Source organism: Bactrocera dorsalis, chromosome 4 (assembly GCF_023373825.1).
Source record: "Bactrocera dorsalis isolate Fly_Bdor chromosome 4, ASM2337382v1, whole genome shotgun sequence".
In the NCBI taxonomy this organism is placed as follows: domain Eukaryota; kingdom Metazoa; phylum Arthropoda; class Insecta; order Diptera; family Tephritidae; genus Bactrocera; species Bactrocera dorsalis.
The window spans coordinates 73576792-73648880 of record NC_064306.1 but is presented as its reverse complement, the minus strand read 5'-3'; the positions used below and the strand labels follow the sequence as shown (position 1 = coordinate 73648880).

Genomic DNA, 72089 nt, shown 5'->3' with positions numbered 1-72089 from the left:
TGAAATAAATAGAAAAGATTAAGAAACTGCAAATTTGTAGTATATTATTAATAACTATGTACATATGTTTAAAGAAATTATTATTTTTGAAGCTTAATACAAATAAAAACTTATTAAAAAGTCCTTATTCAGTAGGATCTAAGTAAGGTTCTCTATATCCGAGTTTAATCTTCATTTTTTTTCGAATGGAAGTCTTATATATAAAAATAAGCTGGGTTTTTTGTCTGTTCGCAATAGCTGACTGAACTTTGCATTAAATGAAAAATAGCCTAAACCACTTTGAAAGTAATCCAATGAGGACGGTTTGTAAAAAAATTCAGAAAAAGTTCATTTTTACCCGACTTATAGCGTGAATATTAACCAAACAACCTTTCTTTTTAGATACGCCATGGTACTGACACGACGTTTTTTGCAAATTTAATACTTGCTAAAATAAGACAATCAGGGAAGATAGGGATAGCAGTTGTTTCGTCAGGAATTGCTGCAGCTCTTCTAAAGGACAAAAAAATTGCTCATTCATCTTTTAAACTTCCGTTATCCATAAATCATGAACAACAATCAATATGTTCTATCCGCAAAAATGGGCCTTTTGGATACTATTGCAAGACGTCTCATTAATTAGGTGGGATGAATGCACCATGATTGAAAATATAAAATTACGGACGAATATGAGAGCTCATCTTCATGGAATCACTGATGGCGATTTTCCACAGCAACTATTAAATTCCCACTCCAAATTTAAGGAGCAATTGCAATACTCTTCTGTTGAGTCTCTAGGTAAAATAGGCCACAGTTTAGATATTTGAATAGATGCAGTATACTCTGACATCGAGAATTGGCACGAAAAGGAATTTTATTCGTTGTATTTTAGGGCCAGAAATGATAGTGCTAACGAAATAAACGATTTAATTATTCAAAAAGTTCTCGGACAAATAAAAAAACACAAATCGATAGATACCGTGACTAATATCGAGGATGGTTCTGAACTGCCACCACATGTACCGGCTTTAAAAATTGGAAAAATAAGTCCTCCACGCTTGTGCAACGAGACGAGGCTGATTATTAAGAAATTTAAGGACAATTTAACTGTAGCAACCATTATCACCGGCCCAACAGCTGCGCAACTAACTAGCTCATATACCGAGAATTCCGATGATTCCAAGTAATCTGTCAATCCCATTTAAACGGCAGCAATTTTCATTGGAAACATATTTCGCTTTAACTACAAACAATTCCCAAGGTCAAACTTTCGAAACTTGCAAAATTCACCCAAACAGTCATTACAGTTAAAGCTCTTTCTGAAACAACTAAAAAATGGCTTGTTGCTCGGTATTCGTGGCATCGGCTCGAAAATCAGAAATACGTACTTCATTTAATTAACGTAAATCCAATGATGGATTTTTTTCCCAAATAACAAATTATTTTGGTCACACCTCGTTAGAGGGTTAAGCCTCAAACAAATGGATATGAAAGCCGCGCTTCTTTAATTCTTGTAAACGTAAACAAATTTGTTAAACCAAGCGTGATTTTATCCACTATTAACGCACATACCAAATTTATCTGTATTTCAGTGTGGATGACGCCGAAGAGAAGTTGGGGAAGGTGATTATCGCAGGGCATTTAACTGGAAAGACTTTGCAAAGTTATGGCGGCCATGGTCAAGACGCACTGGCACGCCAACCCTCTGCCGTTCTGTAATCCAACTAAAACTTTGCAGAGCTCCACATTTTACTTTTTGATTTATGCAATGCTCTCTGCCTATCGCTGTCCGAGAATGCTTGATTTCTGGCTAATGGCTTTATAATAAAGCTAAGCAAAGTTTTATTGAAATATCTCGAATCTAAGGCGAGTGAAACTATTTGAAAACAAACAAAAACTTTTACTTTTGGGGGTGAAATTGAGAAGAATCGTTTGCCGGAGTTCGAATATCCAAAACATGTTGTTATGTTTGGTTATGTGTGTATACGTAATTAATGGTGTTCGTATGAAAGCCGCTGGCGATTTGCTGGAGGGATGTGGACCCACATGTTTGTAAGTTTTTGTTAATTTTGCATAAAAATAGCAATAAGCGAATCATAAGCGAAGTGCTCTGAAGGAGGGGACTGTTTTTTTTAACTTTTTTGAAAAATTCCCATGTTAAAAGTTTTAATTAAATGCATAGATGCAGCGGGCCACCGGAAGTGGTATTGGATGCTTCAGAAGCGTTAACGGCTGACTATCATTCAGTAAAGCTGGAACGAAGAATTTTTTGTTTATTCATTTGGCCGTTTGAGATGCTGCTGCAATTTATACGCACCAATAAAAGCGCAATGTGTTTGGAAGGGAGTGTGTAGGAAATTCCGAATTTTGCCCTATATATACTTGGAATGCGGAAAGGGTTTGCTGTGCGCAGATTCCAACTAAGAACGTTTAACACACTACTAGGAGGGAATGATGCAATAAAACAAGTACACTTCCGGATCAAAAGATGTTGGTGGTTTTAAGTCAGTTTGCCAAAAATACGAGAATATATTCAAAACTTGAAGTTTACTTTGTTATCGCTAACAAATAAGGGCTGCACGGCAGCCGCCCGCATATGTTCCAAGTTCGCTAAAAGGTGGGTCAAAGCATGTCTGGAGCAAATGCGTGTATAGCGTTTTGTGGCGATTAACCCCTCCATTGGATTGAGTAAGTAAGGCGTCGAGTGAAAGGCATCAACTAAAGCCTGCCGATGAAAGCCCACTTAGCATAGGTCGCCACGCGCACACAGTAGCGAATAGAAATTCGGAAGCATAAACGTTCGAAAATCATGCGAAAGGAAAGTGAGGGCATGGACATCGGAGTTGCCGTGCTAAGGAATGGCGAAAACTTCTTGTATTTGACTTTTATCCTGCGGAAGCCAACTCAAACATTTGCGCTCGCTTTAGTCAATGTCGATACTCGTTCCAATCTTGAGCGCGTAAAGCAGCAAGGAAAGGCATGTAGTCTGGCAACTAACAAACAAGCGGTTCAGGCTGCATACAGACATGCCTTGATACATATACCGAGAAGTAGGCTGCCAAATCAGCGCAAAGTTAAATGTGGGGGAGTAAAGGACTTTGGGAAAAGGGCAGAGTCAGTGAAATTGTTGAAAGACATAAATGTCAGATGAAATCTAGGGAGAAAAGGAGGCAGAGAGGAAACAACAAGACAATGAAGTTGTACGCCACGGGCGTGGTCATGCTACATGTAAGCATATTCTCCTGCATATGCACTCTACTCGCCCTTATCAAAGCATCGAGCAGTCAGTAAGTCAGTCCAAAGCGAAAAAGCGGTCGACTGTCAAACCACAAAAGAGTATGAAAATGTTTGCTCTGCACTCAATGAACCGCACTCAAAGCGTTGGCATGCCTCCTCCTTTATGGAGTGTGTTATCTTTGATTTTTATGGTTTTGTTTTCCTTTTTATTTCCTTCAGTGTTTTTGCAACTACTTTCCTCTTTGTGCCACTAAAACTGCGCTTTATGTTTTCTCTGTGGTTGTATGTGTGTGCGCACCGCGAGTGCTGACAGCTGTACATATTCCCAAGTTGTTGCCATTTGGTCTTACTCTGTGACATGGACGCACTTGCTGTAATCGTGGCACTGCGAGTATTGCTGAAGTAATCGCAGAAAGCTGATTCCTCGTAAGCGAAATCTCAGTGCTACGTGCTATTGAAGGTATTGAATTGAATTCATCCTGCTTCATACACTTAGAAGGATATAAAGGTTGTTCCCGGGGCTTTCTTAAAATGTCAATTAATCAACTGCTCTTTAGTCACCGCTTTCTATTCAAACACTCTTCTTCATAATTGTACATTTATAATGGACTCAGCCTTCATCATTCAGAGTATTGTGCAGGAAAATAACAAGAAGAGAGGCTTACACACATTCATCTCAGCCAAAGCCATGTAAGCGTTTCAAAAAATGCCGTCTCATTTACGCCACCACATTTGTCAGCGAACACAGGAAGGGTTTTCAATTGCAAATCCCATTTGAATTCGCACGTCAAACGTCATTTGGCGTGAGTAATCCAATAACTAGATTCATACGCGAAGTGAATAAATATTTACACACTACTTTTACGCCATGCGCTGGATGTCTATATTCTCAGTGTATGTTGACATATTCAAGGTCGCCAAGGTGCTACGGCGAACCCATCTCTCTCCTACTTCCATTGCATAAGGTGCACCCGCTTGCAGTTTTGAGAGCATGACAATTGAGTTACTGGCTGTTGCGCTGCCTCCACCACTTGGCGGCAGCAAATGGAAAAAAAATGTCACCAATAGTCCTCAATTCCAAGCCATAACTTTCTTATGACCTTTTCATGTGCTTCTCTGATCTATTTCTGTCAGCTCGTTTGCATTCAACGTCGGGACATTTCACTTAGCGCAACCGTTTCTGCACCGTCCGCGGAATTCCAGCCATTTGTGATAGTGACAGTGACAATGACATGACTGGCACCGACGCTGACGCTGACGCCGACGATTGAATAGAAGCGAAAACGTGGGCTGCGGTACGGCAGAGGTGCCATAATGGAATATGTGAAGGATTGAGCACATTTAACATTACCAAATCAACCGTCATCGCGAGTGATTCAACTCCTCCGCACGTGCACATACCCCGCCTACCCGTACCCACACAAGCGCATTGACACAAGTATGCAAGCATGGAAGTGTATGCATTATCATAATACACTGCAGCTTCTCATTCGTCATTGTAAACGTCAGCTCCAGCAGCAATGGGAGCACGGTCTGCTGACACCGCTGTCATCAACCTCAACCATGAATGTTGGCAAATATTTAATTAGTTGTAGTGGTGAAGCACGGTGGAAGCGTGGAAGGCGATTCGCGCCAGAATGTCAAAGCCGAGCAGAGGAGGCGGTGTGGGTGGCATTGAAATGTAGTTTCGCATTCATCACATTCATATTTTTCCACCACGTTTGTGGTTTTTTCTCACGCGTGCTTTCTGCTTTTGATGACGTTCGTTGATTCATTTGTCGTCTATTCATAGCGTTGCCATCAATTTCAATCTCCTCGCCGTCTTACGAGGGAATACACATCTGATGGGCTACCTTTACATGTATATGTATTTGTACATAAGCATACGAACGTATAGAAGCTTCCGTGGACCTATGAGCTGTCGTCATGTAAGTACATATATGTCAGCGTATACATATATATACGCTCACTCATTTGAAATTTATGAATTTGCCTGCGTTTTTGTCTTGAGACTAATGAATGGGTGTGGATTGATGCAGTCTCATTCGAGCTACGAGTATTGTAACTAAAAAATAAGTCTTATTTATGGAATCAACAAGACCCGTAAACTTATTTCACTTTCAAAAGTTAGTGTTCCTATGTTTCTGCGCTTATGCAACGGTCGGACCACATTATGTCAGGATCCTGCGTCTCGTTTTAGAAGTGTGAGAAGGCAGACGAGGAGATCCAAGCCACTCCTTATGTGACTTGGTAATTTAATTTGAGGTATTTATGTTTTGAACCCAGCTCGGTGGGCAAATAATGGCTTAGCTACCTTTAAATCGCGATCAACAGTTTTCTTTCTCGAAAATAATTCTAATCCAATTTTCTTAAGAAGCTAGTGTGCCGAAAAACTCTTAAGCGTCTTTGCAGGAAACTGGTAGTAAGTCTGATTCCAGTGATTTTAAGGGATTGAAACTCATAAAAAATTTTCAATCGATATTTTCGGGCATGCTGAATTCCATTGAAAAGAATGCTCTGGAGGGTGTTTTAACGCAAAAAGTTAAAATTAAAAATTCCCTCGCAAAATATACACAACGAACACACCGTTCGAGAGTACATGTGGTTCACGTCAGAAATAAAAATTATGTACTTGAAAGCAAATAAAAAGCAAAAAGCTGTGCAAATAATAAAAAATGCATATTTAATTACGTAAGTACGCAACGAGTTCAAATGTGATTTTTAAAATTTTGTTATGCAATTATTTGCGAACATGCCACATAACTGTTATTTAAAAACCCGAAAAAGGAAAAAAGAAATAATTAATCCCAACATACTTATATTTGCGAAGCATGAGTGCTTAAATACTTTATTTACTTGCATGTGTTTGCAAGTGCTCTTGAAAGCGCAAAAAATGTTAGGAACTTTTTGCGGATTATGCAAATGAATGTGGAAGTGGTTGATGCAGATAAAAATTTCATTTTTTTATTTAATTTACTTGTAAAATCATAGAGAGCTTTTTACATTATTTAATGTGAAAAATGTGATTGCAGCGAGTGCTTAAAGATTTCAACGAGGTCATGTTAAATTCTCGCTTTCAAAGAAATAATTACTCATACGCCCTGCCACCGGTGATGGCGTATGCACGATGTGTCTGCAAATATTTTATTGTTTCATTTGAATATTTATCAAAGATTTCACTACCCATTACACTAAATACCTGTCGATTTTCACCAAATATGTCTTTTGGTTTTTGTTTTTTGGATTCAAACAGTTTAGTTTCCGTTCTAACTTTTCACATGTGGCAGCTTGAGTGTCGCTAACCACAGGTCAAGCTTTAGTTGAGCAACTGCATCGGTCGCTCACCACATCGACATGAGCCAAGCTGCTGCTTTTGCTTCTATTTCACTATGGTTGATGCAGCTGCCTCTGCTGGCGCTCCCTGCTCTTCCTCTATGCTACACGCCTAATTGATTTATAAGAAAGTGTTTCGAACTCTCCACATCATCATTCATACTGCCACACCAGCGCCACGCGACGTTGACGGGCGTGTACCCGAACATATACACAGCGCACTTGAGCGTGCACTGAGGTCGGAGGTCGCCTACACAAAGCTGTTCTTAAATGGATGTGTGTTTGCATGCGAGCACGTCCAGAGTGAAGGACCTTTTTTGTGGCCAATCCTATCCACAGCCAGTCGTGTGCTCTGCACTTAATTTCGTGCGAAAAATATGTAACGAAAGAGAGTTGAGTGCTTGGCATCGTAACTGCTGCACAAACCTAACTGTGTAGGTTAGCCACTGTTTCGGTGGCCGCAATTCATTTGGCATGCAACCAGCATTTGATTCTTCGCTGCCGGAGCTGGATCCATAAGTAGACGGGGGTGTGGATATTGGTTGCCTCCTCAGCGTATGCTGCCCGTCCCACCTCCCGACATTTGATTAAAGCTACTGTCGCAATAATAGCAAAAACAATTGCTGAGGGCGCGTTGACGATGACGATTCATTTATTGCTCGCTGTCAGCGCTTCTCGTGCTGTCACATGCAGCATTTGAAATGAGTTCCCGACAGTTTCTACGTCAATTCATAACTAAAGCATGGTATATGTAAAAATTACATTAGGGTGGTGTAGAGAGAATTTCGAAATTTATTTTATAAGGAATTAGAGGAGACTGTTTTTCTAACATATCTTAAATGAGTTGTTCAATGCAAACTTAACAATATCTCTCCTCATAATAGACGGAAGGTGCGACCTAAAATTAATCAATATTGTGGCTTGGTATAAAGTTAGGTGCTTTAGTTGTATTTGGATGAATATACGTTTTTAAAAATAACGCCGGAACGATGCAATGATTCTTTTTTTAGTATGGTTGCGCCAGATTATTTTGTGTGATTTTTACTCAAATTACCGCTTGAACAAATAAACTGTTGGAATGTACGATCCTATATCTGTATTGATTCCTTGCAGGTATTGGGAACAACCAACAGGAGAATTACAAAGTTCTGGACTAGCAATGCTCTCAAGAAACAAAAAAAACAACTCTGAATAGCCAGAAAATTAGTATTATAATGTATGCATATTTGTATAATCAGAAATTGGAATGCATTTAACTTTTTTAGGTGTGAACACCACAGAGTTGCTGACAACGTCAATTCCTTTGGATATTATGGCACGCCAGGCGCCTTTTCGGCTGCTGCTTATACCACAGCGGACGCTAACGTTTCTTCCAATGACAAAAAATGGATGAGCCGGAGCAACCAGAAAAATAATCGCAGCATCAGAGCCAACCGCGTGATAAAGCTTCCATGTACCAGGATATGTCAACCAAGGAATAGGTGAAGCAAAATATGCGAATGCTTGACGAAACACGCTGCGGAAACTGAGGCTTCTTGACGTGCGCCATCAGTAAAAGTTGCAAAAACAGTAAACTTTTCGGTAGCTTATGCGCATCTATCAATGGTTTATGCTGTTTTTGTTATTTGTCATGTTTTTCTGTTCAGTAACCGAAAGAAACCAAAAATAGCAACTTGCTGTATTATAATCATAAATCGAAAAGAAAAGTTTAAGAGCTGGTTGAACGGAGGAAGCGGAAGCAACGGTGCCATTGAGACTATGGGAAGAATAAATGAGGGAGTACTTGCAGACAACTGACGGACAAGATACAGTCAAAAAGATGAAAAGCAAATTCGTTGTTTCAGGTTGCTTTTAGGATGAAATATTTGATATTCAGGTGTGTAGATGACTGGATCGGATTGAGCTCTTACTTACTCAGTTAGATTAGTTGCATTAAACGTTTGTTTAGTAAATGTAGCAAGGTGAAGAAATAAAGAGTAAGGAAGGTTTAAGTTCAGTTGTAACCGAACATTTAGTACTCTTGCATCTTGCAGGTATTGAAGGTTGTTATATTAATGAAAATCATTACACGTGGTATAATCTGATTTCAGATATTCGGCATTAAACTATAGTACACCCAGGATTATCCGGTAATTTTTCTAACATATGTTTATTGTTGATATTTAACATACTGACCAATTTGGACGGTAGGTATATGGGAAGTAGAGGTATTAGCGATCCGATTTGATTTATTTTCACCATTACTACATATTATTAATAGAAAAACATGCTCTCTGAGTTTCATTAAGTTACCTCACATACCATCACCAATGTACTCGTATAACGTTTAAAGTCAAACGAATGTAAAAAAAATCCAAATTTGATAAGTGGCATATGGCAAGTTTTCATTTTAGGCATAAAGATGCACCCTCCCCAGATGGTATCGGGAATTTCTCATTTTTTTTTATATTTCTGGTATGAAGTCAGCTGGAAGTTAGAAAGTTTTTGTATTAGGTATGTGGGTACTGAGGGAATTATAGATGCAATTTTTGTCACAAAAACGTATTATTACTTAAGGATTCCCTCTGAGTTTCTATAATATATTTCACAGATTGTCCAATATTTGCAATAGGAATTGAGTTCCATAGATTTGGTACCTCGGGGCACTGAAGGCACACATCAAAAGCAGTATTCGTGCAAAGTTTTATCCTGATCTATTCATTATGCTTAATTTGTATACTTGAAAGTGATGGAATTTAAAATTGCATAATCCGAGATGTAGGCGTGATTATATTCCGCTCTTCCCCAATTTTGCACTGCGACGTAGGAATATCAAGTTAACATCATGTACTAAATTTGGTCGATATCGGTCGAGTAGGTCTTGACATATGACTTTTCCTCTAAATGTGACGGTGCCACGCCTATCATCCATTTTTGACACCGGCCCTTATCAAACCATCTCGGGTGTAAAATTTAAAGTTATTGATTTATCGCCCTTTTAGTAGTTTTTTACAAAACCGTTATATGGGGAGTGGGCGGGGTTATAATCTGTTTTGACTTATTTTTCCTCTATAGGTAGAGGTGCTAAAGAAACTTGTGTTGAGCGATTTTGGTTATTACAGCTTCAACCGTTTAGGAGATAATAGTTTTTACTCAAGTTATCGCTTGCTCAGACGGACAGATGGGCGAACAGACAGTCGGAATTCAACTTGTCTCATCGTCCTGATCGTATATATATATTATATAACTCTATACCTAATACGAATATTATTAGGTGATACAAACTACATTTAGATAAAAAACTATAATACTCTATAGCAACATGATGCAAGTATATAAAAACATATTTAATCATAGGTTATAGGTTTTCGTTTTGTTAGATACACCGAATCTATAACTAAGTGTGGCGATGTTGAAATAATTTTGTGTCTTAGCTAAGAAGAGCCAAAAATGTGATTTTACACTCTTGAAAAAGCATGGACAACCTCGTTTCCAGTGGCACCAGGTTATAGACAATCTGAGCTCATTTATGTGGAATAAACTTAAGATAATCTGAATCTGCATGACTCTTATTTTTCTAAAGAATTTCCGCCTTTGCCATTTTCTTATTTTTACTGCAAATCCGGTAAAAGTTCGATGAAGGTCATAACGTGACATTTTACTATGGAAACCGTTGCCAGCAAGAAACGAACGGAAACAAAGGGAGTGAGTGAGAGAGTTACTCCTACACGAAGTTCATTTAACATGCCACAAATCACTATGTTGCACTTAAAACGATGTGGTTTGAAAAGTTAGGGTGACTTTTCGACAACCGTTACAACATTGGATACTGAAACAACGGCAACAATGTGGCAGTTCACTGTGATCTGTGGGCAACACTGAAACTATTCAAATTGTGCGTGCAATCAACCAACTTTAGTAACACAAGCACCGCTGCGAGCATGTGAACAAGCCAGAGCATCAGCCGCCGAAAATGCGAGAAGCTTCTCTCTAAATTTTTCTTTCACTATTTATTGTCATAATTTACTACGTCCCTTAGCGGTCGTTATGGTTGTAGCATCAGATAGATATCGTCAAATTCTTACAGCAAAAAAATAGAAAATTTAAACCGTCCTAACTTTTGTGAGTTAAATAGCTCGGTGCGACTGTCACATGTGAGCGCGTGAAATGCCAAGCAATTTTCACATTATTACAGAAACTGCTGGCATTCCTCGTTTCCGACCTTTGGGGAGTCAAATTGCTGTTCGTTGCTTCGATCGCACGGTCGCAATCTGGCATGCTCCCGGGTTGCCACAAATCATAATTCAATAATCAAATTCACATAAAAGCGGTTTGCAACACTACAACAATAGCCATAATAGCTTAACTCGTTATTGTACTAGCCACAAATTTATACAACAACATACATATATGGATATATGGATATATGTATGCTAGGACTGTTTTATTGCCCTCGGTCGACTCTTTGAACTTGTAACTAATTCGAACGGAAGCTTCATGGCTCTGTATCGGCGACGAACGGCGCAACCCGCAAGGGTCCTTTGTGAGTGAGCGTTAATCCCTGATAGCCCATCCTCTCTGTAGATATGTGAAAGTGCGATTTTTCATAGCAAATACATCTTTGGGAGTGAAATTCACAAGCGTGTAGGAGAGGGGTAAATGGAATGCGGAATATTCGTTTCAAATGTAGACGAAGCACACACTTTGCCATCAAAGATATCAAAGTAGTGATACTCGGTCTTTTTACGAGTGCCGCTGTTTGGTGGCGTGTGTGTGCTGCAAGGCAGAGCGTTGAGTCCCAATGGCATACAGCGAAATAAAGCACAATAACAATAACACCAGCAAACAGTTAGGTAGATGGCAAGAAATAGATTAAAATGAAATAACAAGACGAAAAAGCAACGTCAAAATCGGCCAAGGGTCACTTAAGCCCGATGATGAGTCCACACAGATTCATTTTTGTAATCACCCAAAAAGCTTCAGTAGCGCAACGCTGATTACGGCGCGGCTGGCGTCACAGAAGTGGGCCCAACCGTCACTGGGCACACAGCAGCAGAGACAGGCACATCATGAACAACAACAACAACATCAGCCGTTGCGCCAGCAGCAGTTGCAAGCAATTTGAGTAAATGTTATTGCGGCCGAATCGAGTTTCATTGTGGTCACCCGGACGAAGCCCGAAATTTCCATGTTGTCAAGGTGTGTGGGTGTGTGTGCCGTTGGTGTAGCAGTATGTACATGATATCTTGAGAAGCCATCTTATGTCACTATTATCCTTAATTGGAGAATGAAGGAAACTCAAAGGACAAGAATTACAGTATCTTTGGCAATTGAAGTTGGCAAGACCAGGTGTATGTATATATGCGTGAGCGCTTGTGCCCATTAAGTTCACACGTTGGAGCGTAAACGAACACTTGTCTCTCTTGATGCGGTCTAAGTTGCCGTTTATTTATTTATTTCAGCTAATCGAATTCGAAATTGAATTACAACTATTGACAGCTTCTGGAAGCTGAATTCAACTTTATTTTCTTGTAGGCGGCTGCTTTGGCTCGGACCAAATGCAGTGTACACACCAAGACGGCAAAGAGCCAGATGCCTGTAATCCCTTGCTCAGCATGTCCGTCTATATATGTAGCTGCTGTGTTTGTACATGCACTAAGCCTCGTATTAAGCAAAGCGCTCGACTGAAAAAGAAAATCGATTCGCATTCAAATAGAAATTGAAATATTTGCTGCAAGAGGTCTGAAAGGATTGCAATTTATTTTGGCCACAAAGCAGAGCACACTCACAAGTCCTGATATTTTGTGTTGCATTTAATCCCGTCTATAACCATAGGGATCACCACGAAGTTCGAGCCAATATTGATTTCCATTCGGTGCTTATTTAGGCATGTGTTGCAATGTAAAGTGCCAGAATGTAGCAATTTTCTCCGCTTGTATGTAAGTGTAATAAGAGTTAATTGGCAAATTTTTCAAGCAAATAGGAAGAGTTTGTATAGTGGCACTTCACGAGGCTGATTGGAAAAGGATTTCCAATTTGCAAATACCATTGCGTTTTGAATTAAAACCGCCAATAAAATATTTGAGGCAGATGTAGAAGTGCTAGCAAATGGGCACGAGTGTGGAAATCTGCCCTTTAATGAATTGGAGCGCGCTCAACAAATACACATTCGTGGGTTTAATGTCAAAAATGTGGGTTCACTGTGATTTCTTCGAATGTAGAGGGCGCTCAATTTTTTCTTGATTTCTTCGACGGCAGAATATAAAATAAAAATACGCTTTCCTTATTTTATTCGTGTTGCGTTGATCTTTTTAATTGGCTTTGGGACCTAAGATGCTTTGTTAAATATTGCAATAAATTCATGGAAAATGCAAAGAGTCAAAGAGTGTCTATTAATGTTCCTGGATGGATTGGAAAGGTCTCGAAATTTTCAAAAATACTGACAGAAAACCTTTACAGCGTTTTTTGTGAAATAACGAATGTATCGCCTCCATTTAATTATAAATTTGCGTGTACATGAGTGGACACTCAATTATCTAACGAAATATCGAAACTTATATAAGAAAATATAAATGTATGCTTATGTGTGTGATTGATTGCTCATCTCCATGGGGGCGAAAACTCGTCAAGAGAATAAATATTATGAGCATATTTGCTACACGAGAGTCTTGAGAGTACTTGATTAAGATCCCGATTGCAATACATTCTAGAATACATGTACCGTATACATTAGCTTCATGCTTATTTATTTATACATTGGCTTGACCACTCACATGATGGTTTAATATCTTGGCCTTTTTCCTCCGAAAATGAATACAGCATTTACTGTATAAACACGTCGAAGAATTAATATTGAAGGCTTTAGTACGCACTCACAGGCGCATAAAAGTGTTTATGCTTCTATAAGAATATGTAATATTAAGCACACATACAAGAAGGTCCGAGAATGTATGAGTTGGAGTGTTTTTTGAAGAAGCTGCCAGCACGAAAAGTACATAAAATAAAATTCTGTTTACATTTATTGGCATTGGTGAGGCTTTCGCAAGTCCAGAAATATTTTATTTGATCACATTTTAAGTGAGAGCAAACACGAATAAACGATATACGACTTGACGATGTGTGCGTTCGGACTCATAATACTGGGTAAGCACCAATAAATAAGTAAATGCGAGCACACATGGAAAGTAGCACGAAAAATAGGACGAACACAAACACAGAAAGACAGAGAATTGAAGAGAATGTTGGCAGAATTAATGCCTCAACGGTGAAGTGGAGACCAGTGCTTGAGATGTAAGCCAAAGTTCAGCTTCGGAACCTGCATATATACATGTACATATAAGCACTTGCGGACGCATTTACGGCACGTGAACAAACAGAAAATTATATTAGGATAACAAAGTATCTAAGAGAACTAACCTTCGAGCTTATGTGGCAGCAGGAGCGGACGAATATAAAAATGTTTACAACTTCTTGCCTGCAAATGTGTTCGATTGAAAGTCAAATTGCCATTCCTCCGTCGAAGAAGAGATAGCTGACTCAATATTTCACGAAAATGATCCGCAGTTCACATCCATCCGACTGAGTGCTTGACGGTAGTTGAAAGTAGTTGTAGGATATTTCGTAAACGAAATTGATTTATTATTAATTTCATAGCATGTTTATACACAGATTCCATCCTACGCACTTCCCCAATATGCAAGTTCTGAAAATATCAAATCGACATATATATCTACTCTGTTATATAGTAGTAAAAAGTAGAACTGAGCTATCGTTTGCTGCTGCCGTTTTCACTGGCTATTACAGGATACAGTTATCCATTCCCACTTTCCAACATATTCCACTATTTCGAACCTGTTATTTATCTCCGTACTATTTGGAGGCACGCTTCACCGCTCAACCTCGAGCTAGGCTACCAAAAACACTTGCGCAGCTGGGCAACCAATAAAAGAAACTAGTTAGTCGCTCCATTGAATTATCATTAACATAAGCGGAGACACTTTAATAAAAATGTTTACAATACGCCACGCACTCATACAGGTGCGAGCGCATGTGTGTGGTTGTGTACCTGAGCATGCATAACGTTTTGCTGGACGCCGTAAAAACAATAACAAATATCGTAATTGCTTATAAAGTTTATGTGGAGGCACCCAGCATATAAGCAGCTGCAATGGCCTCGCCTGTGGTCAGACCCTCGTCACACATGTACACACGAACACAAAGCGTATGCGTTCCCCTCTATGGCAGAGTGCTGAGTTTAGTTCGTGAAGAAAACAGGCAACAATACAAGCGACCTCAAGTTTACAGCAGCAAAAACAACGCAAAAACAAACACCTCCAGCAACAAAAAACGGTTCTGCAATCTAAACAATGGTATTAAAAGAGGTGTTCCTACCTATGTGCTTGCGCCACGTTTACTCGAGCCCGGTGCAGAATTTAAGTGGTTACATCCTGATGTTCTTTCGGGGGAATTGCAAAGTCTGTTTTTCCACATGGTCTACTGCGGTGTGCGAAAGGTGAGTACGAGGAACAAGTGGCGCTAGCAGGACCATGGCCGACAAAAACCAGTGCTAGTAGGGAAACCAAACCCATTGGGAACAAGTGCATTTACCTGCAGGACATGTATGTGTATATGTGGACATGCGGACTTGGGTCGTTGTGCTGACTGTGTGAGGTTTTAATAAATTCTTGTTTACACGACACAACAAAAGCTCTCAGCGCGTCCAAACCGCACATTTACATTATCGCAACGCCGTGACGCAACGCCTGCAACATCAACATCGTCCACGCACACATAAACGGTATGAAGGACGAGGTCCTGTGGACGAGATGCAATGTAGCATGTTTTGAGAATTGATAGCGTGTGGCTCTGGACAACTGCAACAGCAAAACTGATATCATGTTGCAAAGGTTGTTTTGATTTCGCTTGTTGCTGCTGCGTTTGGTGTGGGACAGACACAACGTCCGTCGCGACGTATGAGCAAACACACTCCGAAGAGTTGGGTAAATATTTCGCAAGTCATATTGTGCTTGCCACACGTATGTGTCCGTCGGCACTACTGGAATGGTGAGCGCAAGTTGGCGGCTTAATGAAAAAAAAAACAGGGCAAAATAAAAATTGTATACACTGGTAATTCGAAAAAAGAAATTTTCAAGTTCAGTTTCAGTTAAATTTTAATTAAAATTTTTATATAATACGGCAAAGAGATTTTTGGAATTTCCCAATTGAAGACATAATGGGTAGTCGAAAAAGTCTTTTCGTATTTCTATTCAAAGTTCAAATTATTTTTATATATATTAGAATGAACTTTAATGATCCAAATATTTACCATTTTGGTCGACAACTTTTTGCAATTTTTCCGCTAGAAACATTATTCCATTAGTGTAAAACTTTTCTGGTGTCTCGGCGAAAAGCTGCGACGAGTAATTTTCACAGGCTTCTCTTGAAGCCAGCTTTACTGGGTAGTTCGATGGTGCATGGTCAGGGCTATATGGTGGATGTTTTAAAACTTTCCAGTTTTTGTCGAGTCATCAAAAATTTGTGTGGACTAGTAGCTCTTAGTGGATGATTCCTTTCCAACCCCACCAAACTCTCAGCATAACCTTTCGAGGCGGCAATCCTGGCTTTGCGACCATTTGTTGAGCTTGACCCCGCTTGGACCATGCTTTTTTTGTACATTATTTTCCTATTGGATCCACTTTTCGTTTCCTGTTACCACTAGCTTCAGAAATGGTTCGGTTTCGTTTCGTTTCAGCAAATAATCGGATATGATAATTCGGTCCATTAAATTTTTCACAGACAATTCACGTGGTACCCAAACATCGAGCTTGTTTTTGTAGCCAGCCTTTTTTAAATGGTTCAAAACCGTTTGATGATGAATGTTAAGTTCCGTAGTGATGTTATGGTTGCTTATGTGATGGTCCTGGTCAATATTTTGCATATTTCACAGACTTTTTCAACGATAGGTCGACCAGAGCGTGGTGCACCTTCACATCGAAGTTCCCAGAACGGAAGCGAGCGACCATTGTTGTGCTACTCGAACTGATACATCATCGTCTCCGTAAATACTTTTTCTACTATCCAATATAAATCAAGTTTGAATTCAAGACGATTTATTTCTTTAAAACAAATAGGGTTAAGGTGAGCACATATGTATATATGTATGATAATAATTTAGCTCTTGGCTACAATTCGTATTGGTTACGATGAAAACTCTTTTTACTCTTCGTCATCCTTAAAGCCGATGAAGCGAAAACCACTACTAAAACTAAATGTAGAAGAAATTTAGGAATCGTCTTTAACATGTATGGTATTGGTTCATAACGGATACTTTAAGTTAACAGTTTCAAAATGTATGACTTCAAACGGGAATTATAAATTACGATCAGTGTGTTTCTTGACTGGCTTGAAGTGTGATGCTTTCAGGAGATTAGGTTCTGGGAAAAACTGAACTGCTATCTTCGGTTAGAATGTCAAACAAAATATTCGAAGCTGAATTGATTCTCTCTAAAAATTGCCTGCCGTGACAGAAAAGGCGATGGCTTTGATCCTAATTCAGCTACAAAGACGAAACCGTTATTTGCCGTAAAATCACTTTTTCCCGTGCTGCAGTTAGTATATTGTGCTACCGGCTATACAATAACCCACTTCCAACAAACACTCACCTTTATTACCTAACCAGAGCGCTGTTGCCGGTGGTGAAGGAGATAAAATTTATTTGCAGCAAATGGCTTTACTGTTGCACTGTTAAAAATAGAACTGAAAGATATAAACCCACACATGCGTAGAGTACACATGTGTGCAGGTAAAAGTATGCCTGTGTGTGGCACAATGGTGTCATAGCGACAGTGGGTGAAATGAGCATGGACGTTTTTAATTGAGTGTGTCAGTCTGCATGTGGATGTGTGTAATCCACCTATAAAGAACAACTGCTGTGAGGTGAAATATATTAAATCTCTGGCTATTGCTACATCGGCACACAAACACATGCGCAGCTCTTACTTAAGCTGCTCATCTGTACTCATGGCTGGCTGAGAAGCAGAAGCAGAATGATATGAGCAGACGTCTCAGGTTGCCACGCGCAATCAATGCAAAAATTCCGTAAATGAAATCACGGCAAATACCTCGATAACTCACCGTGACCGCTTTGACGCTTTGACTCGCAAATTAATTCGGTGCTGAGTGCCACGTTTCACCTTCGTTTAATTTTGCGTGATTTTGTGCTTCGCTGATTAGCGAAGACTTCACTGCAAATACTCGAACAAAACACGTGGAAATGCGTTGGAGGACAACGGGAAATAGCAACAGCGGACAGGCAAGACAGATGTCTGAATATCCGCTGCGACCATGAAGTTGGACCAAAGTTATTTGCGTCGAACGGAAACAGCAAACATGAGTTGAGGAATTATATTGCAAAGTTTGCGGCGGTAAAGTAAAAAGTTTACATGTGCTTTCCTTTAATGTCCACGTCCGAAGCAGGCAGTCCATTAAATACACATGTATATCTTGGGTACTTTTTAGGCTTCTAATTAGTGTAGGAAATCAAATTTGTTTGTGCAAAAGTTTTATTGTTTCCACACAATGATTGCAGGTGTTTGACTCATTAGCGGCAACGAAGTCGCAACAAAGCACAGATCAGTTATCGAGGTAATTAAGCATTCTCATTCATTATACCATTGGACAATTCCGAAGAAGAGCGTATTTGAAAACGAATAATCTGTAATTTCTGGCTTAAATAAAATTACGGAACAATTACGAAAGATCTATGAAAATTATCAGTGGTTTAACGATCATATTTCTCAGTGACCAGGTTTACCAGAATAAGTAAATTATTTCAGATTGGAAGTTTTTTCAGTACGGAAATACTGCGCCCGATTTGGGTGAAAACAGGTTCTTAGAAAAGACACCTGACCTCCTCAATAATTTCAACGATGTCAAATGCAAATCAATTATTATTTTTCTCATTTTGTTAAGTAAATCTGGCTATAGGCACTAGTCACAGTTCGTGACACGTGAAATTATGATTTTCCCTCTTTAAAATTTTAAATCAAGTTTATATGAAGTCTCACATGCGAAAACAATTGTGATTGTTGGAAAAATAGAAGCGTTCAACTTATGGCAGCTGTTGGCGGAGGCGTCGATTCCGCTATCAGATTCCATTTCGCAGCGATTTCATCGCAGCTGCTTCCGTCCGCCCTAGTTTTGGTTTTACTGCTTTTCAATGAAATTTGCACAAAATTTAAGCGGTGGACAAACAAAGTTACACAAACAATGAGAGAAACAAAGAAACGAAAAAATTGTAGTAGATTCGGTGAGTAAATAAAAAATCCCATTAAAACACTTTGTACCAAATTGCATTTTATTGTTTTTTTTTGTTTTATAAAAAACGAAGAGAACGACTTTCTAGGCCAGGCTGCGGAGCCTCAGGGGTGCGATGTTGGTAATATTTACCGGCACTTTTTAGCTGTTGAACTCGACCGAGTGTTTGCGCAAAGCCTGAAATGAGTGGGCCGAAGTGAGAGCAGCAGAGCGCAGAGGTGACGTAGAGTCTGCTGCAGGCGGCCAAGTGCACAGCGAATAGCGGGCAGCGGCGTATGGTGGGGGTTCCAGTGCATCATGAGACTCAAGTATATGGTAGAATGGCGAATGCTTTACTGTTGATGTTGCGCTGACCCCAATTCAAATGACAAATGAAAAGCCGTAGCAAAATCCGGTTCGCTCTCAACAATCCTCACGGGTGTAAACAATCCACGAATGCAACTTAAATTACACATATATTCATACGTGTTGGTGTATGTCCGTGTCTGAAAAAAGTAAGCGGAAGTGGTATCTGGCTAGTTTTCTGTAAAAACGTCATAACTCAACATTTTCAAAAAGTTTAATTTTAGATTTTTTAGATGCTGATAAACATATTTATTTGCGTTTTGTATTAGCCTTAACATAGAAGGAACTGCCACCTATGTATGTACCATTAGTATATTACGTAAGAACATATCTGTTAGCACTCCGTTGGTTTTAATACCGCTTTAAAGATCCTCTCATTATTCTATAATGTCCGGACGGGGAACGATAATAAAATATGTCAATTAATTTTATGTCGAGTCAAACGGCACAAAAACTTTCTGAACGTCTTTAAAGGGCCAAACTAAATAAGCATGTATGAAATATAAAAGGCTCAGAAGTTAAAGACGTTCAGAAAGTTTTTGAAAGGCTCAGAAGTTATATGAAATTTCATGAGAATATCTTGTCAAAGAAAAACCTTTTTATTACTTGACTATAACTTGATTCTGATCGTTCAATTCGTATAGCTAAATGTATGCTTCATTCGTTCATTATAGACGGTTCCGACAAATGTTGGGGAGAAGAGGATGTCCACAGAAGTTTAGAGCGATATCTCCACAATTGAGGAACTAGTTTGCATATATACGGACAGACGGATATAGCTAAAATAAACTTAGGTCGTCCCACTAATTATTTTTCGTGGGTTCCGATATTTCCTTCTGGTGTTAGAAACTTCGTGGGCAACTTAAAATACCCTGTACAGAGTAAAAAAGGGGCAATTGTTTTGTAGATTTATAATTCTAATTGGTGCATAACACTTTAAAATATGAAAAGAAACTGAATGACAAAGGATCATGCCATTTAGTGTTGGAATGGTGACATTTTAAGGTTCATTTCTTCAAAACCAAAAAAAAATTAAATTCGAAGAAGTTGAACAAAAGTTACAGCTGTTCAAAAATGAGTGAAAACAATGAAGAAATTCGCTATACTTTGAAATTTTTGTATAAAAGGGGAAGAATGCCACGCAAGCCATCAATGAAATTTGTGAGGTTTCCGGAGACAATGCTGTACCAGTTCGTGTAGCACAACGATGGTTCGCTCGCTTACCTTCTGGAAATTTCGATTTACACTGATGAAAGTTATACATTGATGGAATAATGTCTCTAGCGGAAAAAAGGCAAAAAGTGGTCGATCAAAATGGTACATATTTGTTTATTTATATATTATTATAAACATAAAAAAATAAGTTAAAATTTGATTAGGAATACGAAAAGACTTTTTCGATTACCCAATATATTGACTGTGAATGTTTTATGTTGCATGTCATACAATACTATATGTTGAAAAGTATTATTGGGAACTATTGTTATGTAGATGAGATTCAGTAGAAATTTCGAAAGCTTTTTTGTTCCTTACTTTAAACCACGTTTCCCTTCAGTATAATTTCATATTCAATCGTTATTCGATTTTGCAGTGGTTAGTACTGGTTATAGTTCTTCTTCGCTTTGTTTCGACCACCTTTCGTAACGGCAATTGCATTCCGCTAAGATGCGCTACTGGCATAGTAATGTCTAAAATATGCAAGCATGTAAATCATCTGTAGATTACATTTCCTCGAGTGGCGAAGCAAGGGAGATGACAAGACAAAAATATCGGCGGCGAAATGTTGAAATGATATGATCGATTTTAAAGCTAACGAAATTAAACAATTTTCGTTCGTTATGCTAAGTGTAGGCCTTGGAGCGTTCATTGAATGCCAGCTTACTCTTTAAATTATTCGCTAAGCCTTTGAGAATCTAAATACAAAAATAATACGGCAATTAGAGATAAGTTCGATTGGAATGTGAATTTCTCTTTTCTTTGCTGTGCTTTGCTTTGGACGCCCTCTGCGTTGTAATCGGAGATAACGAAAATTTAATTTGCACAAATTCCCGGCTACCCTCTCCGCATATCTGTTGGTTTTCCCTTTGATATTCTCTTTTATTCCCTCGCTTTGTGCAAATTTTTGCTGCTCGCAGAGATGGAGGGGGGGAGGCCACCGTTCATCCATTTCGCGTTCGGTGTGGTGCGTGCGTCCGCTGTGAGCGCGGCTGCTTCGTTTGCATGAGCGCGTAATTTAAAATTGAATTATTGCATAAAGAGCTTGGTTGTTGTGCGGCAAATCGACAACATAGATAAAGTGTGCGTGCGGCACAACAACAAAGCCACAATCGCAAGTGACAGCGACACCGGAATTGTTACCATTTTTGTTTATGGTGCAGCAGCGGTGCGGAAGAGGCAACGCGCATCCGTGGAGTGCTCAAATTACCGTTACAAATGTGCGGGGATTTGTGCATTAGCGTTGAAGCTCACTCGCGCCATTATATTTGCCGTCGCCGCCACTGGCGGATTATGTACGCCTGAAAGGTGGCTAAAAAGATGCAGAATCGGCCGCGTGATTCTAATTGTTGTTGTATATATTTGTTGTCGCGCCTCTATCCTCAATCTTTGTTGTTTACTGGAAAGTTACATCTCTGTTTACATAAAAATATCATGAGTAATGACAGCGATTACGTCTTGTGGCCGCCTGGCCGTTACTTGTGCGTGCGTGTCCTTATGTATCTTCAAGGAGTAACGCTTGCCAGAGCGTGTTCGCTTAATGTGCTTCCCCTACGTATTAAATGTTGCGGCACAGCTTTATGGAGCACAATTTTTCTTTTTCCCACCAATTTACTTTTGCTTTTTCGCTTCGTTTTTATGAAATATTACACCGACCGTTGTGCGGGCGATCTCGTGGCATGCAAATATGGTGGACCACAGCCAACCTGCTTTCTTTTTAGGCCGGCATTGTTGTTATTATGCTCGTGGTCGGGTGTATATATCATAGTGGTATCAACCATTTATCAGCGGCACCAGGAGCAAGCGCCGCAACATCCAAAATACGAGCAACACAAAACTGCTATTTACCACCAATTTACAAGTGGAGCAGTCACTGGCCAACAAGGGGCCCTTACGGAATAAAACACTGTGTTGGTGGGGCGGCGGCACGTGAATGGCATGCAAATAAAGTTCGTGCATAATTTATTGAGTGTGTGCGCTGCGAAGAGAAAGTGAAAAGAAAATCAGACAGTCATTTTGCTAACTATTTTCTACAGGAAAAATAAAAAAAACATAGATGTTGTTGAAGAATTGTTATCCGGTCGCTCTTAAATAATTCCGGGAATATATTGTTAATGCACAATTTAAAAAATATGAAAGACCAATGCAAAAAAAACAACAGTTATTATTTTACATTAAGGTCATTTAGCCGAAGAAATCTCTATTACTTGTCCGCTTGGGGCTTTGTCAGGCCAACACGTTTTTATTTCAAAGCTGGGTGTGATTCAATCTGGATGAAATTTTCCGATTGTGCTAGCCTTGACAAGCTTTCCAACCTAGGTGGATTGCCTCACTCAGAGTCACAGACGAAAACTCAAACTCCCTAACATGAAGAATTATCACAGGCGAGTTTGTAAGTTTTAAAATTTTCATCAGTTTTCAGTTTGCGATACAACACATCGGCCATTCGCATTTCAATAATTTTTCGTTTTCTCTTTTCACGATGACAACGTTGTTGTTTTTGTGAATTGTGTTCTGAGGATTTTGCAAATTCATTTACTGTTTTCATTTTGTTGGTGTGATTTGTTGCTGCAACTATTATTACTGTACTGGATGCTCACACACACAGTGCATACCTACACCTATGTTTGCGCATATGTGAGCATAGTTGTGTAAATATTAATCTATATTTTAATACTTCGCTTCCCCCGTTTTACGGCATTCATAAATATTTGCATTAGAAATAAGAGAGTTCTTTTGATGGAATTCAAAATATTTTCACTTTTATTATAAATTTGCAAAATTGTCTGCCGGAACAATGGAGCTTTCGAAACGCTCGCAATTTGCTTAGCAAATTTAAATTTAAGCGAAGCGGATGGGTGCAAAAAGAAATATTACATAATCCCTCAATACACCATCGAGGACCCACATTTTTAAGCTTGCATCAGCGCATTTGTTCGAATATGCCATTGGCAGCTTATGAGAAGTACGCTTGCCTTTTTTACAACTCGAAGCTTTTGTAAGCAGCCGTCCCCGGCTAGTGCGGCTAGTGCAGTTGTACATATGTATTTACGTGCGCTGATGTGAGTGTGGGGCTCGCGTTAAAGTTGAAACAAAGCGTAATTGTCAACAACAACAGTGAATGCAAACAACAATAATCCAAAGGAAATACAAACAGCGGAACGAAAACAACGCAAATCAAACTCAATGAAAACAATTTAAACAATGTTCATATGTACACACATATATACATACTTGTATCTGGATATGTGCAAATATTTTATATGAATGATCGTATGAGTGCACGCACATAGAACAAATATGGAGCGGTATTCGAGACAAAAGGGTGTCCTTGCAAGCATATCCTGCCCTCATTGTATTCAAATAGAAAACAATAGTGTTTAAAAGTTAAAAAAACAACTCTTCGAGTGGAAAAATGTGCTATTTGTATTATTATAGAAATGTTTGTGCAAAATGGAAGTATAAATATAAAAATGTCAGCAAACACTGAACAAAAGAGGGAACGAAATATCATAATATTGACATTTGCGCTGTTTAATATTTCTATAAAAATCTGCTCTCATTGAAGTGGGTAAATAAAAGCAGAAAACTGCATTTCTTTTCAATTCTCCTACAACATTTATGTACCTCTTTGCTTGGGGTACTCACACACAGTCACTGGGATGTTTGAGAAGCTTGCGATTATTGGAAGAAGTGCTGGCATAAGTGCTTAATATTGATTGGGGACCATTTTGAAGGCGACAAGAGGAATGTAAATGATTGAAGAAATATCACTGATCTATATATTTTTGTTGCCCTAGGCATAGGATCGATTTGGGATATATTTGTGTTATGAATTTTTCCTTCATGAGTTTCCAGTTGAAAACCTTTGTAAAGGACCATTTGATACCTTTTTTTCAGCAATTTTATATTCTATTAGAAGATTTAAAGGATCTAGTAGTGATCGCCCTTGGTTTCTCCCTGCAATTATCTAAATTATCAGAAAGCTTATCCATATGATAGGATATAGTCTTTAACAACGTGGGTATCAAATATGATCTCCTAAAATCTTATAGTTTGCCAGCATATTTTGCAAAATTTCTTCATAATTTGCTAATTTTTGGTTGCCTAGGAAACTAGGTTTTATCACCTAAAAAGAAGCTTTGTTTGTGAGACTGTTTTTTTAATAAAAATTCCCATTATTTTTGAACAAATCATGTATATGTATGCATGTGTGATACGTTTGCAACTTTAGTTTTAGTATTGGTCATTACAATTACTTAATTTAAGCACGCATATGCATAAAATATATTCATTAGATAACATGTGCATGTTTCTCGAACACCTTTCAAGTCCAATAGGCACATTTAAAATCACTGTTGCAACACGCGTTATGTGGAGAATTATCTCTCGCATCAACGCAAAAAAATTATGCGAATCTAGATATAAAGATTTAAAATAAAAATCGATTTTACGCTGCATTAAACTCGTAACCACTGAGGCGTATACGTAACGGTCATAATTTCTCGTTTGTTTTTGTCGCTTGCCACCCTATGTGCGGCAATTTTTTCTAAGCCATAAAGCTCTCTGCGTTCTTCCCAACATATGCGTTTACATAAAGCGCTATTTTTAACTCCAGCCACGCTCAAATTATTCACCACAGCAGATTTCTAGACGCTAAAAATAGGAGACAAATGTGGCAAGAACACAAATAAACTGATTATATTCAAATACACTCGCGTGCTAAATATATTTAAAGCTCACACTCTTCCAAAAGATTTTAATTTATTTTAAATGGTTTGAATAAACCAGTCAAACAACCTTAATATATAAAATTTAATATATATTTAGATAATAATAATGTTAATTAGTATTCTAATATTACTACTAAGCAAATTTAAAGCTTAGTCAGAAAACCATTTTCAGCTTTATTTGGATAATAACAAAGGTAAACCAATTTTATAAATAAAATGGGCTTATGCTTTATTAATCAACTTCCCAAATATGAGATTTGTAATATTGATAAAGGTGAATGGAGTGCGGAATGTCCCCTGATTGCCATTCACTTGGGAGTGGCCAAAAACGATTCTTTTACATGTGGCTCAGTAGCTCACGACTTCCGGTCTTAGACCAAGGATTCTCTGGGTGTTTGAAGGTAAGCCAAAGTGAGAAAGCGAACCATCCACCACAGGTTTGTGCCCCTTTAATGAAAATGAAATAAGAGCCTTGGAAGAGAGACCCCTCTTTTGATGACGACCACAGCAAACGTAATAAGGACTATGATTGGCCTCAACAACCGCGCCGTTAGTTCTGATTTCTCCAGAATGGCGAAGCGAAGCAAATAGGTCTGGTAGTGAAAGAGGCCAAGACGAAATATCTCCAGTCATTGCACACGCGACTGGGCGCCACGTCACTGTTGACAGTCATTACTTCGAAGTCGTAGATAATTTCGTCTACCTTGGAACAAGCATAAACACCAACAGCAATGTAAGCCTCGAAATCCAACGCAGAATAACTTATGCCAACAAGTGCTACTTCGGACTGAGTAGGCAATTGAGCAGTAAAATCCTCTCTCGACGAGCAAAAATCAAACTCTATAAGTCACTCGTTATTCTCGTCCTGTCATATGGTGTAGAGGCATGGACGAAGACAACGTCTGACGAGTTTCGAGAGAAAGGTTCTCCGGAAAATGTATGGTTCTTTGCGCAGTGGCCACAGCGAATACCGCATCCCATGGAACGATGAGCTGTATATATATACGACGACATTGACATAGTTCAGCGAATTAAAAGACAGCGGCTACGCTAGGTAGGTCATGTCGTCCACATCTGCAAGTATTTGATGCAGTACCCGCCGGGCGAAGCAGAGGAAGAGGAAAACCTCAACTTCGTGGAAAGACCAGAAGGAGGAGGACCAGACTTCTCCAATTAGCGCCACATCGCGAAGAGAAGAAACGACTGACGCGCTCTTGTTAACTCGGCTATAACCACGTAAGCTGTGTCTACGCCAGTAAAGAAGAAGAATATTGATAAACGTTTACGTGGATCTTGTAATTCTTTCTTCAACATTTAAGAATAAAAATTATATCTATTACTAACGAAAAAGATACCAGAATATTTTTTTAAAAATTCGTTCAATTTCCACATTTGACGGAATAGCTTTTAAATTAACTTAATGTAATTTCCAAGCGCAAATGTCAAACAATTTTCAGACTTAACCCATTTTTCGAGGCTTTTTTTCTTAGTCCTAGCAGTCAAGTTATATTAAGTAGTATTTTTTCTTACTATAGTTCTTACAGTTTAACCAATTGCACTTATGTTTCCTTCATATGTAAGACAATCAAAGAAAAAACAAAAGTCATCCGAATTAACTGAAAGTTCTAGACTTTATATCTTCCATCGGTTTGGTGGAGAGCGCATTCCGTTATCGCTGGTCCTTACTATTGCCAGGAGAGTCTAGGTGAGTTAATTTAACCGCAGATAAATATGTTGTTTAAGCATCGCGCAGTCAAAGTGGCTTTTCAGTTTGTTCCTTCTGGAAGTATATTTCATTTATTTAAGGAAAATCTAAAGTGGCAAAAGAAAACTAAAAGTATGTAAATAACTTTATTTAGGGCGGGTCCGCTCTGTAGTTATTCTTTCAAAATAGTTTTCTTTCGCACTGAGTTTTCATTATCCACTTCAGTGATCACCAACGTGATTTCCAAATATTCGGACGAGCTTCGTGAACATTTGCGACTTACATGGTAGTGTGATGGCGAGTGTTGGGCGCAAATAGTGTCCAGTTCGTAAGCATCATGCGTAGGTGTACTGTAAGTTATCAATTTATATGTATATATATAAATAGTTTTTCATTATAATCTACATTTGAGGCCTGTTAACATGCATCCATGCTCAGTCGATTTACCGCCGCCACTCGGCACGCAAAGTTTTCGAGTTCACTGCACACGAAAAAATGTAATAATGGAAATTCGCGTGTCAATATGCTGAATAAATAATTAAAATATTTGCGGTTGCCTTTGGCAAAAACACCGAGAGCGCCAGTTGGAGGGCAGCGTCCGAAGCGTGTACGATTCGCGTCCGCAATGTCAATTCACCAACTAATCAGTGCGAATTGTGCGTGCCAGCGGCTTGTGGCCGCCACAATCCGCACAAATGCGGCCGGGCAGACCGCCTGTTGGTGGCGGCGAGTTATGTTGCAAATGAATTGCAGCGGCTCAACCACATGTGGAGCAAACGAGAGCTGGAATTTGCAGGGTACCCAGATCTGTCGCCGATGGCGGTCAACCAAAAATTATTTGCGACTGTAATTTCATTGGTTGCGAATCAGTCGAATTTGTCATGCGAAATTTGCAGAATTAAATCATGATTACTGACATTCACAACGATGCGTTCAGCATTTTTCATCAATAAGTTCCAGGCGTTGTCTGAAAGTTGAGAAGCTCGCCGAGTAACTCGGAGTTTCAAAAATATCCCATAACAGAGTCGTTTCTATTTTTTACAGTGAGCCAGCCTTCAAAAGTTTTTTCAGATAAACAAAATATATTTCCCTAAACATGATCGAATTGTAACCTACGGTATCGTTTCTGCCTCTCGTTTGAGACCAATTGCAAATCTATATAGTATTGGTGGTTGCATTTCTGTGTCAAACACACCTTAGATAAGAGTAAAATGGTTAAATAGTTTTCTGAAATATGTTTTGTTTACATTTCCATTTATCGAACATGCTGGAAAGATTTTGCGCTTGCATTGAATAACTAGATGCTTCTTCTACCATCCACTGAAAATATAGCAAAGCGAGAAATTTCGGATGCCACTTAGGTTTTCACTTTGCTGATTCTACCAGCGTTTCGTGTTTCTGAGTGCCACTTTCCATTTACCTTAACTGCGGCAAGCACTTAATCTGGAACAATTTATGCTTGCATTGTGTTATTGTAGTTACGAGCATAAGAACGAAGACAGCAGCGGCGAAACAGTGCAACTAACAAGGTTGATTTTGTATGTATGGTATACGCTACAAGTTCACAGAGATTGCTGCGGAAGTAAAGTAATAACAGTGATAGCGCCAGCAGTAACAACTGCAATAACACCGAAGGCAATGACTACCTGCAACATGCGATGCAATTTTTCAAATGGCCAACGAATCTGCAGCAGCAAATGAAGTCGTCATACTACTCCACTCTATGCATACTCACACATGTTCCCTGTAGGGAAACGAGAGTTCAGAACTAAGGCGATTTAGCCGTTCACATCAGTTGGGACAGCCATGGAAGATTTAGAAATTAATGAAATTAGTTCTAATTTATTTTTAAGATTTTTTATGCCGCTTTATTTGTTCAATGCAGAACGCCAGAAAATGCCAGCCGAAAGCGCTTCTAACTCTATAACCAAAACACATTCTCCACAAAGCACATATGAATATTTCTTTATAAGGTGTAGAGGGATGCATTATACGAAGTTAGTTTGGTATTGGGTTTGCCATTCGTTGTTTTTGTTTCCGGGCAACTTGATTTAAATCTACCATTTTGCCTTTGCATTTCTTCGTTTTATTTCGCTTTCATTACATACTTATTCAGGCTCTAAATGACCCATCGCTTATGAGTAGTTGCATGCCACACAGTGCGTTGCTGTTCTGCGACTACACTTCTATGCAGCTGAATTTCGCTCGCCTTCCGCAAAAGTAGAACAGTGTAAGAGTCTGCTGTTGTAAGTTCGCACATGCATTTGGATGTGCACCCTTCTGGCCACCTTACTTGAGTACGAATAACTGCACCAGGCACCTGGCATGGTATTCGCAGTCGTGAGGCCCTTATTTATTTAACCTCAAATTTGCTAAATATGCATGCAACGAGGCCCCGACCGGATGGTGATTGTGGATGCGTTTAGTTTTCATTTTGGTTTGAATGTTGGGTACTTATACGACCATTATGTCAGTGGGTGTAGGCACAGTGGCTGGCAGTTTGATTATTATATATTGTTCAGAAATGGCAGCAATAGACGCTCAGTCGTAAATACTCAGTAAAAGATAAGTTATTTAAATAATGGATTAATTACTGTATATCTTGGGCAGGGTATATAAGTTTGTCACGAAGATTGTAGCACTCAAAAAAAAACATCGGAAAATCTATAAGAAACATATATGAAAGTTCAGTGAGACGAGTCGATTTATCCACTTCCGCCTATCATTCCGTCTCACTGTATATATGCGTTTCTGTTTGAGACACCGATCTTAATTTATGACCTTTTTGCCAAGAAGCTGCTTATTTTAATATGTCGGAACAACCGATATCGGTGCAGCTGTTATACAAGCTGAACTATCAAAATCACGTCAGCAGGACAGTCTCCGATGTAAACACTAACAGTTACATAACAGTTTAAAAATCACACTTTATGAAGAAGTCGTAGACTCGTTGCATAAGACGTCGTGATTGCATGGTGTCACACAAAAAGCTACGTCGGCAAACTGCGGTGTCTCGCGAACACGTTTCCTGCGGCACTCACACATGTCTGGGTAAGCAAGTTTAATGTACGAACGTCGTGCTCATATTTCGACCAAGTCTGCTGCTTGCTATGCAGCCGGCTGTGAATATTTTCGATTTCTTCATTGAATACTTTCGTTTTTCTGAAGTCTTTCTCATCGCCTTCTGTTACTCCCATAACTACAGTCCTTAGAATAGAACTTTTATATATAGATTTCCATAGACACCATTGCTAAAAATATGATGGATGAGGGAGGTTTCGGTTGGACTTTTCATAGGGCTGTGTAGAATATTTCCACTGATACTCAATGCATTATACTTTAACGGGCTTTTCCCATTCAGTTAAGAAAAACAACAAAAGTATGGGATAGTATTGAGCAAAATAATATAACTGTGCAAATGGTGGGTGTGGGTTTCTTGTTTATTATTGAACTAGGTTTGAAATATCATATTCTTTTCTCTAAATGTCTGTCAAACTGAAATTAGTTTAGACGCCTGAATCGGAGTTTTCAATAGTAGGCTTTAGATAATAATTGCGTAGAGTTCTATGGTACAATTATGTTCAAGTGATTGAATAGATGTCTGCCTACTGCAGGATTAAAAATATTTTACTGCATTTTTCTAAAACTTTTTAAATTTAAATTGAATTATCGTCATTATATGAGATGAGTTAGCAAGGAAAGGCACCCTAGGATGGGAACGGATCGGTGCTCCTGTATCTTTTTGTGTACTACTTCTAGATAGCTGGGCCACGCGGATGCTAGTCCAACGCTGGGCCAGCATCGGTACTTGTGCGGTCGCAAAAGCCTTTTGGCACAGGATAGATCGCAGGAGATCTAATGATCTCTTAGCCCTTAGTAAAGCTAACCTCTCATTATTAGTGGGACTCTTAACGGGCCACTGTTCTATTGGCTTACATGCGGTAAGAATGGGTATTTTACTGGATGCCGACTGTAGAAGCTGTTTGGAAGAAGATGCGGTAGAGACAAGCCAGCACTTCTTGCTTGACTGTCCCGCGTTTGGGAGGTCAAGACTTAGACTCTTGGGAGCGCATACCTTTGGACATCTCACCGAACTGGCGGGTGTTGAAGTTAAGCGTCTGTGTAACTATGTATTGGCTACAAAGCGCTTCGCCAATCTGTAAGTCCGAACAAGGGAGTTCTTTTTCAATGGCATCACAAAGGACTACATTATTAGTCTACGTGTGATCTTTGATCAGCCATCTAACCTAACCTATCATCATTGTATGTAAATAATAACATTAAGTTGAATTACATTTTTCGTTGTAGTGTAGAGTTAGCCAAGTCTGTCACTAGCCGGTCCATCGCCAATTGTATATGTTAATTTAGAGAACTTCCAAAAATAAGAGTTGATATGAGAAGATATGAGAACTTGGAGTTAACTTTATTAATTCTCAGAGAAAGTTGTAGTCACTCTGAGACCAGTTAGTCCGTATCTTTGTGGATTAACTTCTATTAAATTCATATTTGGGATTTGTTTTTTTTTAATAAAAAAGAGACGTTTCGACCATATGCCTTTGAAGTATACTTTTCAAACATTTCAGGAAATCACAAACCACAATAAATTATTAATAAAAGCGAAAGTCTAAAATCCCTGGTATATGTATTTATTAACGTATACATATACAATTTCACATAATACGAGATATGTAAAGCAGACATTACAAAACAGTAAAATACAGGAGACTGTGTGTGTATAATTGTGTATAATTGTGTATCACCAGTTGCGATCTATTCTCTTTTTTACTGAACTCCAACGTTATTGAACATTTCATTTCACCCTCTTTAGCCGGTTAATCCATTCGCCTACGTGAAATAACAAACAAGTGATTTGTTTTTATTTTTAATTAGTTTATTACCATTTTTCATTTACCATAATTATTATTATTAATATTAATAATTTGTTTCAAGTTTAAATAACAATCACATTTACTTTGTTCATAATTTTTTTGTCTTTTTGTCTTTTTTGTTTATTTGATTTTTCATTCACAAAATTAACCTTTACGTTTGCTTACATCGCAAATTGGCATTTAATACATTTTTAATTGTGTATTATTTACTTTTTATAATTTGCTTACGCATTTCACTTTTGTCGGTCGAATTCGCCTTTAAAATCATCTGCCCGCCTTTACAATTGCCTCCACTGCGAATTTATAACTACTTATTGTTAAAATTTAAAAATTTATGTACGCAATAAACAGCTTTTATGAATTTATTTAATTAATTTCTCCACATATCGTTCCTTACCCGAACCCTCAACATAGTAAAACGCGAAAATACACTTAGAAGAAACCCCGAGGCATTTTTTCAGTTTTCGCCTCCTTGCTCCTTACCTGTTGAGAGCGCTTGGTTGTCTGCTGAGAAAGGTTTCCTCTGGCTTGCCTTAGTTCAGCTTAAATAATAAGCGATTTTTTCATATTTATCTTTTTAATTTTTGTTTCTAAATCTTGACATCTTTGTTTATCTATTAATCTATTGCAATTTTTGCTCTTACGGATTATTTTAAGTGGAATGACTCCCGAGTAATTTTAAATGTAAACTTTTGTAAAATGTAAAAATCGGCACATATTCATTCTTTTGCCTCATTTTACTCTTTTTCTCTGTGTTTATTGGTTTGCTCATTTTGGTCTTGGTATCTGTTCACTATCTCCTAAATTAACTTCTGTTATTTCATTTTCGTATTTTACACTAGATCTGTTTAAGTTGAATAAGAACAATAGATAGACATTTAAATAGGGGTTTTATCCAACAGACGAAGGTTTGTTTTTAAGTTTGTCGGGGGTGTGGGTGTGTGGATAAGGTTTAAATATGTTAGGACTGAGTCAACTCGGAGTACGCCCTCTACTTCCTTTCAATTGGAAAGTCGCACTCCCGCATTCCTTCAAAAAATCTTTAGTTTTGACTTAATAAATTTGTGATAAAATTTGGCTAATTTTCTGGCACGAATTATTGGTCGACACTTGAACTTGGTTACTTGTAGTTCGAGTATTTTCTAAATCGAGTTCTTTCTATTGCTAGACATCTAATAAGTAAGTATGGTATGTATATACGAGTATTAATGCACGTCGCATGTTTCGTCCTCTAATATAAGTATATTAAATGCGATTTACGAAATCCCTAAGCGCAAATACTTATCAAGAAAACTGCTTGGAATTCTACAAAACTACTTGCCAAACACTAAGTAAGGGGCTCACAAAAATGTGTGTATATGCACGTATGTATGTATATAGTAACTGAATGACGGCAAATTCTCTAGTCCCTATAGACTCTTGACTGGCTAGCCCTTTTTTTCTACAGGGTGCCAGGTAATAATTTCCGGCAGAATGTGATCTAAGTACTATTTTCTTACTATTGATGAATATATGCTTTTTCCGAGTAGAAGCAAATGCTTGCTCGTCGTTCAAGTATAATAATAGATTTGGGTGTATATGTCATTACAACTGTATGTATATATTGGCAAATCGTGTTTCTCTTCATAACCTTACTTCGACTTTTTTATGCGTTTTTCTCTTTACGATTGGAATGATTTGATGATGGCCTGCTACAATATCTAGTTCAAAGTTTATTCGTAATTAACAGTAAATGTCTGTCTGCTATCCGTGTTTTTTCAATCGCTCTTTCATTTGATCATTTCTCCTTTACTCCTTTAATTCAATAATATATTAAGTGTATAACCTCTGGCATCATGGCCGAGGGTGCATTTACTCATTATTGTAATAAAACCGCCAGAAACATTCTATTTGCTTAAGAAAATTTCCGCTCGAAACGTTCGTGCCCATTGGTACGTCCACTAACAATTTAAATTAAGAACTCATCTTAATAACGAGCATTACTTTTTTCCTCCAGTGCTTGCTTAGGTTTCTTATATTCTCTAAATTTACTTATTTCCTTTTCATTTATCGTCCATTGAGGACTGGGCTTAACTTGCATATGAAATTGATCGGGTTATTATCATTTATAAAACAGACCACTGCCATTGACTAAGTATCGTAAAAACTTACAGTCTAAGATACAAATATGCGTTTACTTGCTAAATATTCTATTTCAATCTATTCCATACTCCCTTTCGTACGGACTTCCACCGACATTGCGCTTCTGCGTCAATGGTTGGTTCGTTCGTTGCATTGCTCGAGAAATTCGACATAACCATTAAGTTTTCCACATACCCTTGAAGTTTCAGAAGTTCCAGAAGTCAAAATCCAGTCACTAATGCGAATAACGACAGCATCACTTGTGTGGGTTCAAGGCCTGCAGAAGATGGCTGTTGCTCGGCATTCGTATTAACTACCATTGACGTCTACGGCAACAGGCATTGGCCCGCCACAAATGCTGCTGTTAACCCCGTTCATGCCATTAATTGTACTCATGCTGTTCGTGTAGTGTATGGGTGAGGCGAGTGCTGGTGACTCCGGTGGAGTGAGTGGAGTTTCTGGCACTATGCCAGCTGCATTGCTTTCGTCGTTGGGACTCAGCTCCAAATTCACATCATGCCCGTTAGTCATTTCGTGGCCATTCAAGTCGGTACGGGAAGAATTGGCGTTACCATTGAGATTGCCGTTGGTTATGTCGTGGTTGTTACCGTTTGTCACTACCGCTTGGCAAAACTCGTTTGCGGATGCTTCTGTAGAGTTGTTGTATAAAAGTTGTTTCAATTTCAACTGAGTCGGAGTGGCGTCGTATGAGTCTTCGATGGTAGATGAGCTGGTGGTAGTGGTGTCTACGGCTTTCGCCTTAATCTCTACGTTCGTGTTGTTGTCATTTAGATCAGCGGCAATCGGTGGCGGTGGTGGCGACGGTGGTGGCAAAGAGTCTAATTGATTATTCTCTAAGCCGTCGAAGTCGGCTAATTGCTTTATCTCCTCGGTGGATGGTGGATCAGGTAAGCTAATGATACTATCGTAGCCATAATTGGAAATTATTGGTTGTGGAAATGAGGGATGAGCTACATTAATATTCGTAACGCTTTCTTCATCGTTACCAAATTTGGGCGAAATCTGTATATCTTCTTCAGGTTCTTCATCTATAACAATATCGGAGCTTTGATGTAAAATGTTGGGCTCGGTGTTGTCTACGGCTTCCACCTGGTTCGTACACTCTAATATATTGTTGTTGTTAATACAACTCTCACCTAAGCCCTCATTTGATTTATCATTCCTCGCTGTGTCTTCTATACGAACTGGAACATTTTCTTCCTGCTCACTAGACTGTGTATCTTCATTTTCAAGGCTGACTTCTGGTTTTTCCTCTTCCTTTACTACTTCGACAATCTCTTCTGTGCCAGTAGCGGTAGTCTCTACCTCTTTGTCCGGGTCTGTTGGGGTCATCTGTCCGCTATCCGAAGAAATCTCGGGTGTATTAGCGTTCGACAGACCTTCACTCACATGAGATGCTTTCATACTACTCTCCGAAAATATGTTCTCTTTATTTTGCTCATTTTTGGACACTTCATTACAGTGGGAGCTGTCATTGGCCATCGCAGTAGTGCCATTTCCTTGCGCAGCGGGAGAATTCTCTAGGCTATGTCCATTCTCTGACCTATGGTCATCATCCTCGCCTACATTGTGAGCGGTTGGACGTACGAGTGGCAAGTGCGAGGATGGAGACGCGGTCGCATATGGTGCTGATTCAATGATGTAGAGCTCTTGGTTGCCATATGAATAGCGTTTGTTGGAGTCAGTGGACGATGTAGAGCTCAAATCGGATTGGGACAAACCGGTATTGGAATTATGTACGAGGTTAGATTTCTCTTCGGCAGTTGCGTCATCTCTTACCAAGTTTGGTGATAGGGCCGGCTCTTCCAATTCCACGATCTGATGCAAACTACGTTCGGTAACTTCCTCTATAAAATTAGGAAATTGTTGTTGCATAGCCTCTGGTGGCGGTTGGTGGATTTGTATCTCCTCATGATTCCGCAATATCTTTTCATCCTCTGTTCGCAGAATGGTTGCGGCTGCAGCTGCCGGTGTTCCTTCATAGATTGGACGCGGCTCTTCGGTTATAGGGCTGCCGGGCATGCTTTTGGAGTCGACGCCCCGTGCAACTTCAACAACAAAAACACCATCCTTTTCGGAGTTATTATAATGCATTTTGGTTTCTCGGGCAACCCGTGAAATATCCTGTGAGAAATAAGAACAGAACAAAATAATTTACATTTGTATTTGCAAATGAAAAGTTTTCGGAAGTGAGAGTACAAAATGCATAAATTTACGATATGGTGTGCTGAACACTTTCTATAAGACTACATCAAGATACATACAATTTCATTAATGAAATGCCTATTTAATCATACTTTCGGATTCGGCTCGTGAGCATAATTTTTCGCCCATATTTACAAGAGCTTAGAAAAATTTACATAAAGCTTTCAAAAACAAAAATTAAAGTGGAGTTAAAACGTGCAAATGACCATCCGTGCGCCAACATTGAACATTAGGGATAATACTCTTGTTCGAACGAGATGAGTTTAGAGTTCTCAAGTGCCTCACTTTTCACATCTTTATCTTCCACAGTCTTTCGACAAATGTTACGTATGTTCAGAGTCTGCAAAGTTGGTTTCATAACAAGGACATTCAACAACAATAACGCAAAGAGCGCTAGAGTACGTATTACCAACAAATTCGTAATATTTATACAGAGAGTGGTGAGAACCCGAGAGCGAGGAGGAAAAAATTTCAGGTTGTAAAAGGACTTGAATGTGTCAACAACGAAATTAACGACAACTACAACAACAAGAGCAAGTACGAATACATATAAATACATACAACAATAAGTACAAGCAAACAACAACAACAACAGCAAATACAAAATGCCAAGAAAGGTAGAATAACAAAGACTACGATAACGACAAGAAGAGCAAACAAATAAGAACATGTAAGTGCAGAAGAAGAAGTAAGTAGAAGAAGAAGTTAAGCAAACAAACGAATGTTGAACCGCTTCAGTGACGTGCCATGGGTTGTTAAATGCTTCAGATGTGTGCATGTGCGAATGGGGGTGTAGATGTGAGAAGGCTCTCGTGGATGCCAAACAATTCGCAATTGCCAAATAAAGCCCCTCAAATCTTTCAATGCCCAGCACTTGTCGCCCAGCAACAGAAACAATCACACATTGGATCATCCCAAGCCCGTAAGGCATCAGAAACACCAAAATCAACATTAAGCACTCAACACCCAACACTTCGCACCCAGCAGCCAATGGCAAATGTTCAACATTAAACATGGCGCACTTACGTGTCGCTCTTCAGTCTCAACGATCAGGTGATTGTTTTTCAAAGTCATCTTCGTGACAGAGCCATTAGGACGTGTAAAGTTCTCTTGGACGGAGTTGTTAGATAGATTGGCCTGAGTTTTCGACTTATTGTTATCACTGGGCTTTAATGGTGATGGCATTGCGGTTGTAGTTGGTGTTGCAGTGTAGCATTCAGCCGCCAACAGCAACAGGTCATCTGGTTTCTCATTGACAGTGGCGACGGCAGTGGCGTCGCTTGCACCATTACCCTTGTTTTTTCCGGCACAACTGGTCATGGTGGACGGTTTGGTGGCATTGGCTTCGCCTATTGACGAATGTTGTTCTCTATTGGATTTCGCATTGATGCACTTTCCATTACTGAGGTTTGCGGTGGAGGACGGCAACGGTTGTTTCGGTATTAAGGTCGTAATGTCGATTGTGGACTGAAAGTTTCAAAGCAAAGAAATGAGAGAGTATGAGAGTATGAATTTGTCTGCAGAATGATATGATTGACTGAAGCTTAACTTAAATTGGGCAACATTCCGAAGTAACCAAAATCAGTACAATTAAGAGAGCAAAGCTCAATCAAGTGTAATGAAGTTCCCTTAAACTAAAAGTATACTACTTGACGATTGATTACATAGATCTGCCGCGAAAAGAAATTTGTCGAGCAATTGAAAGCTTGGAAATATACATTTTATTTGTTTCCTCTCATAAACTTATCGCCCAATTCTAATACTGTACAGTTATTTTCTAAATCAGTCTTGTCGAAATATGATGATCGATCACAAGAAGGAACTTTCCCTATTTATGTGGTTGAAAAACTGCCAACTTGTATTCACAAGTCATCATAATAATCTCCTAAATTAAGCTTAGGTAAAGGTACACAGACACGAATTCTCAGAACTCGCTTTGCCTTTTCATAAAGAATTTAGTGAGTAATTTACTATCAGACCGTCTCATGCTCTTAAATAACAACAAATCTAAAACCAAAGCAGCTTAAAGTGATATATAATAACATTGACAACCAATCTTTAACCACACACCAGTAGGAGCTAACAACGTGTCTAAGCCAAAACCGAAAAAACTGAAAACCGCAGTGTGAATGGAGCCCTTGCCACAATGAATGAAAGGCAGGTCGCTACACCAACGAATTCGAGCAGATATGTGAACAAGCGAGTTCGGCACTAATTTCGGAAATGAAAACTAATACAAGTTACAGACACAGACGAAATGATTGGTAAAATGCGGTCGGAGCAAATTGAAAGGTGTGTGCAGGAGGCGTGAACAGAAACCGCTAAGCGAGTGTAAACAGAACGCCGGTAATTTCCAACCAGCAACTGTCATGTCACCGCCAGACGCCGACAATGATATTGGATTCAGACAACCACAGACAACGTCATTCTCGGCGACGTCACCGGGCCACACAGCAGCTTGCAATCACACCGGAGCGGTGATTTAATTTGCTAGTTATAAAAGTACATCAGCATCCGTGTGTCTGGCCAGCGGCTGTCTGTCTCATTGCAAATGTGTATTTATGTTCGCTGGAGCCATACTTTGTTGGTGTTTTTCATCTCCGTTTTAATTAAAATTTCAGCAACCAAAGAACCATCAAAATACGCTCGTACAAGAACAACTAGACAAATACTCCGTAGACGGACCCCAACCGAAACACACTAACATCAACACTGTCAGCCGCCAATACACACGCGAGCAAATAAATAAGTACATGGAACCAAAGCCAAAAGAGCGGGCTGACAAACACTTCTGCAGCACTTTCGAGAGACGCTATCACCCTTTGAGCACAGTTGCCACACTCAATTGCAAATGTGTTTGAAGTGATTTCCTAAATCATTACTGAATGCGTCGTTTCAATAGGGTGAGGTGTCTAACCTATGCAGAAGAAAGCACTCTTGCACTCTTGCTCTTCCGCGCATCACATACTTTTTCAGAAAATATTCGTATTTTTGCATTTCTCATATATAAAGGTGCATCTGTAGGAATTAATGCAATTACCTCTTCTTGTGCTTTTCCGTCGTCACCACCATTTTTTCCATTTGCTACATTTCCATTGGTTTGATTGGCGTTGGAAGCATTCGGTGAACGAGAAAACTTTGCATAGAAGAACCTGTGAAGAGAAGGACATATTTAATATTTAATTGTATTACCTTTGAAGTATTCAGTTGACAAATAAAATTATCGGCTTACATTTTGTTATGTTTTGTTTAAAACTTGTACTAAAACAATTTAGTCTAAATATTACCCATAAAAAGCTTTTAAATCTAATTCGAGAGTAAAGCGAGAAATATATGCATTTTAATTCTCCATAACAAAGGTTAGAATCAACATTATGAGCACTTTGACGCTTAACAACGGTACTTTTTGCTTGTACTTGTAAGTCAAGAGACACATCTGCAAATGCCACACCCTTGAGGCTTTAACCAGCAATAAGCGTGCATTGGTAAATCTGGAAGCCAACAACAGCAACAATATTAATTTAAATGCCAGTGCAGATGCCTCGAGAAAGTGTCACATTTATACACATAATTTATTCATTTGGCACCGAAATCCAGTTGCACATGCGTGTCGCAATGCCTCCACACAATGGATGCGAATGCCAAAAGTTGGCTTGACATCAAAAGTTTGCCCATTCACTGATTCAATTTACAACCTCTAATAGCTGGCAGCAAACGTCGCCGCAAACCACCGCTAGAAATCCAATTTGGCAAACATTTTCTTCGTACTGTGTTATTGTCTGCCTCTCCAATGCCTATGTCTCACGCTCTAAAGAAGAAAATTTCTAATCTCCTTAAAACTTTTTGCGCACGTTTGTCTTGTATGCCTTTTTGCTGGAACCGTGAGCGTTATCTTCATTAGAATTGATTTGGGTGGCTTAGCTGGAACCACTGACGCCGTCTTACTTTAAAATTCGTAAGTGACTTTTCAAGAGATTTAATTTCGCGGAACCCATGCATGTGTGAGTGGTACTGCTTAAGAGCGTTCATCGACAGGGCGGAGGGACCGGTGCAACCAAAAACTTTGCAACAAAAGTATATTGTACTTGGGACTTTGCACACTTTAATCCGTTATAAGTGGCAACTTTAAGTAGCTCACGTGGCTGTGGAACATTAGCACAGCGAAAGCAAATGACTGTTGCGGAGATGGTGCGGTGAACTCGATGTTTGGGTACCAAAACTAAATTGTAAAGTTAAGCCTAGGGATATCGGGTTTCCGTTAAACTTTGTGCATCCGAAATTCAATAATTTCGCAATTAAATATTTCTTCTTACAGTTTTAGCGGCTTAAGAAGAATCGCAAATGATTTACACTCAAAAATTAGTTTTTTGAATTATGCGATCGACTTTTACTTACTACTCATACGTTTTATGTCCATGCATGTCCTAGAACTATCGGGTAATTTAAGTTTTTGTATCTTCATTTCTTTTTCATAAATATTGCTACCACAGTAGTATATCATCTCTTAAATCATCAGTGTGGACGTTCCGCTGGATGGTTTTTGTTTACTCAAATGCAAATCTTTGGCACACCGCACCCTTTCATCTGGCTTGGTTGTCATACCCACATCTGTCGTGGCTAATGCGGCCTAACTCTGTTTTCTTTGTTCCCTTCTTTACTACCAATTCTACCTTTTAAACATCTCTGATATGTAACATCCGCAGAAGTGGAGACTATTAGCTTTCATGTACTTTCTGGTGTTTTTGGCGGAAAAATGTCTTAGCCTAGATCTGTTTGTCCCCTAAAGGCTGTTACACAACGTAGTTGTTGTTACGGGCTCCTGTAGCTAGAAGCAAAGTGTCTAGGGCAAATGAAAACTTCTCAAAACGGAAAGGGAAATCAATCTATTTTGCAGACGAAAAGACGGTAGACACGTGCAGCCAGACGCCAGCCGCCAGCCGCCAGTTACAGCTCCAACAAGCGACTGCTGGCAGGTGATTTAATTTTCAGACTTAGCACTAACATTGAAATATATAGTATACATATATAAACTACCATATTCAGAAAACCAGAAAGATAACTTACCACATAATGCCCGTTAGAGATAGAGTCAAAATGATTATCAACAGCACAACGAAGATTCCAGCAGCCAGCTTATAGTGGTTTTTAAACACTGCAAAAAAATTGAAAATAATTCAACTCATTAACAGAAATACTCAAATAAAAGGCAAATCTCATATCTTTTCATAAAAGTGACTGCGTACATACGCTTTTATATGAATACTTACCTTCTTCGAATACATTCGGTTCCTCCATCACTGAGTAAGCGGTGGCATTACTCATACGCTCCGTAACTGGCGTTAATCCGGCATAACTACCATTCGCAAGCATAGGTAGGGGGAACGTCTCATTGCCGCTTCGAGCTATCAGCTCCTTTAGTTCACCATTCTCCAGATTATTGAGTGACGCTTGAGCAGGTAGGCCAGCCATTACTTCACCGGAGCCCGCTATATCCACGCTCAACTCATCCTTCCGCAAATTACTTATGCCATGATTCACCGTGAAGTGCGCATAGTCTGCGTCATGGTGTGCTTTATTGTGAGCCAAGGCCGCCGGATTGCCGAATGGGTAAGAGCCTTCGACCCCATCAAAGCCGCCGCCACCAACACTCTCGTCTATCAGATCGCCGCCATACTGTATGGAGGACTCGGCGATTCTATCAACGTCATTGCCATTCCCATTGCCATTATCCTCCAGCATGTTGTTCTCATACATGCCTGAATGCTGCTGGTTTGCTTCGTCGGGCATGAAATCGATTTCCTTGAGTTCAATTTGCGGCGGCAACTCACCTATCACCGGCACGCCAATCGACATTTCTGGCAAAATGGCAGGCTGTATGATTACGTCTGGCATCTGCGAAGGCGCAGAGGTGGCAGCGGCTGTTGAGATAGTAGTGCTGGAGCCGGAGCCGCCGCCTGAGGATTGTTCCACTTCCATTACGGATTCACCAACATACGTGACGTCCAATGGAGGTGCGCCGTCGCCTTGGCTACGAAAAATCTTCAGTGAATCGGCGGTATTACGTACAGGTGATAGAATGATGTCTTCTTCGTAGCGTATTTGTTGGGGCGCTACATGTTCATCAATTCTAGCTGCATTCGGATGCGTACTGGCTAAATAGTTTGCTGGAAAGAACTGGTTCTCTAGTCTTGTCTTTCGTAACTTCTGCTGCTGCTGTTTTTGTTGTTGCTGCTGTTCATAATTTGTATTTGTGGTGGGAAGAGATTCGCCAACTTTTACCTCAGTATTGGATATATAGAAAATAGTGTCCGAATCGCGATCTATGGTTGGCTTACGTGGTGGCGGAGGTGGTGGCAGTGGCGGCTTAGGCAATGAATCATCCTTTTTCAAGTCTGCTAAGAATAACTCATCGGATATTTGTGGTGGTTTCACTTTTACTTCGGGTGCTAAGTATTTTATATCTTTCAACTCTACGTCGGACTCAGAGTCGGAGCGAAATGTGAATATCGGATTAATGTTCTCTGCACTCAAAGTACCTTCCGTGCTGTTGTCACCCGTATCGATTATCTCCACCACTAAAATCTCATCACCACGTTCAACATTTTCATGAGTGCTGGACTCATTATGTCGAACTTGAACGCTGGAAATAAGTGGCTTCATCGATATGGCCTTTGCAGTTTTCGCCATCAGTTCCTCCATTGTGTTCGGTTTTGAGTTGCTACTTGTGTAATCCGGCTGTCGATATGAAAATTCCAGATCTTCGCTTTCATTTCCAATACCCTCGGATACGTTAATATGTATCTCGATAGCGGCTGGCTCAGGTTTTCCGGATGCAATGTTCAGTTGAGGCGTGGCACTGGACTCCTGTGTAGCGTAATCGGCTCGATCGACAACATATTGAGTAAAGCGCTCTTGCTGCACAACTGGGGGCTTGGTGGTGCCACCGTGAAAGTCCGCCTCAGGTTCCGGTGGCAGAGCATATGAGCCGTCACTATCTTTGAAATTTGTAGATGCCACTATAGAGTCCACGGTCGAGTCATACACTTCCACTTGAATGTCGGATATTTTTGACTCCGTGCGGTCGTTGTTTGTGTCCTTTGGGGTACTGAAGAATGCTGGTTGTTTTGCAGATTTCTCACTCAATGGCAATCGCGTAGTGCTGCTCATAGATTCGGGAACTTGAAAAACGGTCGTAGAAAGCATTGGCATGTTGCGGTCCGCAGTGGCAGACACAATGGCGACTGGTGCTCGAGGCGGTGCTGGGGTTGTAGTAGTTGTTGACTCCTTATGTGCTACTTCGCTAAATGTTATCACTTTTGGAGGCGTTACTGTGGTCTGCTCCAGCAGGGAAGTCGGCGCAAGAATTTCTACAATGCGACCATTACGTAGCTGTGATTCTATTGAGGTCTCGTGATGATGGTGAGCTTTCTTATTATTCTGTACAACAGTGAAGCGTTTCTCTTCCATTAGAATAGGTCCTAAGAAACCATTATGTACTGGCTTCAGAATAGGTGTAGTTGTCACAGGTTTTTCGACTACTTGGTGGTGTAATAAGGACGGTGAGACTTCAGTAGAGCTACCAGTATGATCCCCAAGCGCCAGTGTGGAGGCATCCAGCTGCGATGTTTTTGTCGATAACATCGCGCTATTGCCACCGCCGTTGTCATAGTTTTTGTTTTCGTTCTTAATATCATCCGCTGTGGCTGTTTCTATTTCCTGTTTTGCTTTTAGATCACTAGCGGTCGTAATATTTTCGACATGCGATTCAACGCTCACGTTCATATCAACGACAGGTATGTAATGCTTATCGGTGAGTTGCTTTTTCCTTGTTTTCTTCACACCATCATGACCGTCTTCGTCGTCGTCGCCCGAGGTGCTACCTTTGTTGCTGCCAAGGAATTGTTTTGTCTTCGCAATCGATTTTAAATCATGTTTTTCCAAGTCAATAAGTTTTATAATGCCACCACTGTCGTTTACACTACCGCCATGTCCTGCAGGTTCCTTAATTTCTCCATGTTTGGCAATAACGGCTTCATCGTGCAATAACGTTGCCTTCGTCCTATATTCCTCATCATGGCTTCTGTCGTCGCGGTTATCAGGCACATCATCAATAAATATTATGCCACTATCGGTGTTCACCTTTTGTATTGTTTGCGTTGTTGGCACTTGTTTCGTTGGAGCCATGGCTAGTGCCGATGGTATCACTGTTGTAGTGAATATTAAGGAGGTTTTGCTATTCACAGTCTCGGTGCTTGTTGGTGTGCTGGCAAGTAATGGCGCGACTTGTTCCACTATTTGGTTTGCGCTGCTTATGAGTGGGTGGGGCGATGGTGAAAGATTGTCGCCGACGTTCCCGAAACTCCTTTCAATTACTGTAGTGACGACAGTGGGGTTAACGTTGGATGATGTTGTCATTGCCGGACCACTTTGAGTGACATCGCCAACATTTTCAGTTGTTGGAAGTTCGGTGGTTGGTACTGCTGTTGTTGCTTTACTTGCTTTTGGTACTTCGTGAGCGCCATTTTTAATGCTACTGCCGGTAGCAGGTGCGCTGGTTACTGTTTCAGTAATTATTGTTGTTGTAGCTGGCGACATAGTCGTTACCGTTATCGCCTTTGGCAGCGTTTCAATTTGGATTGCAATCATCGGCAGATTTGCTGTTGTCGTCGAGATTGGCTTTTTTGCTTCTCCATTCCCCGGTGTAGTTGTTGTAGCGGCGGCTGTGGTGTCGTGTAACTCGACAAACGTTGGTGTGGCAGTCACTTGTTCTGCCAGAGTAGTTTTTCGTGTCGCCTCAGAACCAGCAAATGGCGTTACGCCCTCATTGCTATCTGCCGCGTTGTCGGTTGGCTTTGTTGTCACCTCAGTTGATTGTGGCAGGTTGCCAGGTGTTGCAGACACTCCGGCGACTGGTGCACTTACCTTGTGTGCGACAACATCGTTGCCAACTTCTGCTGGCTTATCGGCAATGGTGACGCTCGCCGAGGCCAATGAGCCGGTGCTTGACACTGCCATGTTTTCCTTGGTATCAGCCGGAACTGGCTCATTTTCCTGAAAGCGATGTGCACTTGTAAATGTTGTTATTGTGCTTTTTGTAGTTTCAGTATTTTGTCTTGGAGCAGCGACTGTAGCTGCATTACCGGCTCTTCGAGACAACGGACCGACATGATCTGCTTTGATTGCTACCGCCGTGGTAGGGTTGCGTTCATCCAGCCGACTTGTAGCTTTTTCCTTGCTTCGATCCCTCGCCTTCGACATATATTGCCACTTCTTTTCATATTGCAGTTTTTGCGATTTGCCCTTCAGCTTTGGTGCGTTACCTTTGCCGACACGCTCCACCTCGGTGCTTCGTTCTGTCGCCATTCTCCCAGCCGCTGCGGCTGGCTCTGTCTCAGGATGCGTTGGTGTGGTCCTCATAGTGTGCGTAATTTTTGGCGTTATGCCAATTTCCGCCGAAGTTACTATGAGCGTGGGTGTGTTGCCTTCCACGCTGACGGCCAAGTGGTGCGTAGGTGCACTCTCGCCATTTTGCGATTGCAACAAAACAAACGCACAAAGCACCACAGCGGTTAGTGTCCTTTTGTTCACCAATAGCCACCTCGCCATCATTTCGTTTAAGATTCTTATTGTGATCTTCGCGTTGCTCGATTGCTGTCAGTTGTTGTCGTTATTGTTCTTTTTTAATTCCCCCTTTTCGCTGGCTTTACGGTTTATGAACTCAGTCGACTTGTGCGAATTGCCATGTACACTACTGCCCCCATTTCGCTTAGAAGTGAATTACAAGCATTTTCTAAAACTGAAACCTGCGCCTCATTTGTGTTGCACGTAGCCGTTGCAAGGTCGGTTGGTGTGATGCGTAGCGCGTACGGTGGCTGTAGACAATGACGCCACCATCAATGCGAGTTGCAACAACCACAATGCAAGGCGTCGCTCTTTTCTCTCTGTTGTGTAAATGCTCTGCAGCGGGCGATGAAATTTAGAAAAGAGTCTGTTCGTTAAGTGCTCTAGAAAAGTTTCCAAGTTCGTTATACACTCGTTCCGTTTTGACAATGGCGGTGTGGGGGTGGGGGCCGGGTCCGTCCGGTTTGTCGAACGTGCAGTGGAAACTTTCTCGGTAGTTTATGAAACACGGCGCTGAACGCTAAGCGCGTTTGTGATGCAGGCGCCCTGGAAGCTGCGGTTTCAGGCGGTGGGCTCCGGTGGGAAACTGGCGGTGGTATTTTGTGAGCACTGCTTTGTAGCTGTCGTGTCTGCGGTATAAAAAGAAACGCCATTATTGAGCATTGCGAAGGGTAAAAAATTAAATTAGCCACGGAAATTCAATTTAAGCATATTTTAAGAACTTTCAACTTCTTTCTGAAAAAAGTCTCTCGTAAGGACAATGTGTGACTTAATTGAGTCGCACAGGAATTGTTGGACAGTGTCAAGCTTTTTAACTGATAATATTTTTTTTCACTTATCTAAATTCTCAGAAAGGACCATGACATTCCATTATTATTTGAAACTATTCCTAATTGTCAGTTTTGAGAGAGAAAACAGAAAGTTAATCTCCCTTTTTCAGTATTCTGTTAAGTGAGGATAAGGATGTCATGATGTTGATTTGAACGCGAATAAGTTGTAGTCTTACGGCTGTGATCAAATTGAAAGTTGAATTTTTTAAATTATACTACGCGTGTTTTTGGAATCTGTAATTTTTTTTTTTGTAAGTTGGTAGTACTGTTAGTGACATCTATGCTAAATTTCACGTCAAAATATTCATTAGTATTAGAGACGCGTTGTTTTGTGAGGCTCTAAAAGTAAATTCTTCGATTTTTACTATTTCTGAATTTATTGAACAAAGAAGTGTGATAATGCACCATCTCATACTGCATTGGTTATTCGTTATAATTTCGCCACATTTTCAACTAATATCGTGCCGCAACCACCGCATTCGCCTGATTTACCTTCGTTCTATTCAGCAAATTCACAGGACCACTTCGAGAACACCGTTTTGACTCATTTGAGGATATAAAGGCTGGATAGAAGAAGGCTCTGATGGCCATCACGACGAAGGATTTTTCGAAATGCTATGATGACTGGAAAATTTTTTGGCATAAGTCTTTTGCAGCGGGAGTAGATTACTTGGAAGGAGATGAAATGGACAAAATTCACCTTTCAATTTGATCACAGTAGTCTGTTGTATTGTAATTTATTAATATCTTGCCGAAAGCATCTAGGTCAGAGAGGTTTCACCATTAAGGTAAATTTACTTCATCTGGTCAAGAAGTTGAATAATCTCTTTTTTTTTGTTGTAGTGCCGAAAATATTTCTGAAATAATTTTGAAGAATTCTGCGGAGTTGACAGTCTTTGACCGGATAAAAATCCTAGTCCGTCTCTCCATGATTGGCTTGCATCTTCAAGAAAACCTTTCTTACAACTTTCTTAGCGAAACCGGGAACAGATCTTTGAATGATGTAACGAAATTGTGCTTATTATTGTAAGTAGTATTTTTAACATTCCTCTATATTGTCAATATTCCCGTATTAAATCAAGAATAAATGCATGTCATGCAAGCATACTTTCTATTTTGAGTTTTTAAGTGGTTTTTATAAAGGTGAGATCTTTGGTCCCTAAATAACACAACAGTGCTAAAATTAAGGAAGCAGTTTTTTTCTGTGTAGAATAATATTCTGGAGGTTAAAGAAAGGTTTCGGTGAGCTGTGGTTATTATATTGGATAGTCGAAAAAGTCTTTTCGTATTTCTAATCACACTTGAACTTATTTCTAATCAAACTGATATAGCTTTGTCTCCGTAAACTTTACAAATTTGATTGATGGCAAAAATTTCAAAATGCAGCGAATTTCTTCATTATCTTCACTCATTTTTGAACAGCTGTAACTTTTTTTCGACTGCAACGACACCTATTGCCAAATACGAAAATACTTTTTCGACTACCCAATATAGCATTTATCCTTCTTTGACCTATTTACATCAGTTTTATAGCAGATTATTTACTTTGAATGCATAAATGTACGTTAGTGAGGAAATTGCCATTAGGAGCAAGGAAGGAATTCATTACCAGCGACGTGCAAAGCAAGAGACAGAAATGCAAAAAAAGTGTGGAATCAGCACTTCAAAACATTTACTGGCACGTACGAACCCAATATAATCTCATAGCTAATAATCTACACTAAATTATCCCTCCATCCCTTCATCGAGTGCCAAAACTGTAACGGAAACAAAATTATTGTCATTGGACTCCAGAGAATCAATTCAAAGGAGAGATGATGATAATGCATACATAATAGAAACAAAGGCTCCTTGTTTTCCGCAGTCCTTGCTACTTAGTGGCAATAAGCATAAATTGTAAGCGAATCCTGCACAGCATACCCTAATGTCGCACTAAGTTGAAGGCCAAGCACAATTTGAATCAATACAAAGGAGTAAAAAAGGAGCAAGGATACCAATGGAATGTGGTGGGGAGACGAGAGATTGGAAACAAGTTGAGCGTATCAAATTGAGGGAGGCAAGGGAGGAGCAACTATTGTTCAGGATGTCAGCATTAGTTTCACTTCAGTGGGATTTCCCGATGGGCCCAGCGTAAAAATGTGGCACTTGTAGAATCGAGAGCTCAACGGCATGAGTGTGTATTAGCGTGGCTTAGAGGTTATGTATTTGGGTTAGCGTATATTGTATATATATATTTACATATGTGTAAAAATGTTAAAATAAATGCCAATAAAATGGCGATGATGGCAAAAGGGTTGTTCGGGTGGAATGTAGTATTTTTATGTAATAAAGTGCTTGGTTAAAGGGTAAGTAAATTTAAAAAAGCATTCACATGATAAATGGCACATTTATCAATCGCTCCTTTGACACGCTGTAAGATGAAATTTACCTTTTGCCGGTTCCGGTCAGCTGATCCGAAAGAAGTTGCGTTTCGTGTCAGCTTTACAAGGTAATCCAGGTCCTTGTGAAAGCGTAGACTTCTGTCTTTACACTGCTTTACACATTCATCACACGGATTCCCGGATTTACACTTCTGTTCGCTCGCGGTTGACACACAAACACATCTGCGATTATTCGCACTTGAAAACTTCTTCGGCTTTTCAACTTATTCAGGCGGTGAATTTCCGAGCATTCATCCAAAAGTGTTTAAATTTTTACATTTTTCCTTCAGCACACTGCACTTCCTTTTGTTTCACTTTAAACTTTCACGAACTTTGTGATTTTCGAGACTTTTCTTCTCACGTATTTACTTTTCCACACTTTCACTCTGGCTTTTTAGCTCTAACAGAGTAACGGAGCTGTAAATGCTCATATTCGGTGATTTTGGCACAGTTATGACGCTGCAAGTCAATGTTGCATTTGGCAGGCAGCTTTGACTTCACTTAAATAAATATATATTTGGCACTTCGAGCTACTTTGCTCACTTAAATATCTTCTAACTTTTCTCTTTTCCACCTGTCATCACTTAGTTTTCCAACCCACACTTGTACATTTATCTTTGGGTGTCTACCGTTATGGGTGAGGTTTGAATTATTCCGCTAGTCGCAACCGTTAACTCCAAGAACCGAACGCGAACTGTGCAGAAGGCGAATTTGAACACATCCTTTTGCCGCAACGTCGCTGATAAGCCGCGCCGCCAGCGAACACCGGAGACTGGAATCCATTGGAAGCCTGCGAATGGGAGAGGCAAACTGAGTACAGGCATAAGCAATGGTGAATAATGCCGCTCGGCTGTCAAAATGGAACCCTCATATTCAGAGAGCAAGGAGAAGCTTAAAACGGCTTTTGTGGTTTGTTTACACAGCGTTCGCCGCGTGTGTCGGAGCTGAGTAAATCTGCGTTCAGACAAGAACTTTTCGGCCTCTTATAACCGGCAAATTCCCTTGAAGTCGAGTGGACAGCTTCTACATCACACTCTCAGGTTCTTGTAAGCATCGTACATCAAACGGACTGCACAAAAATATTTTTGATAAGCACATTTTTCACATTTTTCACCATTTTCAGCAATACTTCTTTTATACTTGTATTATGGATTCCCTCGCCTACAAATAACCGGTTTCGGCGACGGAAGAGTCCGTGTGTGAACCGGCACTAATTGAAATATTTGTTTCTCCATTCATCTCACACCGCTGTGCTGCTCTCTTTTCGAAGGAACATCTTCTGTGGACTGCATTTTAGCTCCTAATTGGAGAGCTCACTTAGCCTGGCACTACACTTGCAGTTGTATTTGTTCAGCCAATGTGTGAAGCTCTATATACACACACACATACACATGCACTTATGTATGTACATACCCAAACACAAATTCCTGTATGTATGTTTGTACGCGAGCAGGGGGAGTTGGGGCACGCTTTTGTTTACAAGTGCACCACACGTGACTGACTTTAGAATGCGGCGCAAATGCTTTAAAACACATCCCCGCCGCGGTGCAGGCGGTAAGGCGCGGGACTCAAGCGAAACAATGCGGCGCCCAGCCGGTGGAAAATATCCAAACGCTTCACCTCATAACGGTCGCATTACGCCAACATAATTGCCTGTTTACACTGACGCCAATAATGGGTTGGTCATCGAATTCGCAACCGGAAATTTGCATTTCTCCTGTGCGGGTGAGTGTGTGTGTGAAGGCGTGTGTGAGTCCTTCATCCCTACAAGGGTCCGAGTTCATAGCAACTAGCGAAAATGCTCTGCTGTGGTGCCTAATTAAAATTCTTAAACACTCATTAATTCAGCTCGTCCACAATTTGGCAAGGGCTTAAGTGAATTTTTACACGCAATATAAAATGAACCACACACTCGAAGCAGGCACTTCACTCAATCTAACCCAGCAATCATGCAAATGTACAGTAGTTATACATCGAGCAGAGAGTGATTACATAACTAGTCCCCTTCTCTAATCGCCAATGTGGGTTAGCGGCTCGGGAAACATAAGAAAAATAGCGTTCTCAAACAAAAATTTGTTGTAATCAAACTGAAATCAATGGTTTCTCTACTAAATATTATTCATTCCAATGTGTGAGACTGTGATCGCTGTGAGGTACGCCAAAATTCATGACTATACTGCAGAAATAAGTTTATTGAAGACGCGATTCACGCTTTTTGATAGTTAAGTTATAGAAATCCTCGTACAGTATGATGTGATTAGCAATATATATACTTCTTGCGTACTGTCCTCTGCTCTTTCTGTTTGCGGCGCCTGTGACTCAATTATATTGCGTTGTTAGCATTTCCGTTACCAAATTGTCATTGTCTTGCTGTGTAGGGTGGCCTCTATGTGTAAATATTCCACTACAACTATTCCACATAACAATAGAGGTCGCTCAGAGCGGTAATGTCAGGCATAGGGTGACACATCCGCTACTTGGAATTCCAATTTAGAGGGGAAATGAACAGGGCGCCACCTGTACGTGAAGTTTTCCGGTGCAAATCTTGGTTTTACACCACAAGCAAACTGCAGTAAAATAAAACTACTGCTCACAAGCAATTTGCAATTATATGAATTTTATATCAAAGCACACAAGCATGTAACTGCGTACAAATTGAACTATTTCATGATGATCCTTAAAATCTTTGGGAATACATATATAATAGTCATGTGTATGTTGTTACCTAAATATTTAATTAATGTAGGTTTTGATAAGATATATACTTATTTATATACCTATTTATTTGCAGGCCTTTAAAGGTTTTAATAACATGTTAAAAGACCAAGCGGTCGCACATATACACGTATGTAATTATGTGTGCATGTAAACAAAAAGAAACATACGCAAAATGTTTGTAAATTTGTGCACACACAATTTTGTATGTAAATATGTATGTACATATTGTATATTGTTTCATGCAAACTCTCCGTTGACCCGGACATCCAATGGCCGAAGCTCACGTTTTGTCAAAGAGTCAAAGTGTCGAAAGACTGACGCCACGACAAAGCGTCACAACATTCTGTTGTTGGTAGAAAAACCGAGCTGTGCCAAAAACACAAACGAACACATTTACATTCCTTGACAAATACAGTCAATCCCGGTTATGTGCCATAATCAAAGATACAGATTTTTGTGGTTTGTTAAAAATAAAAATATAATATGGCACATAAGCGAGTGCGAATACTTAAGCGAGTGGTACTTAAAACAATAATTTCTATGTATTTCAAAAAACAAAACCGTGAGTTGCAGCAAGATATAGGCACTTAAGAGGGATGATTTTCATTTAAGCCGAGTACTACTTATCCGCGATTCACTGTACACATAAATCAGGGGAATATTGAAAAATTTCTTTGATACATTTCTTGACTTGAAAATCAACAAATAAACTCTGTTGTCAGTTTTATTCTAATACAAATGCTATGGCATATATTAAAATCTTATAAATTCATAGTAGCCGAAAAATTGAGTGATCAAAGCTAACGGAACGTACATACAATGTGTTAAGCAAATAATCCGAGAAATGCCAAAAGAAAAGGGTTTTTGACCAATAGATAACGAATAGAAACCGATGACGAAACGATAATGGTGTCAAGATTAAAGTTGAAATTTAAATTAGTACCGATATTTCAGCCGTTTCTTCCACTGTGCAAAGTGAACGAACTATTAGACTGTTGCTTATAGATCGCTGTTAGTTTTGATGAAATGTCTAACAGGAAACATATTTTAACTGGGTACATATACTCAAAGCATTCTGTGTTTAACTTTAAATAAATTTATTTGTTCCTTTTTTAAGTCGAAATGGGATTATATGAAATATTTCTGTAGGTACTTAGAGGTAACGCTCACTATTACTTGTTATACTCTTGTAACATGTTGCTATAAAGTATTATAGTCGACTTTACCGACAGTTAATGAAAGATTTCGCTCTAATTCCTTCGCGAGCCGATAGAGGGAAGCTTTGTCCTTGATGCATTGTCAACAAAGGTTCAGTTGTCGTTGATCTTTTGAAAGAGAATCACGTTAAACACCATGAGTGCTAAGTACGCGTCGCGCTACGCAGCTGTGTTCCCTTGCATCCACCCGAAAGGTCCCAAAAAGTCGCAATCAGCGGCTTCTAAATATATGAGAAAGTCGAAAGCATTTGTACAGAAGTGGATACAGCGATATATAGTACATATGTATATAGTGGCTAAAAATGTCGATGATTTACCAGAACGTGATTCGATAGGAAAAGTGAACAAAAAAGATGAAAAAAGAATAGTGATGAAGCATCTGTTGACTGAAAAACTTGTGACAAGGCGACTCGGTTGGGCGCATGAGAATATTGATAGAGATTTTGAAAATGTCATTTTTATTGATGAATGTTCTAAATGGCAACGTTCTGTACTCACGCGAGCCTGGTCAACTTCCACCAATAGGCTTGTTCAGCGGACCGTAAAACATGGAATAAAGGTGCATCTTTGGGCTGCTTCTCAAAGCAGAGATTCGGCACTTTTTACATATTTACTGACAACCTAAATCCCTAGAAAATGATAAAAAAAAATCTACAAAGAGGTTTTACTGCCGTCTGCCAATTGATGGTTCATCACAAAAAATTAGTATTGGATTCTGCAGGAGGACAACGGCCCTAAACTGAAGCAGTTGTCTTACGAAATTCGTCGGGTCTGGAGATTCTTGCCCCTAGAATACGCCGTCTAATTAGTAGAAAGCATGCCTCGGAGATGCCAGGCAATTATCGACGCCGGTGGTGACTGGACGTATTATTGACCGATATTTGTAATATATACTAATGTATGTATATATAAATATGAAAGTTTCATTAAATATTTTTTTTTATAAATTAGCACGATCACGCTCTTACTTGACAGACTGTATATATGTCGGAGCGATAGTACTTGTTTTTTGTATGTCATTGTATATGCGTATGTCGGAGTGGTAATATTTTGTAGGTAACTGTATGTGGCACAGCGTCGTTTGAATTAGGCGACGCATTGGCGGCATATATTGCGGTACTATAGATTGTAATTGCGCAAATATGTAAGCATAATAACAGGACTAGATAAACTGTTATTGAGTGGGGTCTGATCGTATTCTGCGAGCGGAGCGAAGACAGGCAGGAGCCGTTAGCTACTTTTAGAGCAATAAAGGGGTGCGTATGTAATTAGGCGCTATGTCCTCGCAGAATCAGTTCAAGAAGTGAACTTGATAGGCGCACAACTTGCTGTGCTCGTGTAGTGAAAATAAAAGGAGAAGTTATCGTGGTGAAGTTAAGTGCTAAATGTAAAGTATAAAGTGGAGTGTTGAAAGATGATGGAGCCATCAAAAAGCAAATCCTCTACAGAATCATCAACGAACGAAATCCCCGACATATACAAATAAAAATGATCAGGATGACGAGACGAGTTGAAATTGAGATATCATAAACGTTACACGTGTTCCTTGGCAAAAAACGGAGAACGAGCTCGTAGATGGGCGTTATAGGTCCACTGCCACGCTCACAAAACATCATCGTTATTAAGGGAAAACATAGGAAGTGCCATTACTGAGCACTAAATTAATATAACACAGTAACCCCGCCCTCTGATTAGTTTAATGTACATACATATGTCCTGAACCACTAAATGCAATTGAAATTCCGGTTGATTTAATACTGCACATACATACATACATATCGGCCAGTATGTGAATTATCTCAATGAAAATTTCAATGGTATTTTACTGATAACTGTGCGTCTTTGTGCATAAAATGGAAAAAATTGGGAACTAGGCCATATATGTAGCTAATATTACTTTTTTTTTAATCTGGCTGATCTTACTCCATATGACTGGTGATGGTAAGTGAGGCACATTAATGAAACCCAGGCAACATTTTATTAGTATGTGGCATTTTAATAGATAATGTTTATTTTTACTAAATATATAAAATGATTTTCGTGTTTTCTAACAAATCTTATGCCGAATATGTCGGGGTCAGTGATTGAGTTATGTACATATGTATATATATTTCGATGGTGGTTATCGTTTTGAAGTATTTCCCTGGATTCGATTCTTAAAAGTTGCAAGAGGTTAAAATGTTCGGTTATACCCCAACTTAGCTCTTCCCTACTAGTTGCTAGGTCCCTGAAAAAAAAAACGCTTTGCCTTGAAATAGTAATTCATCTTGGTTTGTTGCCAAAAGGCCAGTGTCCTGCTTAGTGTTAGAACTCACATTGTAGAACTTCGAAAGTTTCAAGTTGGGAACTCGATTCCAAAGTGGCGATCCTAGTGGAAGACACTCGTCGCCTAAAGTCTTTGAATATTTAGTTTCAAATTTTAAAATTCATTCGAGCATTTCAATATTCCACGAGTAGGCAATATGCAGCTGCTCCCGTTGTCATAGAAAGCGAAACGGCAGTGGGAGATTGGTGGTCCCCCTCGGCTTGGCCTAATCTCGCCTCCAGTTTGTCGCATATAAGCTTTGGGCGTGCGTGTATGAGTTTGCTTCGAATTTGGCCCGAACAGCACGCAGCGGCGCTTTGACACGTAACGGTAAGCGCGAATTTTTATTTTATAGATCTGCCGCACACGCATATCGATATAGGCGCATTAAAATTTAACAACCTTCTATAATACGCTTTCCGCCATGCCCAGCGCTTCGCCATTCATTCTAAACAATGGCGATAAATGAGAAACTGTTTATGGCGAGCGTAGTGCGGCATGGCACACATGAGACCGTGGAATCAAGTCGCCCACCCCCTAACTACGACGGGGGAGGTTGGAGAGCTGCGACAGTACCCAAGCGTCAACAGAGCACGATAGTCGTCAATTTCAAACTGTGTGGCATGAGCCTGCGAGAAAGGACGCATGAAACCGTAAAGGACATTAGTGCGCCAAGTATGATTCGGTTTTATTCGAGGTTTTTACAATTGCAACCTCTGGTGGCGTCGTAAAGCGCCCTCCCTTGCAGCGTTAAAGCGTCAATAGCTGCGCCATTCGATCGAATTTCCAATACCTTGTTATTAGGGATGCATGCGCGTAGTAGATAAGGGCGGGCGGCGGGCGGAAGGGGCAATCTGGCGTTTATGCAACACATCTTGCAACACAAAATGAACTTAAAGTCGGCTGTGTGGAGTTTCTTCTTTAATTGCAACTTTTGCCTTCTTCTTTTTCGCTATTAAGCAGTGCTTGCAACAATATTAATAACCCATAACTGCTGCAGAGAAGGAAAGGGCGAACAGCAAGAATTAAAAATGGGAAAATAAATGTTCAAAACACTCAAAAGTCGTCATTAACATATCCCATTTGTGGGTCCTTTCGCTTTCGCCTTGTTTGCTCAGACGAGTTGTAAAGTTTTTCACTTTCTGCCGCGTGTGAGCGTTCAATCGCCAACATGGGTCACCAACAACAACCACATCGCAGAACGCATCACTTGCATTGTAAGAGATTTTAGGGGTTGCTAACAGCGACACCGTGCCCCATCTCCCCTCGCTAAGCTCTTCTCAGACTTAAGGCACATGCAAGCATGCATAAACTACCAACCGACATGCATTGGTGCTCAATCGCGTGTGTGTGGGTGTGCACTTAAGGCCTCCACTTTCTCTTTCTTCGACACCTTGGCCATGCATGCACTTGCACTATCAACCCTTTGCCGCCTGCAAAACATATATGCGCGCACTGGTGGACCGGTTTAATGAGCGCATCGTGCCGCAGCAGACATGTCTGCTGCAACGTCTGAAGGACATGCCGCTAAGGACGCATGGCGCGTTTACGAGTGCACACAAGACGATCGCAACCCCAAAAAAGGGCATGCAAGCACAATAGCTCCCCAGCAGCTGTCGGCTGCTGGAGATGCATTAAAAGGCATTCGCGCGGAAAGTATGCCTCCTTTCAAGTGGGCTCCATGCAGCCACCGCCTGCCGTCTTACACTTCGCGCCACGATCTGCATAGGAACCCTTCGAAGATAAGCATTGTTCCTCCGGCCGAAACTTTTTCCTATCCATGATGAATTCCACTCATGAAGCCGCTCATTGCCTGCAAGTGCGCTGTCTTCACGGCAGCGTCAGCGTCAGCTTTAACGTCTACCGTTTATTTTTGCGCTGCAGCGTCACTAGTGAGCATACGACTGACGCTGGCCCTTTTCATAGTGGAAAAATATGTCGAAGCTGCCGTTGCTGCTGGCGCTCAGCCCATTACCCTACCTCAAACATCTCAGGCACCGCTTGCATTTGAATGCAGCCACAGCCGGCAGAACGTTTCACTTTCAGCCACCTCCTTCCGCTTGCATTTCTATCAAAAGAACGCTCCCCTAAGCTCAACTAAACACAGGCGCAGAGTGGTGTGCATATGTGCAACCTTTGAAATTCTATGCCACGGTGCTCCCACTGCCTGCCCGCCTTAGTGGCGCTGCCAACGCTGCAACTAGATAACGCGTCGCTGCATTAGAAATCAGCGCCGCACGGCATTGCAAGCTCCGCAGTGGCCCTTCAAGCTTTTTCCAGAATAAATACACACACATATGCACATAAGCACTCGCATGCCGAGCTCTAGTCAGGTGCGCAGGTGTGAGGTTTTGAAAGGGCGCTGCACAATGAGTGGTTGGTGGCGTGGGCGACGTGTGTGCAGATGTGTTGGTGTGTGGCAAGTGCATGTGGGTCCTTTTGTGCACTCAAGTGCATGTCGCCGTCGTGTTAAGTGTTTTTGCCTTTGCTGGGGTGTTTTCGTGTGCAATTAAACCTGACGCAGGAGGTGAATGTGTTTCCAGCAACAAAGCAACTCGAGCCTAAAATTTCTTAAGATATGAATGCTGTCTCTACTACTACTACGAAGTAAGTGCTTCTAATTACATATGCACGTATGTATTTATTTGAGGTGGTTGGGATACTCGTTTAATGAAGATTTTGAATTCTCCATTTTAGAATCTGACTGGTTGAAAAAGTAGGGCTACAGTGTTCTTTAATGGAAATCTATCTATATTATTTTAACAAAACGGAACGAAGTAAGTTAAAGGTGGTCCATTAATGAAACTTATTTTTTACACCATGAAAAGGGTTCGGCACGAAGGTTGCAACAACCAAAATATATATCCGTAAATTTTTAAGATATCAGTACGAAATTTCTCACATGTCATTTACTCCTCAAGAAGCTGTTTGTCGGAACCACCGATATCGGTCCACTATAGCATATCGCTTCACATTCAAATAGACCGATCAATATCAAGTCGACAACATTGTTCAAATGTCTGTTTCGACTGATAATACGATCCCAGAACTGGATGGTGTGCTAATATTTCGTCAAATATGTATGTACGTAGGTTTATCAACTTTTCCTCACAAAATCTCGTAGTGTATGTACAATTCCCGATACTTATATGAAGAGCTCACAACTATTGAAATTCTTGATAATTTCAGAAGAAAAATTACTAAGCGGCCAATATCTCTAGGGATGAACTGGCTTCTAGACGATACCAAGAGGCTTTCCCGCTTTCCCTTTTCTTGTTAAAAAATCTTTCAAGTTAAAAATAATACTTGATGGAAGGGAAAATATTTTGAACAAAGTCATTTCACATTTTCAGGTCCAACCTGCGAAGAAAAAAAAAATAGTCATTCCTTCTGGAGTTCTTTCAAGTGTTTTGTCGGTTTACGAAATTAGTAAAATTCTGGGATATGAAAGATAATACGTAAAATTGCATGCAGCAGATACGAAAAGCAAGGAAAACAAAATCTATTTGCCGTACAGGTACAGTCTTTGAGTGCTCGAAAAAAATTACTATCATCTCAACTAGGCATTTGGCCCTGACTTGACAAAGCGAACCAGCAGACAGCATCTTCCGTGGCCAACCAGCTGCCTGGCGGCTATTGGCTACTTGAAGAAACAAAAGCCAGAAAGTGCAAGTTAGAGACCAGACACTGGCCGAAATGAAGTCAACTGCCAATTGGTGGGGTAAAATTAGAAAGAGTGCAGAGATGTCGAAGAAGGTGAATGGATATGAGAGCAAATATCAGATGGCTGTCATCTTTGGACAAAAGTCTAAAGTCTACAAGTCTCACAAGTAAAAGTGAATTTGTAAAGCATGAGGACACGACAAACAGAGGAGCGAAGAGTGCAGACAAGAAGGCATGAAAGCAGGCTTTGTTTTAAGGAACAGCCGTCACAATATCCCACTGATGAGGCACTTATGCATGTGTCACATCGAAAATAAAGAAATAGTAGGGCCACAGAGGAAAACTGAAAAAGTGTAAAAAATAGATGTCTTTGTTTGCCGTTCGACAGAGCACGGCAGGATGTGCAGCGATTTGAAGGCTTTCGCACAGAATGTGCATCAGCGAAGAGCAAACATACAGCACTGCCGTGAACATATTTACGTATGTACCTATATTCACACATACTAAGCACGCTAAATTGGTGGTAGTTTCCGTCTGCTGGAGCTGGTTAAACGAGACTCATAGAAATTAATTTTGGAATTAAAGCAATCGCGTATGTGTGGCAACGTGGTGAGATATAGAAATTTCATAGTCATTAGGTAAATGTGGTCCTAAAAGTCCGACACAAAGGCGACTTTTACATCGGCTTATGCGGGTGTGAGTTTCCGAATTGTTTGTCCAACTTTTGTGTATTTTGTACCCACAAATACACACCCATGAATGTTCCATCAACAACACATTCATAGCAATATCAGCAGAAAAAAGTTAAACTTTAAGCCCGAATTATTTCCTTCTATTAGCGTTGCGTTTTAGAGTGCTCACATACATATGTATGTGTGTGTTTGACATTTTTGGGTACTTTCCAAACATTTTGCCAAATTAGAGCGTTTTTTCTCATTTATTTTGAACATTTTTTTAATTTGAAAATAGCACCCAAATGAACTTCTCACCACTTCTCTTTTGACTCTAAATTAGAGGACGCAAGTATGTATTCTGAAAAGTAAGGTTATGTATGGGTCTGCACAAGCCCAGTAGGCTATTTTAGTAAATATACACTTGTTCGAAATAAGCAACAACAGACGAACATCGAATGCTTTCAGAAAAGCAGAGTGACTAACTACCTTGTGTTGCGTTGCTCGTTCATCTTTAGAGCCGAGTTTCTATGTCTCTGTCAAAGGTGTTCCCTAAAGTTCTCAGAATCCCATTCTTGTTTGCTTAGAGTTTCCCAAGAAAGAGTAGCAGATTTGATACTAAGTTATTGGTATCACAACTTTTATGTGTCAGCTGCTGTAATTTACATTACAAGTATTTCTTAATCCCCCTCAGGTTTCTAAACTAAGTTTTAGTGTACAACTTTTTGGACCATACGTTAAAGGAGTACCGATCTACGTAGGCAAATATCTCATATGGATGTGACATCTAACTACGATCCCGCTTCAAATATTTCTTTTCACAATTTAAAGTTTAGAGAATTGCTGTTTGTGTGAAAGTAAGCAAACAAGTTTTGTATCCACTTTTCACAGTTCTAGAGAGATAAATAGGCATTTGAACAGAGGTGATTGGTACGAGAGCAAAACGGGTAAGAGGGGATCACTGAAGGGTTGCAATTGCTGGCGCAATGCGTTGCAAGTAAAAGTGGTGGATGAAGGCTTTGATGAGGCGAAGATACATAAATGGGGAGAGGAGCTGCGGAGCACACTACAGCGCTGAGAAGTGATTTGATTGCTAAGTTGGTGTAACAAGCCAGACAATTCGCCCATACCCCCCTAGATATGCACGTAATATATGTATGTAAATATTCGAGTATGTGTAACTTCCACAGTGCAGGGCAATTAGCTATGTCATCATTCTGATGTGGTTGCATCTGAAGCGGACATTTATGCCTGGGACGTTGCCTTCCTCACCGACATAAGCAAATGCAATAGAAAAGCGTCTTAGGATGCCATTAAATAGCTGGCAACAAGAAAGTGTTCTGCAGTAAAAAAGCGTTCTTGCAGAGGGTTTTAGACGCTGACTAGTAACAGAGAACGTATAACTTTATTTTACGTTCTCTGCTAGTAATGAGAATTATACACATGTATGTATATACATAAAGTAAGTCAAGTAAGCGTGTAAAATGAAATAGATGAATTAAGAAATATATTAATAACTTTTGTTGAAATGCATTTATAAGCAAGTTTCGTGGAATTTTTTTAATCCTCGCAAGTAATATCGCGATTTGATAATTTAACATTTATATATGTATGTATATATTCAAGTAGGTACATCAACGCACACGTGGGCATATATACATATGTATGCACAAATTAATTTGCTTTTTAGGTTTTGCAGCCTTTTCCAATTTTTTATTTCCTCTATAATTTATTTGCGTTTTATGTATTCACATTTCCCCTGTGTAGCGAAGGCATTCGGTATCTTTGGATACGAGTGCGTTATTTTGCGAGTTTGTGCCTCGTCAGGCGCGGGTTTGGCGCAGCGTTCGCGCTATCTAAGCAGACTTAATTAGAAAGTGGAGCTTCCAGGCAACATCAGAAACGCACACACATGCACACAGAGCACAGATATGCATGCAGATGTTTTTTCTCGGCGAAGGGCTTACATGCGGTCAGCGGTCGCAAGTTTACCCCATTCATTAGGGCTTTTACGAAACCATTGTCTGCTGTACACGTCCCTCAACGCGGTCTGCTGTCCTTAACACAGCTCTTTATGTCCGCGCAACTACTCGCATGTTTACAAATATGGGCATAGATAAAGGCACAAACATACGCACACTTGTCAGGAATACTGACTGGACCTCATTTGGGGTTCGGCGACGTGCATTTATAACCGTTGAGTTGGGTCAAGCCAGCGCTGCGGCAGTCCGTACGCACCATGCGTCGCTGCGGGCGCCGCGGTCGCGATGCTAGCTGATCCCTGAGTTGTTGTTGTTTTTGACGTTTAGTCATTTCTCGCCGACAACCTTATCATATCATTTTCGCCAGTGAGTAGTGAAATTTTTACTCATTACATTTTAGAATTAATATCCTCCACTTCCCATCTGACCCGGTCACTTTTGTCGCCGCTCATGTATGTGTGTGTATGTATGTTTGTCGAATTAGAATAAGTTCAGTGCGCAGTAACTTGTGCTTTCACACTCTCGCATATTGCAGGGCCCTCATTGTGTCATGGATCGATAAAGGGTGTACAAAGCCGCGTCCACATTCGCGACCGCTTCTAATGTGACCGCTTGGCTTGCAGAAGCAGGTGGGCAAGAGCGTGCTTACTCATGTGTGTGTGAATATAAATTAGTATGTTTTTGGCATAAATATATGTTGGTGTGTGTGTTGCACTTCTGGATGAGGCTAGTGGTGAATGGCGAAATCGACAGTAATTAGGTTGTGGTGGGGGATAATGGTGGCATGGGGTCCGCATCTAATGCTGAATCCTGGATATAGTTGAAGATTAGAGTCTATTGTTCTAACTTTTATGTGGACATTCGGAACAATGCCGCCGATGGCAAGGTTCACACAATGGGAAGGATGAAAAATTGTGATTATTAGTTTATTTATCAAATGTTTTGTTACGCAAACCATTAAAATACGGAAGGCCACAGTTCAGGGGCAACATTTGAACCAACACTTACATATGTATGTAATAAGGCGCATCCATCCATAAAATTCTTTTTGTATTTTTGCTCCAACAGTCCAAGTGCTCTGAGTTACCGTCTACAAGTTATTAAACTAAGGCTCATTTTTGAGTTGTTGCATCCAAACAGTATTTAAACACAATTTCGTTTTGCTATCGAATTTTGTACTCATATCTATATCCATCGGCGCAGCATTCAATTATTGTATTTTGAATATACTATATACATATGTATACTTTAAACCGGGTCGATTGTTTATTTCTCTATAAAGTTGTGTATGCGGGAAATGTTCTACGGATCATTATGAACAACTTTGCTTAAGAGACTATGGGTCTGAAATCGGTTTCAAGCCATCGATTTTTAGGACAAAATTTAAAAATCTGAACAATTGGTTATATGAAAGATATGTGATATAGTTGTCCGATATTACCGAACCCCACAAATGATCAATAGAAAATCAAAATGCACCTATGTGTTAAATTTCATTCGGATATCTAAAAATCTACCGAACACATTTTTATGTTTACTCTATTTTTTAATATTTTCGAAGGTTTGGAAGCCGCCATATTTAGTTGCAGAGTGTGCTTTACTAATCCGGTCCGATGTTAAGGGGCATACCTGGTGCAAATTAAAAAAAAAAAATCGATTTATTTTCATATTTTAATAGTCTATGCAATTAAAAATAACATACTAAACTTTCAATTCAAATAGTTTCTGTGTTACAGTCATTTAAATAAATTATTCCAGAATCACTTGTGAGTCTTTTACAATAATCTAAATGCTGTTTTCTTTATTTATCGGATTTGCTTTTTTAAAGCCTAACAATAAGTTTTACAATTTTAAATCTACTTAACTGGACAAGCTCAAGCAAGTGATTGAACTGTTTTGGTGATACGTTACCCTTTAATATGCAGACATATAGTACATCTTCTTTTAAGGCGTGTTTGATCGCAGGAATGTACAAAGGGTTTGGGTGATTTCGCAGTTTAGACATACGTTCAGCTTTCCTTTTCTATTTTCTTAATAATAGGATTCATCTCTTGTTTATTGGCTGGAGGTCTTCCTTTTCCTCTGCTTCCCCTAGCGGGTACTGCGACGAATACTTTCAGAACTGGAGTGTTTTCGTCCATTCCGACAACATGACCTAGCCAGCGTAGCCGCTGTCTTTTAATTCGCTGAACTATGTCAATGTCGTCGTATATCTCGTACAGCTCATCGTTTCATCGATTGCGATATTCGCCGTGGCCAATGCGCAAAGGACCATAAATCTTTCGCAGAACCTTTCTCTCGAAAACTCGCAACGTCGACTCATCAGTTTTCATCGTCCAAGCGTCTGCACCATATAGCAGGACGGGAATAATTAGTGACTCGAGAGGGGACTTTACTTCTCCCATATTTTACAAAGAAGCTGATACATGCTCCATATCAGTTCTTCGCCGCCATGTTTGAATAGCTCGGCATTTGTTACGGCTAACTAAAGATGTGTGATCCACAAAAGTTTATGTCAATACATTATGAGCTATTGGAAGATCTGCTGTATATTATATATGTTGTATAGAGTTGGGCTTAAAACACTGCTTTGTGGCAAACCAGCCTTCATCGGTGGTTCATCAGATATGAAATCTGCTGCTTTAACCATAAATTGTCTATTTGTTGAATTAGACTCCAATGTTTTACACAATTCTGAAGTTAGAATATTTTTGATATACATATATTCTATTTATATAATATAATATTTGCTTGGATCCACTCTATCGTCTCAAAATGCTTGCCTTTCATCGGATTTTTCAGGCAAGGAAACAAAAAAAAATCAGCCTGTCATCTGTGATTTCGTTATTCAAAAATTAGGGGTCACTTTCCCACATGTTAAAATTTTCTAGGCACAGTTCCACTCGCCGCAATTTCTGGTTGTCAATGAGCACTTTTGGATCATCTTCGCGCACACCTTGACCATGTTCAAGTACTCCGTCACAGTGTCATAAACCACAGATTTTGCTAAATTTAACATCTGTGCAATTAAACAAATTCTTAGTCGACGATCTGAGTTCAAAACTTTGCACTTCTTCCTGGCCCTCCAAAAGACCTGGTGCTACCGAAACACACCACTTCTTGCTTGCTTCTTGTTTAACACAGAATTTACTCGCATACCTCTGCTCAAACGATCGCTGCATTTTCGGCTTGCACCACTCGTAGAAACGCGTCGCGCGAATATGTTTGTCTTGACCAAGCCACTCGTTTGATAGCTAGGAACGCTCTCCATCGAATCCAGTTGCTGCGAGCATGCTCCGAAATACAGTCGCGCGGAAGGAAATTAGTCCTATTACTTTCCGGATAAACCCTGTATTTACTTGCTCTATCCTGCTATGTTTTGGGTGAAACCCGAATTGCTGTGTTTGCATTATATTATTTTCGTGGAGGAAAGGAGCCATCTTTGATAATAGCACTTTTCAAATATTTTGGAAAGACAGGGTAGAGACTCAATGGTCTGTATGAAGACGGCTATACTAAGATGTTTAAGCATTGAAGTTAATAAATTTAATTTAATTAGGTAAATCAACATTAGTAAGAATATATAAATAGAGTGTGAATCATTAACGACCAGTTAGCGAGATTTGAATTATTTTTTTATTTTGTTCAGATTAATTAGGAGATTGAGCGGATTCCTCCTCCTTCTTAGAATGCACGAAATAACTAAAATATATTTTACCTCCGCATAAATGGAACTTTGTTTTCAGAAGAAAAAAACATAACTAACCAACCATTGTAGTCGAAGGTTACCAGATCATACTGTCTTCTCGCAGATGTGTACACGCCTAATGCAATTTTAGTTTATGTAAATAATCATGAGTTGAAGACATACTACATAGTACATCAAGTCTTGATATTGTATTTATATTTTGGTTCAATAATCTGCTAAAGACAAACGAAAGTTGTCAGTCCTTCATTCTCAAAGCATTATTTAGAAGTTTGACAGCCTTTGAAGTTGAAGTTGCATGTGCATTTTAATGCACTTAAATCGCTCTAAGCGGCTGACAAACAGCAAACGCAAAGTAATGTGTTTGAAAATCAAAATTTGTTTCGTACACTGCGAAAAATTTTTGAACGTAACCTTTAGAATTAAAATCAAAAGATCCGGATGCAATTCCATCCTTCTACTTCATGTTTTTATCATTAAAGACTATTTATTGGTTGGCGCTGAAAGCGCGTAGTTCTAGTTTTATTCGTCGCATCGGGTCATGCTATACCCTTTTGGAAAGCTCATTTCACGCGATAACACGTGTTTGATTGATTGTTGTTTCTTTTAAGTCGTTCGTGAGTTGTAGCGTCGCGAACATGGAGCAAAATAAAGAGAAAATACGGCATATTTCACAGTACTACTACGATAAAGGCAAAAATGCATCTCAAGCCGCCAATAAAATTTGTGCAGTTTATGGACCCGATACAGTTTCCATTTCCACCACACAACAATGGTTTCAACGTTTTTGTTCTGGTGTAGAGGTGGTCGAAGATGCGCCACGCTCCGGAGGGCTGTCGTCGAAAATTACGATAAAATCGCTGAATTGGTCGAAAGAGACCGGCATAGTAGTCATCAAACCGTTATAAACCATTTGAAGAAACTTGGAGTCACTAAGAAGTTCGATGTATGGGTGCCACACGAATTGATTCAATAAAAATGCCGCAAAACTTTTTTGACAACCCAATATTAGTTAATATATTTTAATTCATTGTAAGTACTGGGAATGTTTGAAACGTTTGCACATTCAACTGTCTCAGTCTTCCTTTGTGGAATGTTATTAAATTGCGTTGCAGAAATATCTATTTGGTCCAAACATATGCTTAATATACAAAAATTTCCCTTCGTGAAGCAGGGACTTAATTTGTCATGCAAATACTGTGAAAAATTAAAGATTTTATGCCACCACAATTTCTCTGAACAACATTTAGTGCAGTGCACACCAAAAAAAAAAAAATAATAATAAAATTTAAAGGGAAACAATTGTAACCGTAATTACGAGTGTGAAATAAAATATATAAAAGCAAAGCAGCAATTTTAATGCTAAACTGAAAAGGGCTTTGTGCAACATTTTTATTCCAGTTCCCGGCACTTATTTCGGTTTAATTTCTATAAGTTGCTGTTGTCGTATTTTGTGCATAGCCGAGCGCAGCCGATTGCTTTGGGCCTTCAATTGCAATTGCAGGCTTGGTTATGTGCAACGTCTCGCACCGCTGTGCTAGGCTTGCAGTACTTTGCAACGGAACTCAAAGCGTTCTAACATGATTTTAATTATAACAAATGCGGTGTGGCGGCAGGGAATGGCAACGCAGGGGGAAGGGCAGTTGTTTTATGACAAACTTTTGTCTTGTCTTTGGATGTGAACGCATGTGGCAGGGTGTGAGTGTGAAAGTGTGTCCATTATAACGCCTGCAACTATGTTTCGTGCCGTTTTAGCTGCGGCTTTTAGAAAGCAAGCACCACAATCTTTTTGTTTTGCATCCACCACTGCTAGAATTCTCCAATATTTGCGACAGTGACGCGCACACGCCCAAACCGCTCCACCATTCCTTCACGGTGTGCCCGCTTTGAAGTTGCTGGTATTTAAAATGTTAAAATGCATAAGCATTATCCGAAATGCAACAGCATAGTAGAAGACCTACTCGTAAACTAGTTGATTTTGGCTTTAGAACCCTCAGCGCTAAAGCGTGGCAAATAGGCAAATGTTCAGCTCCGCCGCTGGTGGAACAATCAGCATGCTGCATAGCTGCGGCGATTTTTAGTGCTCGGAGGCAATGAAGTCCCAATAGATTGCGGCAGTTCTCAGTACCTCGGCCCCTTAAGAAATTTAGTGATCTGTTGCAAGTCCCAGTAGCAAGTTTTGCATTAGTTATGTTGCAGTCAGAGACTTCGCTTTACGCTGACGAAAGAATTATTTATAAAAAACTGAATAAAAGGTAAAAATTAGCAGGACTATTTGTTTAAGGTGCCTTTGCGCAAAACTTAATTCGACGCTGCAAAAAGGTGAAAAAAGAGATTTTGTAATAAATTGACATAGCATGAATGTTAATGCGTCCAGCAATAGACATTTACCGACCTGGTAGGGCCCCACACCACAGCAAATGCTAATGCGCGCGCCTCCCTTACCATCGCCTTCTCGCCACCGCACACTCTCACACGCATAACGGTTGGTGGCCGGTTGCATGCCGCCCAGAGGCATAGAGTTGCATATGCACGCACACAACTGTAGCTGTGCTCGATGTCAAAGTACCACTGTGGAATGAATTATAAACAACACGGCATCAAAGCCAACAACCAAACAGGACCCCACCACTTGGCCAGCAGCTTGATGCGGTTGCTCATACGCCCAGGCGGCTTACTTCAACTGGTTTGGTGGCACACGCGGAGGCCGTTGTCAGCGCTGGTGCGGCCGGGAGTGGTTGTGACCATTGGCGATGTTGAAGAAGCAACATGAAATTTTTATTTTATTTAAATGTAATTATCTGCCTGTGTGCAAAAACAAAAAATCAACGAAAAAATAAACCCTCATCATGGAAAATACAACCAAAAAATCATAAAAGGCTCAAAACAGAAAAACACAAATGTACGGTGGGCTGAAGGAGTGTGCAGGCATGGGACAGTTGTGCAACAAAAATTTCGTGTATACTAGAGCAGCGCTATCCTGGGGGAGTTGGCGCTGGCGCTGTTGCAGATAGCCTGCGACGGCAATGATAGGGAGCGAGAAGGCATAAAATAGCCAAAAAGTTCCAAAAAAGCACTCCAACAGGCATGAGAAAAAAGCTGCATTGCAGGCGTGGCTTTTTTGTACATATTACCAACGCACTACGAAGGCACAACACACTGCCGCGCTGCTGCATGCAACGAAACCGGAGCTGCAAGTCAACGCGTGATATGCAGCGGGAGACGTGGGTGACCATCAATGCGGGATAGGCCTTTGCGTGCGTGATGATGCCACCAATGATGCTCGTTTTTGTTGGGTGGCATGTAGTTTTTTGGCGGCGTTAAAACAACAAAAATCCAAAAACAAAACCCATATGAAATATAAAGGAAACAAGAAAAAAATCTGCAAAAACAACGAAACACCAAAGGAGGGGCAGAGGCTGGGGAAGAGTGGGTTAACGTTTACCCTTATCTACACACATGTGCACCTTCATTCATACAACATAAAGTAGCGCGTCAAATACCAAACAGCTCCATTTGAGCTTGTCTTTTTGTAAACGTGCGTGTATTCGATGCTTTTTGCGTTTTTTGTGTATTTCTATGTGATCGGGAAAGTTTGCGTTATAATAACATCATCGCTTTGCTGGTGGGTGGGGGATAAGCAGAGTCAAGTGGCGATAAGAGGGAGTAGAGTAGTGGGGTCACATGGGTGGGCTTGGAGTGGGGGAAGCTGCGTTGTATTTATATAATTTGGTGGCCATAATGATGCGAATGGGCTTCGCCTGAAACAACAATAACAACATCATCTAAAAATTCAGCGAGCATTGCTGTTAGCACTGAAAATGGATACAGAAAAATTGTAGGCTGTGTCCTGAGTGTCAGTATAAAAAATTAGTCACAAATTAATATTTAATTAAGTTTTATAAGGAATATTGGGATTATGATTCTTTGAGAGTAAGGTACATGCTTATATATCTCACAAGATGATTTCTTCTCCAATCATGCAAGATCCAATTAGGTAAAAAATTTCTGACTATAAATATATCGAATGTATTGAGGAAGCTTAGGTAGGTAAATAAGAGTGTAGGTTGTATTTCGGGCTAAATTAGCTCTAGCTGTGCCATTTTGACGCAGTCGTAGACGATTATTGGTATTACTTTTTACCTTCTCTTTCAAACCATTTTGTGGTTTCGATGAAGCTACTAATGTCCGATATGCCTTTTGTAGACATCCATTCAAGCTTTGGTGGAAAATTATTTCCTTATTCCCAACTATTTCTATTATTATTTAATAAGTCGTTAGTTCTTTTCTTGTCATATATTGGATATAACTATTTAGTTACATATATTTTTTCATCTGTTATTTGTAATTGGTTAAAATTGTATATTGAGCTCTCACCTGATCGATCCTAGCGGTCTTGGTATTAGCTCTGCCTCATATTTGTTTAGGAAAGCTCCTGCCTTTGCCAACTCGTCTGCTTTTTCGTTGCCGAAAATGTTCCTGTGGCAGAGAACCCAGACCAAGTCTAGGTGGAACTTGGCTTCTAATGAGCTCAGTACTTCCTTGCAGTTAAGGACTATGCTGGAATTAGTCATAGGAAATGCAAGGCCAGAAGTGCCACCTGGGTATCCGTGTATATTGCTGCTTTATGTATCATCTCGTAGTTATTCAATAGAGCTTCGCAGGCCTTCTCTATGCCCAGTACTTCTGCTTAAAAGATGCTAGCCGAGTTCGGTAGACGGATAAAGAGAGAAATGTCCAGATTAACAGAATATACTCCCGTTGGTAACTTCCTCTCCTATTATGTCCCTTTCCATTCTCGTCTGGAAGCTATGTTCACATGGAAGGATCTATTGAAATCCAGTATTGTGAAAATGTAGTCTGATTTATTAACGTTGAGTTGATTTAGGATATCACTATGTCCATAGTTATTCTGGTTCCAACCACCCAATTCTTTTATTCTTATTGCAGAACATGTTGCTATTTTGAGAATATAGATGTCTATGAGTAGTTAATGCAGGAGCACATTAAGCGCGTCAGTTTCGCATGACTTGAATGTAACACCTGCACATGTGCTCTTTATATTCTATTTAATTTTCTAATGTTGTATTGTTTCTTTAGCGCAGTCTCCATATGTAAGTATACGTCTAATGACAGCCATATACATCAACATCATTATACTAGGTTTAAGGCCCCAATTCTTGTAGTAGACCATACAGGCTTTATTTATTTTTCAAGTCAGAAAAAGCTGGCGCATGAGATAACTTGGATTGTTAATGAGGTTTAAGTTTTGAAATGATTGATGCATCGATAATCTTATTTTTGATTTTGCTAAAACTGAACCAATAAGAAACTGTAGCTTTTCTCCATTAAACTTCCCCTCAAAACGGGTGCTGCGAGAATATGGGTGACATTTTTGATGATCAAACGTTTATTCACCAGTTAAATATTGCATTGTTCTGCGCAATGCTTCGAGTGATTGCTGAGATTTAATTTTTAACCGGGATTGGTCATTTTACTCAATTTGGAGGACATGCTTATTAGAAAAGTAGTAAACTTTTCTATCTTTAATTTGGATCAAAATGGACACAATGTGCTAGGTTTTACTAAAATCCGTTTAGTAGATTAGGAGCTTATCACGGACAAATGTCACGAAATTGCTATATGTAAATATACATTTATAGACATATTGATTCATTTCAGAAAAATTGTGTTAGAAATATTCTATGTAACTGCCCGAAGGTTGTCCCTTGTTATTTTGGTGATTGATAGAATTTGTTTAACGTGACCATTCACAAGTATATGAAACATCTAACATAATTTGCTTTGTCGCATTAAAGAAGTGACTTGCGTATCAAATGTCAATGAAGTTATCCAAAAATGTAATGTTCCACCAGGATAATGCAAGACCCCTTACTGGTTTGATGACTCGCCAAAAGATTTTGCAGCTTGACTGGGATGTGCAATCACGCCCACAATATTTTCCAAACTTTTACTTCACTTTCAGACTATTACTTGTTCCTATCTCTGAAAAACTTTTTGGACCTCAGACCTCAAAAAACACCAGTTTTTTGCCAGCAAGAATCAAACATTTTATAAACATGGAATCAATCGCATGGCAAAAGGTATTAGAATCAAAATGGGGTATACCATATATATGTATGCAAAAAAATCGTGTGCAAATTGCACTAAAAACGAATTTACTTAGTGAACGATTCAATAGCATAGGGTGGGCCATCTAACATTTTAAATTTGAATTATCTATATTTCGACATTGGAAACGTCAAATACCATTCTGAAAGTGACAGATATTCAGTAAAAAGTCTAAAATTTGCGAAATGAGTCGCTATTCGCTAGAAGAAAACTGGGAAATATTGACAGATTGGACAGAAGATCATTTGACCGAGGATGGTCAATTTTACCGAAAAATCATCTTTTCGGATGAGGCTCATCTCCACGTCAATGGTAACGTTAACAAGCAGAATTGTCGCATTTGGGGCACAGAAACCCGAGAAGCCAATGCATCCAGCACTCTATGGTGCCGATTTTGGTCTGGTGGAATCATCGGCCCATTTTTCTTCGAAAATGAAGAAGGAACCGTAACCATCAATGGTGAGTTAACCGATTTTTTCTTCAAGCAAATTGGAGAGGAAGACTTGGACAACATTTGGTTCTAGCAGCACGGCGCTACGTGCTATACAGCAAACGCTACACTCAATCTTTTACGCCCTATCTTCGAAATTTAAAATTTTATATGGCCCACCCTTTATTAATATAACTAGTATATGTATTTTATTATCTGTAAAACAACAAAGGCTAGTGAACCGATCTCATAAGATCTTCTTATCGTCTGAGCTAATAATAATTGCCATAACTTAGTACAAAATTAAGATGTATATC

At 39.8% G+C, this 72089-nt stretch overlaps 1 protein-coding gene across 2 annotated transcripts; it reads right to left on the bottom strand.

Moving 5' to 3' along the window:
- Positions 1-31710: 31710 nt before the first annotated feature.
- On the bottom strand, positions 31711-49656 carry LOC105228223 (uncharacterized). Of its 2 annotated transcripts, XM_011207941.4 has the most exons (6): positions 48957-49656; positions 41345-46327; positions 41142-41229; positions 39118-39229; positions 37104-37544; positions 31711-35996 (listed from the first exon to the last, which is right to left on the bottom strand). In XM_011207941.4, exons 2-6 carry the CDS (start codon positions 45684-45686, stop codon positions 34161-34163), a joined length of 6819 nt encoding a protein of 2272 aa, XP_011206243.2. In that variant the 5' UTR covers positions 45687-46327; positions 48957-49656; the 3' UTR covers positions 31711-34160. The 2 variants fall into 2 exon arrangements, with proteins under 2 accessions (XP_011206243.2, XP_011206244.2); XM_011207942.4 differs by lacking the exon at positions 37104-37544.
- Between the last annotated feature and the right edge of the window lie 22433 nt (positions 49657-72089).

Coding starts and splice junctions, on each gene's coding strand:
- LOC105228223 (XM_011207941.4), bottom strand. CDS start 45,686: ATGATGGCGAGGTGGCTATTGGTGAACAAAAGGACACTAACCGCTGTG. Junction 39,230..41,141: donor TCTCTAACGGGCATTATGTG/GTAAGTTATCTT, acceptor TTCTCTTCACAG/GTTCTTCTATGCAAAGTTTT. Junction 35,997..37,103: donor TTGAGACTGAAGAGCGACAC/GTAAGTGCGCCA, acceptor TATTTCTCACAG/GATATTTCACGGGTTGCCCG.